The sequence below is a fragment of the Rutidosis leptorrhynchoides genome, chromosome 3 (assembly GCF_046630445.1).
Source record: "Rutidosis leptorrhynchoides isolate AG116_Rl617_1_P2 chromosome 3, CSIRO_AGI_Rlap_v1, whole genome shotgun sequence".
Taxonomy (NCBI): Eukaryota; Viridiplantae; Streptophyta; class Magnoliopsida; order Asterales; family Asteraceae; genus Rutidosis; species Rutidosis leptorrhynchoides.
The window spans coordinates 365,018,233-365,090,321 of record NC_092335.1 but is presented as its reverse complement, the minus strand read 5'-3'; the positions used below and the strand labels follow the sequence as shown (position 1 = coordinate 365,090,321).

At 37.0% G+C, this 72,089-nt stretch overlaps 1 protein-coding gene across 3 annotated transcripts; it reads right to left on the bottom strand.

Moving 5' to 3' along the window:
- Positions 1-38,327: 38,327 nt before the first annotated feature.
- LOC139897593 (uncharacterized) lies at positions 38,328-69,009 on the bottom strand. 3 transcript variants are annotated; one of them, XM_071880287.1, is made up of 4 exons: positions 68,080-69,009; positions 67,884-67,934; positions 67,718-67,790; positions 38,328-38,649 (listed from the first exon to the last, which is right to left on the bottom strand). In XM_071880287.1, the coding sequence occupies exons 1-4, from the start codon at positions 68,871-68,873 to the stop codon at positions 38,491-38,493; spliced, it is 1,077 nt and encodes a 358-aa protein (XP_071736388.1). In that variant the 5' UTR covers positions 68,874-69,009; the 3' UTR covers positions 38,328-38,490. The 3 variants fall into 3 exon arrangements, with proteins under 3 accessions (XP_071736388.1, XP_071736390.1, XP_071736391.1); XM_071880289.1 differs by lacking the exon at positions 38,328-38,649 and adding an exon at positions 55,235-55,441; XM_071880290.1 differs by lacking the exon at positions 38,328-38,649 and adding an exon at positions 55,235-55,419.
- Positions 69,010-72,089: the final 3,080 nt, after the last annotated feature.

The following is a 72,089-nucleotide window of genomic DNA, read 5'->3' as shown; positions in this document are numbered from 1 at the left end:
CCGTTGATGTAGATGAGCATGTTGAAAAAGAACAAGAGAAAGATGATCCACCAGAGATCATATCGAAGAAAAGTGAAGAACCACCAGTAAAGGTGTACAAGGCACCTATTCCATACCCAAAAGCATTGAAGAAAGACAGACTCGCGAGCCAATATCACAAATTTGCGGATATGATCAAGCAAATCAGCATTAACATGCCACTCGCAGAGGTTCTTAAGGGTATGCCCCATTACGGGAAGTTTTTGAAAGATCTCATATCCTCGAAGGGTAAATACCACGAAGTTTCTGCCACATACCTCCATGAGGAATGTTCGGTCATCTTGAAAAAGCAAAATGTACCTCCAAAATTGGGAGATCCGAGTAGTTTTATCATACCATGTATGATGGGTGATTCGGTAGTGTACGATGCACTAGCCGACCTAGGTGCAAGTGTTAACCTAATGCCTTACTCGTTATATTTAAAACTTGACTTAGGAGACTTGAAACCAACCCGGATGGGTATTCGATTAGCAAACCAATCATTTGATACTCCCATAGGTATAGCCGAGGATATTCTTATAAAAGTTGGCTCACTTATCTTTCCCGTCGACTTTGTTATTCTAGAAATGCAAGAGGACACAAAAGTTCCTATCATTTTAGGACGTCCTTTCCTTAACACCGTAGATGCTATCATTAATGTCCAAAAAGAACAATTAAGTCTAGGTGTGGGAAACGATAGAATAATTTGTCACATTGACAAAGCCATGAAACGACCCACTTCCACCGATGACTCTTGTTTTCAAATTGATGTTATAAATCTTTGTGTTAAGGATTAATTATAGGAGCTACTTGAAATAGATACCTCGGGGTTTGCCCCGGTAAGTGAAAGTGAATACTTCAATATTGATGAAGATTTTGATGAGTTGATGAAGGTGGTCACGGATGATAAGACCATAGAAGAAGGAATTCCCAAAGAAGAGGAATCATTTGAAGATATTGAAAATAAAGATAGATTTCGTATAAAGAATTCCTTGGAAGAACCACCCGTACTAGAGCTTAAGGAGCTACCCAAATACTTGGAGTATGCTTATCTTGACGGTACATCTCAATTACCGGTAATTATTGCTTCACATCTTTCAGGTAAGGAGAAGGATAGGTTAATCTCTATTTTGAAAACCCATAAAAAGGCTATAGCCTGGAAAATGACTGACATTCCAGGGATAAACCCGTCTTATTGTACACATAAAATTCTCCTTGAGAATGACTTCAAACCAGTAGTACAAAGACAACGCAGGCTAAATCCCAACATAAAAGAGGTGGTTAAAAAGGAGGTCGTCAAGCTTCTTGACACCGGGTTAATCTACCCCATCTCCGATAGTCCTTGGGTTAGTCCAGTACAAGTAGTACCCAAAAAGGGGGGTACAACCGTTATTGTAAATGAAAAGGACGAACTCGTTCCAACTATAACGGTTACCGGTTGGAGAGTCTGTATTGATTACAGACGTCTCAATGATGCCACTAGAAAGGATCATTTCCCATTACCTTTTATTGATCAAATGATTGAACGATTAGCGGGGAAAGAATATTATTGCTTTCTAGATGGTTTCTCTGGTTACTTCCAAATTCCAATTGATCCCAACGACCAAGAAAAGACCACATTCACTTGTCCTTTCGGTACCTTTTCCTATCGCCGCATGCCATTTGGTTTATGCTATGCACCCGGAACCTTTCAAATGTGCATGATGGAAATTTTTGATGATATGGTAGAGGACTGTATGGAAGTCTTCATGGATGACTTCTCCGTGTTTGGAGACTCTTTTGAATCGTGTCTTTTTAACCTTGAACGTATGCTTATCCGATGTGAGAAAGCAAACTTGGTCCTAAATTGGGAAAAATGCCACTTCATGGTGAAAGAGGGCATTGTACTTTGTCACAAGATATCTCGTGCGGGAATAGAGGTAGATAAAGCTAAAATTGAAGTTATTTCTAAGCTACCTATACCGTCGAATGTTAAGGCCATTAGAAGCTTTCTTGGTCATACGGGATTCTATAGATGATTTATCAAAGATTTTTCTAAAATCGCCCGCCCAATGACCAAACTTCTTGAAAAGGATGCTCTATTTGACTTTGATTCTAATTGCGAGAACGCATTCTCCATTCTAAAGTCAAAACTCACACAAGCTCCCATTATCGTATCTCCGGATTGGAGTATGCCATTTGAGCTAATGTGTGACGCGAGCGACTATGCCTTAGGTGCCGTTTTAGGACAACGCCCCGATAATCATTTTCGTTCAATTTATTATGCGAGCAAAACTCTAACAGGAGCTCAAATTAATTATACCACCACGGAAAAGGAGCTCCTGGTGGTTGTTTATGCGTTTGATAAATTTAGGTCATATTTGGTGTTGTCCAAAACCATTGTTTACACGGACCATTCGGCCCTTAGGTACTTATTCTCGAAACTAGATGCAAAGCATCGATTCATACGTTGGGTTCTTTTACTTCAAGAATTTGATATTGAGATACGTGACAAGAAAGGAGCCGAGAATCTAGCTACCGATCATCTATCCCAACTTGAAAACCCTGAATTAGATAAACTCGATGATAGAATCATCAAGGACACATTTCCCAATGAATCTCTAATGAGGGTTGATAAGGAATCTATAATTCCATGGTTTGCCCATTTTGCAAACTATCTTGCTTTAGGCATTCTTCAAAAAGGACTTTCTTATCAACAAAAGAAGAAATTCTTTGCGGATTTGAAGTCCTATTTCTGGGAACACCCCGACCTATTTCGTGTTGGTGCAGATCAAGTGATTCGCCGTTGTGTGTACGGAATAGAGGCTCAAAAAATTCTTGTGCATTGCCATCAAGGGCCCACCGGCGGTCATTTCGGACCAAACCACACCGCAAGAAAAATCCTTGACTCAGGCTTTTATTGGCCCACGATCTTTAAAGATGCCCATAACTTCGTTCGGACTTGTAATGCATGCCAACGAATGGGCAACATCACGAAAAAGGATGAGATGCCTCAAACCGGCATCTAAGTTTGTGAAATCTTTGATATTTGGGGAATCCATTTTATGGGACCATTTCCAAGTTCTCATAAGTGCAAGTACATTTTAGTAGCCGTTGACTATGTGTCCAAATGGGGTGAAGTGAATGCTTTGCCTACAAATGATGCTAGGGTAGTGGTAAAGTTCTTGAAAAATCTCTTCTCGCGATTTGGAATTCCAAAGGCGCATATATCCGATCGAGGAACACATTTTGCCAACAACCTTCTTGAAAAGGTGTTGAAGAAGTATGGCATAACTCACCGTTTCTCTACTCCGTACCACCCGCAAACGAGTGGTCAAGTGGAGAACACGAATCGTGCCTTAAAACGTATACTTGAGAAGACGGTTGATAACAACCCTAAGATTTGGCAACGCAAGTTAGATGAAGCGTTGTGGGCTTTTAGGACTACGTTTAAAACACCAATCGGTACCACACCATTCAGACTTGTATATGGTAAAGCGTGCCATCTTCCGGTTGAAGTGGAACATAGAGCATACTGGGCGTTGAAGCTTTGTAATTTGGATATGGAAAAGGCTGGTGAAAACCGATTCCTGCAAATGCATGAATTGGAAGAATTAAGATTGGAAGCATACGAGAATTCAAGCTCGTATAAGGAGAAAACAAAAAGATGGCATGATGCCCGACTAAAAGGAGTGAAAGAGTTTGAAACCGGTGACAAGGTTTTGGTTTTTAACTCACGATTTAAATTTTCTCCAGGAAAGTTGAAATCCCGATGGACGGGACCTTATTTGGTGAAACAAGCATTCCCATCGGGATATGTTGAATTATTTGGAAACGGGAACACTTTTAAAGTGAATGGTCATCGATTGAAACTCTATTTTGATAGAGTTGACACCACGGTTCAAGATGACATCACTTTCTTCCCCAAGGCTAATTAGCTTGGGAAGGAGTCGCGTGAACGACTTGCTAATAAACTTTACAAATTATAAATAGTCCCATTCGCGTGTCTCGTTTCTTAGGATTGATTGTTTTGAGTGATTTTTCGAGTTTTAGTACGAACCAATTTGTTTAGGGACCTTCCGCAGTGTTTATAACACAGAAAAACATCGAAAACTGGTGAAACAGGGCCATATGCGCCGCATCTGTAGACAAGAAAAAACTCGACAGTTTTAAATGCACCGAGAATGGGTCATGCACCTCTTTTGGCCACCAGATATGCCGCATCTGCTGCAGAGCGCAGCATCTGTGTTTGAATATTGTTGCCTTTCTATTTTTTTTTTCACAAATACGGGAGTTTATCAATTATTCTCATTTTTCACCTACAACTCCGACTCTCATCTCATTTTTTCTCAAGGATTCCATCTCTAAACACTAAATCAACCGATTAATCCGTCTATTAACATGAGAAAGGTAAAATTAATCTTCATTTCTTCATGATTCTTGTGTTCTTCATTCTCAAATTCGGATTTAGCTTATTCTAAGTGTGGGGATGTTTGAATCTTCATGTTTTTGGTCATTATATGCTTATATTGTTGTTACTAATCCTTATTCATGCTCGAATTTCATGAATAATTGCTCAAATCTTTACTTTAGAAATTAGGGTTCTTCATGAGTTTAGGGGTTTCGAATTTTTGACCATTAATTAATTAAATTGAGATGTTTTGAAGTTTAATTACTAGCATACACTAGCAATTTGCCTTAAACCCTTGTTGAAACACATGATTTTGAATAAATTGAGAATTAAGGTTCTTGAATTGGGGATTTTGACTTTTGTTAACTCGTAAGTGTTCTAAGTGGAATTAAAGCAATTCATTGATTATGCTAAACTCATATATGCCTTAACTTAGTGTTTGTTCCAATTGAAAGTATTATTTGTGAAAGTTAAGGATTGTATGCTTAGGCTTTTCGATGAAATTGTTGACTTGAGTTGGCTTTAATGTGCTAAATGAATGAAAACCATTGATTGCATATTGTTTGACATGCTTATTGATGAATGCTAATGGATCCATATATTTGTTTTGGTGAAACTAATTATCCTAGATATGATTGAACTTAAGTGATATAGAGTCATGCTAGAAATATTTGTTGAGAATGAAACTAGTTCATACCATGTTAGGATATTGTTTAACATAAACTTTGAGATTTAATTTGAACTTAACATATCTATATGGTTTTTGCTTATGCAATATGAAAGATGTTTTGAATTTCTTTAACGCTAATCAACTTGGTTTGTTGTTTTGTTTTTTTGGTTTTGTTGTGTTTTTATGTAGACTAGAGCATCATCATCAAACCCAAGATAAAAAAAGAAAAGGGCCCGGCAGTTATAGATCCGGACACAAGTGAGGAAGAAAATGTTGTTGAAGAAGAAGAAATGGACATAGACAACCAACAAGTAAATGTCCGTGGATTAACCACTCTGGATCCATGGATCAACGCGGTTTTGAGGCATCCAAAATATCATGAACGGATGAAGACACTTTTGCACAAAGACATATACCCGGGTAAATATATTGATTGGTCACCGTTGGAAAAAGCCGGCGAATTGTAAAATTTTCGTAACCTTTTTCGGGTAACATATCAAGGCCATCGAATAGATGCATGGAAAACTTGTTCAGAATGGAAGAAAAAGTGTACCCACTCTTAACCAAGGAATTCATTGGTTCACTGAGGGTTGATTATTCTTCGCCAACATCAAACATCTTTATGAGATTTCGGCTTGGAGGGAAAGACCGGACATTAACACTGCTACAATTTGTAAAGGCACTGGATATCTACGAAGGTTTGCCAAACCAATTGATGCAAACTTACTTTAATCAATGTATAGTCTATGTTTCCTCTTTTAATCGTCAAGAAGCGTGTGTGAACATGAGCCATAGCGTATATAATGCCAGCAAGCAGACTTGTAGTAAGCTACTTACTTACGAGCATCGATGCGTCCGAAGATTCATTTCAAGCACGATAAACTGTCGAAAAGACAGTAGCGAAAAAGTTACAAACTTGGATATCTGGTACATCTACACGATAATGAATCACACCCATGTTCATATTCCACAAATGATTCTAACTTTCCTTCTTGAAGAGAGGAAAAAGATTACACCAATTATGGGAGGGCATTATGTAACCAAAATTGCTGAACATTTGCGTGTAAATACAAGTGGGTTAGAAGAGAAACGCATGATTGCCTTTGATAAAGTAAGTTATACAAGGGCAAATATCTTGATGAGGGGGTCGAATGACCTTCTAACTGGGTATGTGGATCCCGAGTACAGGCAACCGCAACAACCACAACCGCAATCAGATCCACAGCCCCAAGTAAGTAGTAGTTCGGGTCCGGGAAACGATTGAGAAGCATACATGGAGCGCCAATTTTTAGCGTTGCGTCTCCATCAAAATCAAAATGCTCAGAAGGTAATGGACTATTATGATACAGGTAACAGGTATATACGACATCACATTGATGTGGGGAATGATAGAACTTGGTACACTCAAGCCGGGCAGCAAAATCAGCTTAACTGGATGCATGAACAGACCGTGTCATACGCTGCAGATCCCGATAACTACTCCCCTCTCCTTGGCCTGCATACGACCCATGGGTTCGAATGGGTTATCCATATCCTCCTCCGTATCCACCAGCATACCCCCTCCTAATCAAGAAACTGCTATCATCCCTGCCAATCCAACTTATCAGGAGCACCATACCTCAGTTTTTCCGCATGACGACTCGGCAGACCAAAACCAGGAAGAAGCTGGGCCGAGCAACTCTTTTTGGGGATTTTTCTCTAGTTGACGGGATGATTCACGAAGTTGTTAAAGGTTTGATTGATGTTGGTTTGTTTTAAAAACAATTTATTTCATGTTTGGTGTGTAATAACTTGATGATATTTTGGATGTTTGTAATTTGAATAAGTTCGTTAATTAAATGTGGGGTTTTTGGTACATGGAGTACCACCCCATGTGTTTGTGTGAGATATTTGTTTGGTTTGTGACAGGTGAGCATTGTGCTAATTGCTGCAAATTTTTAAAGACTGGCAGTAAGTTCAGCACATACTTGATTAATGAATGAATTGTGGTAGCAAGAAGAGGATAATGTTCTTATACTGGCATTCAGTTCAGCGCCATCATCCCGTACACTTCGGTTTTAAACTTAGAAAGTAATAACTCTCTTATACAGTATTTAACCCTCTTGAATTTAATTTTTCTGATTTCATGTAATGAGGGCGATACATGAACTCAAGTATGGGGAGGAAGTTATAAATTCTTTCGGGTTTTGATTTTGGTTAAATTGGCTTAAAATGGTGAAAATTTTTGAACTTTTATCCTCATAAATTCAAAAATTTGTTTAAAATTTGTAGATTTTAAAACTAGGTGTATAAACCGAAATTATTATCACAAAACAAATTAAGAAACAACCAAATGATTGAGTTTATTTTGTTAAAAATCATAAAACTAGTAGTCATATAAAAGAGATAATCATCATGCTATACCACATTTTAATGGAAAGAATCATCAAGTACTTTGTTGTTCTAACAATCTAATCCAATGCTCATCTATGTAATGATTGTGAAGGAAGTCAAGACTTCCAAAATGACACACTTGCTAACTTATGTTAGAAGATGTAGTCCAGAACGGCTGTAGGTTGACGAAAAATCTTGAAAAGTCATCCCTATAATCGGCTGAAAATCCACCTAACCTCAACATCAAACAGGGTTTTTGGTGGTCAGACTTATCCTAACCATGAGATGGATCTGTCTCGCACAATGGGGGGCACATTGCAAATTAGCTTTTAAGACTAATGAATCTAATCCCCAGATGGATGATCTCCGTAAAGATCAACTGCATCTATGTTAACCGCGGTCAACATACATATGCCATAACAAATTGAGGTGTGCAAACTCATGGCTCACCGATGATATTTGGACATGATATAGTTTCTTCTAAAACTTATACTATTTTATGAACTATATTGTGTAAAGCCATTTTTAGGACATCCGGTTTCAAGTTCCATGATACTTCAATCATGGGGGCGAGTAGCTTGCTATGCGCCAACTAAGGCTTCGGTTTTCAGTTACCCTCAACCGGACTTTGAGGTTAAAATCGAAAAACTTGATTAGTGTAAAAACTAACATGACTAATTTTGAAAACATAAAAGGTTTTCCGCAAAGATCCTAATTTACCTAAGGATCCAAATTTTCAAGAATTGTGGACTTTAAAACCCACCTTTCAACTTTGGTGTGATTTCAATTCGCGTGAGTACTCCAAAGGTGTGTGCATAATCAAAACGCGTGCGTGTGTTAATTTGTGAAATAAAACAAAATGTGTGAGTGTAATCCAAGTGTGTGTTTCATATAGCATGAGTTTTTGTGTGCCAAAATAACTTGTGTACTATATCGTGTGAGTGTGATTCCCATTTTTGTGTTCTCAATTAAATAAGTGTGTTTACTGTAGTAAATTTTGATTTCTTGTAAGTCTTGCTTGAGGACAAGCAAGGTTTAAGTGTGGGGATTTTGATAACGCCAAAATCATACATGTTTATTGTCGTTATTTCGATCTAATTCTGTATCTATTTGTATGTATTTGTTGTACTTAAGCATTGTAATTCATGTACATTTGCAAAATTCCATTGTGATTGAATAAATGAAGACCAACAGCGAAAACAAAGTTAAAATGAAGATTGAACGCGTAAAACAGCCCGAAACTACTGAAACAGGTCCAAATGCGGCGCATCTATCTTAGATGCGGTGCATCTATGCAAAAAATAAATCCCGACAGTTTCAGATGCGGAGCATTAGGAATTCTGGACCAAAACAGCAGCAGATGCGGCTCATCTGTACCAGATGCGGCGCATCTGTACCCCTGCCAAAAGTTTTGAATGTCAAAACGAGCTGGATTACACTAGCCTTAAAGGGATGCGGCGCATCCAAAGTAAATGCGGCGCATCTTGTCACTTTCTGGCCAAAATACCTAACTTTTGAGCCTATTTAAGGAAGGCTTTGGTTACATACTTGATACACCTTCACTATTACATTCTCTCTTAGTTCTAGTACAATTTTCAAGGCTCAAGGAAAGTTATAGAGTTAATCTCCATTCTTCCAACATCAAGATTAAGCTAGGATTATTCATCGCAATCGGTATTATCGTTTTATCTCTTTTATACATGAATTCAAATTGTATTTACTGTTTCATTAGTTCTACTATGATTATGTTTGGCTAAAAGCCTTGTGTGTTTACTTCAATGTAAGATTTATGGCTTGGGATTGTTCTATATTTCGATGTTATGATAGTTACATATATGTTTGATTGATTAAATTACCTAGTCCAACCAAAAGAACCATAGTTGTGATTGTTAGTTTCTCACTTCAATTACGTAAATAGTAAACCAATTAATGTGAGTTAACTTGGTGAACAATTTATTCTTCAATACACCTAGTAATCTAGACGGTTAGATACATAAGCTTAAGTGATTTCGTTATGTGTTTAATCTGGTAATTGAACAAGTTTCAAAGCAACATAGTCATGAAATTACCTCAAGTGATTGTTGTAGTTTAGGTTTTACATGACTTTAACCGAGTTGGGTCTAGTTAGTTAAATCAATCTAAATCACCATGTTCTTTCGAGAAATCCATTGTTGTAACCATCTTTATATCCTAGTTCAATTATACGAGTTGTGACTTGATTTATGTGAATTTATCATTGGCTATAACTTGTACTTCAACACCTAGTGATCTAGTCACCTATATGTGAGTATAGGATGATAATTGAATGATATTTAGGTTTTACAATCGTTTAGTTTACTTAGAGTGATATTAGTAAACTAGGTTTTATGTGAATTTAACCAAGAAAGAATCCTGTTGATTAAACATAGTTCTTAAGTTTATAGAAATTGTGAAATTAATATAAACTCCTCTATCGTAACTATCACATAACGGTTTTAATTATAAAAGAACAATCCTTGTCGTTTATCAAGCATAGAAGTAAACACCGCATTCTCATTCTTGATTATTCATTATATTTATTTACTGTTTCGTTAAACAAAAATACAACTTCAAATACAAACCCCCCTTTTAGAATAATTAATCGTGGTAAAGTCATTAAAACAAACTTCTCCCTGTGGATCGAACTGGTCAATTTACTTGCTAGTTACTACATGATCGGGTTTAGTTGCCTGTATTATGTGTTAATTATTGAGCATATTGTCTACATTTTTAAGGTTACGTCTTGACACATCAGTGTACCTACTGAAGGAATGGAGTTCTACAGCAGAAGACACAAGCTAGAACATCTTCCTGAATTTATTCAAGTTACTGATGCATTAACCTTGCTTTGCAAACCTAACACCAATCACTCTGAAATCCTATCCAAGGGACTAACCGGAAATGATCTCCGGTCGGACCTTGATATTCTGAACAAAATCATTGACCACAACATCTACTGTAGGCTACGAAACTACTCCCACATTCATGTCACTTAAATTTATGTTATGTGGGCAATTGAACTAAATATGGAAATTAATATGGTGTTTCTGATGGTGTCCCGAATGAGCAACCTGATGACTAAATCAACTAGATCTCTTCCTTATGGAATGCATCCGAATAGTTTGTTTAGCTACCTCAAGGTAACTCACGCTATTGTTCAACAACCTTCATTTTAGCCACTAGATAAGTCGACCATCATTCGAAGTGGTCATCTATCAGAAACCTTTTGTGGAAGAAGATCAAGTCTTCAAGAGGATCTAGATGAGAGAGGAGGAATCGGATGAAGAAGGAATAGAAGATGAGGAGGCAAACTTATAGGAACATCAAGAATTTGTGAACTCGAGTTTCGAAATCAAGATCGACAAGATTCTTAAGCGGGAGGAAGAGATTAGCGAGAATCACTCTAGGTTCAAGAAGGCATTGAAAGGATTTGTGAAAACAATCTCTTGCAGTAGGTTATAACTTGTGTGTTTAGGATAATGATCTTTATTGAATACTTGTGTGCTCTGTGAAGTGCTTAAATGTTGGCACTAAACAATTACGTGTAAGATAATTCGTAATGTTATGTTTATTATGTGTTTAAATTGATTTTTCTTGTATACCCATGCAAAAAGATAAATCTGTCATTGTACGGCTACTCCCACGGTCGACCGTGATTCGACTGCAGAACACCTGACAGAATTGATTTGTCCTAACACTCTTACACAAATTCAATGATCAATAGATTGCAAAAGGACAAATTGATATCTCTGTCAAAGTGCTCTCAATTTAGCTACCTACCCCATCAAGTTTACTAGACAACATTCATCATTTGTCTATTAAAGCAAATACATTCAACAAATTCACACCCACATCAATTATTCAAAATATCTCTTTGCAAAGCAAAAGTTCTTCACAATGAGGTCTATTGTTGAAGGGAGAGAAGTTCTTACACATCATCTTACTACCTACTCTCTTGAAAGCTTCTCAAACATCAAGTGGGATGTTTTTCTCAATCTAAGAGGTACACTTTATCCTCTTCACATCAATGAACTCTATGATAATTTTCATTTTTCACAAAATAATGAGAAAATCTCATTTTCTCTTTATGGAAGAAGTCATTCATTAACGCTTAAAGAATTTGGAAATATTATGGATGTTCCGAATGAAGGGCGAACATTTTTTCTAAAACCAAATTCGTTCAATGAATTTTCTGAATGGATAAAGAGAGACAATGCACTAGACTTTATGTGCAACGGAACTCTTAAACCCGATTACATCAAAAAGGATGGATTCCTTTGTTAACATCTTGCATCAACATATGATCTCTGGCAACAGATCATCACAGCAAATGTTTACGGAAAGGGGGAACTACTGGATCGACTTAATGCAAATGAAATCACCTTCATATGGTGTCTCCTAAACTCCACCAAAGTAAATGTTGCACACTTCGTGGAATCAAGAATGCAACATGCAGCTCAACATTCCCATATGTCACTACCGTATGGTCTCCATCTGACCAAACTATTCGCATATGTTGGAATGAAATCTCCGTTTCACCATTCCATTCAAGTCTTTTTATATCCAATATGCAAAGCTTCAACTAAGCAGATTCAAGAACCTCCTCTTGAAAATCCACCCAACTTTTGTTCTCTTTCGACACAGGGACAAAACAGTGTGATTCATGGAAACATTATAAAACTTGGTCAAAGATTGTCACGACTTGAAGACAACGACAAGGGTCACTCCTCTCGTCATGATAATTGAACTTTTCTGACTGTCATGAATTATCTATGTTTAGTAGGTGACTTGAATAAAATGTATGCTTGTTATGTTTTAATATATGTTTTCCAACGTTCACAATTTAAGGGGGAGCTTTGCTCTAAGGGCGAGCATAGTTCTAGGGGGAGCTAACCTTTTTGCTTCGACAAAAGGGGGAGAAAGATGGATACAAGTGATTGTTAACACTTGCGTATTTATAACAAAATGTCCCTCATCACTTGTATGTTTGTCATCATCAAAAAGGGGGAGAATGTTGGTTGAATGTTGGTTAATGAACTAAATGACAAAGTTAAGTATGATGATTAACCAAAGAATATGTTTTGATGATGACACATACATATGCATAAGTGATGACTGACATCTTAACATAAAACACGTAAGGTCACTAATCCATACTTTATCTTGCAAATGACCAAGTCAAACATAGCTTAAAAGAATAGAATTAAAAGTACAGCAACATACACGGTCAAAGAACCGGTTGACCGCATAGCCAGCCGCAGAACCCCAAACTGAATTACAACGCAGTTTTGTGAAAATAAGTTGCACGTTCGCTACAACGGTCAACCGCAGTGCGACCACAGTTTTCTCTGTTACCAATTTTGACCAAATAAAGTTTGACTAGTTCCCGACATCTATAATTCATGAAACCTTTTCCAACATGCTTAGAATAGATGCCTTCTCCATACTCAATTGAGTTTTGATCATAAAAACACTAATCATGGTTAATTACGCCTAATGACATCTTAATGACAAATTAACCAAGATTAGGCATAACACATGAGTGTTAATCAACAACTTATGATCTTAATTCTTATTTAGACATCCTTAGTATGATCATCAAGTACCAACACACTTAAGCCAATGTCACTAGAACAATAATTACTATTAAAGATGACTTAGTGATTAATTAAGGAAAATGCTTTCAAGTGTAACTAGTAAAGACTTGTAATCCTAAAATACACTTAGATACATTTAGGATGGTCACCAAGTCCCAAATAGAGATTGCTCTTCCCTTGTGCATGTGTTGGACATTAATGTGTGCTTACACATTAATCATGCAATATCTTATATTGCAAGTAAGCTTGCTAAAAGCTTGAATTATAAGTTGTGCAAATATCTATATGATTGATCCTAGAATAACTATCTCTTGCTATGTGTGAGTATTACTTGTTACTTGCCAATATGCTTAATACTCATAAATTTGTCAACTTGATTAATATATTTGCTATGTGCTTACTAGTTAGAATTCAAGTAACTAACCTACTCCAATAAATTAAGTGTAAAATGGTTCACAATAAAATTATAGTCAGTTGTCTATTTAGTCTAGTCTAAGTAACTAAGTGTGATTGCATTTTATGTCTGCGTTTTACGTTTAATTTTTGCATTTTATTTTTGAGTTTTTCGTTTGGGTTTTACATTTGCGTTTTACATGTGCGTTTTACGTTTGCATTGAACATTTATGTTTTAGCTTTTACGTTTGCATTTTCTCGTTTTCGTTTACGTTTTTTCGTTTTGCGTTTGCGTTTTTCGTTTGTGTTTTGCATTTGCGATTTGCATATTACATTTGCATATTACGTTTACTTTTAGATTTTACGTTTATATTTTGTGATTACCTTTTACTTCACATTTTATGTTTTATGTTCACGTTTTACGGTTTACATTTTTTCCAAATTATGTTTACGTTTTACAAACCGTGAGACTTCAAATTCCTGAACCAAACACATCATAAAATTTTAAATTCTGGGATTTTAACACTCCAAACCAAACACCACCTTACACCAGTTGTAGTAAGTCAACCTTTGCTATGAATTCTAGAAAAGGTCCCTTTCATAGTGGAACCTCTGATTAGACTAGGAGTACATTGTCGGTCTTAAACCATGCTGATGTAGTCACTAAGCATATAAACTTAGTACGTGTAGGCTGAAGCACAACAGTTTTTGTAAAATGTACCTATGCTACGTAAGGCCAGGGAAACAGTATAGTGTTCACCAGTACACTGTACCATAACGCGGTCTCAAGCATTGCACCCTGCTTGAGGGATTCTTAGTTAATTAATGAACTGTTTGTTTAAAATCCATAAAGGATTGGATCGTTAGGATCAGTAGCTTAGCCATGGTGTTCTTTATGATTAAACTCTTTTAAGGGCCTAACTACCTTTTATTAACCAATCGTTAACGAAAGTATCAAAACACATCGCGTCTCTCGAATTAGGAAAACCTTGTTTTTCGTTATGCATAAGAAAGTTTAGACCTTGTGGAATGTTAATATTCTGCCTTTTCCGAGCGCTCCTATTGATGAGCCTCCCATGCCTACACATACTCGTGTTTGATGGACGTCGGGGTTGAGGGCATTGCTGTCTATTCAGAATCTCCAAACCTAACTTTATTGCCCAGTAAAATATCATTAACTGATAGGGACGTCTAGGTACAACATAACGAATCAAAAGTCACTACCTATTCATGAACCAACATTTCACAATCTCAGACAAGTAACTGATGAAATCATAACACGCATGTACTTTAACCTTATATGAATTACTAAATTTATCGTATTTAGGCTCCTTATTATGTACCTTAAATCTTAGAAAACCTAAAATTAACCCAAAACTACTCCTCGATCTAATTAGTTATTAAGAGAATTCCGCGGATAAGGTTCGATTATTTTGTCTTCTTAAAGGATCGACCCTGGGTTATACTTCTCTTACTTACCTGTAGGAAGGAGTAGTAGATTTAGGCCCCGCTATTATAAATCTAAAACATTTTTCTCTTACTAATACCCTCGATTGACGGCTGCGGCATAACAACACCGCACTAAAATAAACCGTTCGTTTTGGTCATATCAGTTTACGTTTTACATTTTATGTTTACGTTTTACGTTTTATGCTTACGTTTATACAGTTTACCATGATTATCTTTTTATATTTTTAGCTTACGTGTTACGTTTGCGATTTAGGTTTACGTTTTTGCATTTTACGTTTGTGCTTTACATTGCGTTTTAAGTCAACGTTTTGCGTTTTACGTCTGCGTTTTATGTTTGCGTTTTACGTTTACTTTTTGCGTTTTACATTTGGGTTTTTTTTGGGTTTTACATTTTCATTTTACAATTGCATTTTACGTTTGCATTTAACATTTGCATTTTACGAATGCATTTTCACGTTTTATGTTTGCGTTTTTCGCTTGTGTTTTGCATTTGTGTTTTTTACATTTTCATTTTACAATTGCATTTTACGTTTGCATTTAACATTTTCATTTTACGAATGCATTTTCGCATTTTACGTTTGCGTTTTTCGTTTGTGTTTTGCATTTGCGATTTACTTTTGATTTGCGATTTCTAGGATAGGGAATGATTGCCTACATCTTACCTCCTCATTAATGTTGGATTGGGTTTTATTGTTGTTGTTGTTGTTGTTGTTATTGTTGTTATTGTTGTCTTTGTGTTTTACTTTCCCATTTTACGTTTACTTTTAGATCTAACGTTTATATTTTGTGATTACGTTTTACTTCACGTTTGAAGTCACGTTTTATGTTTTATGTTAATGTTTTATGTTTACGTTTTTACGGCTTAGGTTTTTCTCAATTTACGTTTACGTTTTAGAAATCGTGGGATTTCATCCCTAAACCAAATACATCAAAGAATTCCAAATTCTGGGATTTTATAATCCCGAAACAAAAGCCACCTTAGAGTTTTTTCTTGATGGATGATGGTGGGATTTCCAGTAGTTAAGTTTTTCCCACATATATACAAAAACCACTTCCTTCCTAGTTTCTAGAGAATTAAATTTTTCATGATCTTGTTCCAAAAACCTTAACGCAACTATGCTCATGCCCAACAAGTGTGGTAAAATGACAGCTCCTGACAATATTAACATTGTTTTAGGAGATTGTTTTAGGAGAGATTCGGCCTAGACCATTTACAATATAGGTCCGTGCTCTTGCTTATCATTTATCAACCAAGCTAAGCTACCCTTTAATTGACAAAGAAATACTACTAAGGCCCCGTTTGGCTCGTGGAATTCTAAAAGAATTTGATGGAATTGGAATTGAATTTCTTAGACAGCTCCGTTCGGTTGATATAATTTGAAAGGAATTATATTCTTTGAAATCTTGAGATTCCTTCATATATGGAATGTTCATTCCTTCAAGATGTTGATGGATTTGAATTCCTTTCAACATTGAATTTTTTGGGTCGCGACTCTAGAGCGCCTTTTTGGCGCTCATTTTCGAGGCACGTTTTCAGGGAACTATTCGGCGCGCGGTTTCGGGGCGCGTTTTCAGGGAGCGTTTTGGACGCGCATTTTTGGGTCGCGTTTTCGGTCCGCGTTTTCGGATCGCGTTTTCGGTCCGCATTTTCGGGTCGCGTTTTTATGTCGCGTTTCGTGGCGCGTTATCGTGGCGCGTTTCGAGTCGCGTTTTTGAGACGTTTTTTCGCGGATTGGGTCACTTTTTTTTGCGCGATTTCGTGTCGCGTTTTCAAACCGCGTTTTCGTGGGAGTCCGGAAACGCGCGTTTTCGTGGGCGCCCGAAACGCGCGTTTTCGCGGGCGCCCGCTGAAACGCGCGTTTTCGCGGGCGTCCGGAAACGCGCGTTATCGCGGAGCGCCCGGAAACGCGCGTTATCGCGGGCAGCCCGAAAATGCGCGTTTTCGCGGGCCGTCCAGAAACGCGTTTTCGCAGGGCGCCCGAAAACGCGTTTTCGCAGGGCGCCCGGAAACGCGTTTTCGCAGGGCACCCGGAAAAGCGCGTTTTCGCGGGCGTCCGAAAACAAGCGTTTTTGCGGGCGCCCAAAAACGCGTGTTTTCACGGGCGCCCGGAAACGCTCGTTATCGCAGGTGTGATGCCCCGTACAAAACCATCGTGTACGAATCATCAACAACAGGATCATTACAAGGTTAAGTACTATATGCGTTTACAAAAAGAGTTTGCATTCATTAATAAAGTGTTGTGTAAACCAACATCGAATGTTTTACAATCCAAAAGCATGCTTCACTAAGTAGAAGCAAATAATAAGTGTATGTGACCACAATGGTCGTTACAAGTCATGGTTCAAAAGTACTAAAGTTTGAATGCAAGGTAAAGTAGTTCATGCGATAACAACTCTAAGCAGCGGGTGTCTACAGCACGACTAGTACACAGCGGAAGCTAACCTCAAGCACCTGAGAAAAACATGCTTTAAAACGTCAACACAAAGGTTGGTGAGCTATAGTTTAAGTATAACAGTATGTAAGGTAGGCCACGAGATTTCAGTGCTACAAAGAGCGTTTCAAAACAGTATGATAAACTATATGCTTAACCGTGGGCACTTGGTAACTAGCTTAACGTTTATACCCCCTGAAAGTACACTTGGCAAGTGCGTATGTCTACGAAGTATTAAACACTCGTTAAATACTAGCGCGACTAGCCCGAGTGGGGATGTCAAACCCTATGGATCCATATCTAAGATTCGCGTTCACGGTTCAAAAACCAATGATTAAACGTTACCGAGCTAAAGGGAATGTTTATGCCGTTGTATAACCCACACATATATAAGTTTAAGTACTCGTTCCTAGTATGTAAAACATAAAATCCGCATGTATTCTCAGTTCCCAAAATAAGTTAAAGTAAAAAGGGAATGCTATAACTCACAATGATAAATTAGTCGTAAAGTCGGTTCGGAAAAGGTGTGCAAGTAATCGGTCCGAAAGTCCTCAACCACAGTCAAATAGCACTAAGTCAGTAAATCGTCTTAATAGGTTTAAAAGTATGTAAATAAGGTCTTAAGGGTCATCATCATTCATCATCAAACATAAGGCGTAAAGTAAGTTTCGTTTATGAAAGTAGTTTAAAACAAAGGCTGACTTCAGTCAGTCACCACGGCCTCTACCCTTACTGAATTAAGGTGAGACCAGTGGCCATGGCTCTGTATATGATTCCTTTAAGTGTGGTAAAATTTACAGAAGCAAACTCTTCTTTGTTTGACCGTGGCGACGGTCTAAGTGCGAGTAGGTCAGAAATTTCTGCACAACGTTAAAAGGACATAGTGACGATGCTTATCACGGTTCTCATCCTTGATGCGTATAGCTTCAAGTGTACAACTCGTTGATGTGTTTGCATCATCTTGACCAAGATTTGACCATCATAACCCAAGTGCAAGTCTAAGACATGAAGCACAACTCACTTAAGTGTTGCAAGTGTTTTGATGAACCAAAGTTACATCAAAGTCTTAGATCTAACACATACATGAACTTTAAGACTAATAATAAGTTACAAACTTAAAAGTAAACTAACTAATCAAGATCTTAAGATGTAGAACATAGTTCTTAGTTAGATCTTGAAGATCCAAGACCCAAAAGTCTAGATCAAGCATAAGTATACAAAGTTATATTTAAAGAAAACTTATTTACATGTTCTTGAACTTTTAAGTTAACTTTTAGTTCCAAGAGATATGAGATCAAGACTAACTTGTAGTACTTGACCAACAACAACCAAAATCATAAAATTAAAGTGCAAGTAAAACTAAATAAACAAGTAAAAGGTTCATGGTTGTTCATACTTTTAAAGATTCAACCAAGGTTTGATCTTTAAGTAAAGTAAACTTTAAGTTTACTTCAAGAACTACAAGTATGAGTTACAACAGAAGAACTTTCTTTCTTTAACAAGTATTGGAGATCATAAACTAAGAAGTTTATGTCTTGTGTGTTCTTGTTAGAACAAGATAGATGAAGAATCAAACTAATAAGTTTGCTTCTTAGAAGATCATAAGTAAATAACAAAAACAACTAGTAATTACAAGTAATCAAAGACAAGTAACAAGTAAACAAAAGAATGATGATGATGAATGATCTTGGTTCGGTTTTACAAAGAGAAAAAGAAGGAAGAAAAGATTCAAGTTTACTTACAAGAACTAGAGAAAAATGAGAGGAAAGTTGTAAGACCCAAATATTTATTGTACATAATGTATTTATGGTGTACGATGCGTGTATGAAGTTTACGTGTTGCTTGCTCGGACGCCGAAGGAAACTGGACGTTGTCTGAAGTGACAAGGTGTGTACGTATCCTTTCAACCCCAAATAAAATTTGTGTTGATGTTCCAAAGCCTTACCATTGGAAAGGAAATCTTATCACGTTTCCAACGATATTTGATTCATCGAAAACGGAGCTACGGTCAAAAAGTTATGGCCAAAACAAGAAACTGAAAACTGACCTGAAGGTTGGAGCGGCGCTCCACCTTTCGGCGCGGCGCGCCGAACCCGTCTGATGCAATTTTCAGCCTTTTTAAAAGTTCTAAATGAAGGGTACTTTGGTCTTTTCACTTGGGGTCGGTTTGGGGTCATCAAAACTGATCCTTTGATCAGTTTGGATCACATTTTCACTCATCAAACACTCTCATCTTCAAACCCTAGAGTGAGAGTAGAGCTTTAGAGAGAGAGAGCTCCAATTGGAGAAGAAGAAGGGTGTTTCGGGTCAAACCTCGGGTATTAAAGTTGTTCTACTCGTCAACGGCATCATTTTGGCGGTATTGGTAAGTTCTAACTCCGAATTTCATCTTAGTGATTTGATATTCAAGTTAGGGTATGAACTTAAATTGTTAATAAACCCATTCAAACTCTTGAATTGAGTTTGTGGATGCTAGTAATCGGGTTTATTGTTATTGTTGGTGGATTTTGTGTTGGTGAACTAATTGGCCATGGTTAGGACTTGTAATTGGGTTTAATCACTAGGTTTAGTGATTATGGAAGTATTGGAACCCATTTAGGGTTATTTGGTTGACTAATTTTGACTATGGGTCAAAATTAGGGTTTGGTGACGGTTATGACCCAATTGTCGATTTAATAAGGTTTATAAACTTAAAATGGATTAAGTTGAAGCATAGAACCGAGTTAAATATGTTTTGGTGTCAAAACTTGCTAATGGCGTGATATTGACTTCTTATGGGTCAAATTAGGGTTTAAGTGTCTTTTTGGGCAAGATAGGTGTTTAACACCTATGATCGGGTTTAATTAGCGTATTAAGACCATTTTCACTTATGTTAGTGATTATTGGTTAATTTTGGGCGCGGTTTGTACTTGGAAGTGCATTTGGGTCGAAATTGCACTAAGTGTCATATGGGTTGGTTTGTAAGTCAACCCTAATCGTGTTATTGTATTTGTGATAATGGAATAGGTACTTTCCATTAGCGCGTGGCGGTTTATTTGGAAGCATTCATCAAGGCGACAAGGTGAGTGTTAATATCCTATGTGCATATGTATGTGTAGGATGGGTGCGGGTCGGGTTGAAGTGTTTCTTGGTTATAGAGCTCACTTCACATATAGGTGGATTTGACGGACTTGTGTATAGGTCCAAATGGCACGGTTGTGCGTTTTGGTTGGCCACCTTTGGCGGGGTACACAATTTGTGTGTACATTATCACACGCGGTATGATGTGGATTATATAACCCCAATGGCGAAGGGTTAATATTGTGACGCGGACTTAGATATAACCCCAATGGCGAAGGGTAGTATTGTGAGTGGAATAATTATACGTATGTGTATATGGCGTATTTATTTGTGAATGTTATGGTATGAACCATCGAGCCGGTAGTGCCATAATGTGTGTGTGTGATAGGATGTGAACCACGAGCCGGTAGCATCGAGTGTGAACCACGAGCCGGTAGCACTATAAAATAATTGATGTGAACCATGAGCCGGTAGCATCGAGTGTGAACCACGAGCCGGTAGCACTATAAAATAATTGATGTGAACCACGAGCCGGTAGCATCGAGTGTGAACCACGAGCCGGTAGCACTATAAAAGAGTATGACTCAATTGCGTATGGTGTGAACCACGAGCCGGTAGCACCATAGCGTTATGGTTAACCTTGGGAGTTTTACGCGTTGTTATATATATATTGTATACGTATAATGTTGTATTGACGTGATGTAGCTAACCTTCTGGTTGTAGCTTATTGGCATTGTTCGTAACGTTGTTTGCGAACTTACTATAGTGTTGGTGTTGTTAGCTTGTGCTTAGTGAACGTACGGTATGCTAGGTTTAGCTTGCCTTATACTTGGATGCTTCGGTATGCGCTATTTGATTATTATTGTGGCATGTCCATTTTATACATATATATGTATGTAGTATATTTTCACTCACTAAGCGTTAGCTTACCCTATCGTTGTTGACTTTTTTATAGATTTCATGGATGCGGAGGCTCGGGTAAGCGGGGACTAGTGGACTCGCGTAGTTGCTTTAGAAAGCTTGCTTTTGGATTGATTAGGATTGGGTAGCGTATCCCCAATCGCCATGCTCGACCTTAATTTTGTATTACAAATCATGTGGTTGAAAACTTGTATTTTCGTACGAAAGTCGTAAAACGGCCAATGTGGGCCCGGTCTTCGTAAAACTAATTTTATTAATGGAACGTGTTAGTTCTACATATATTAATGTATGGTTAAAAGCGTTTTGTCTAAATACGTTGGGAAGTGGTCAAACATTTTCGCATTTCATGACTTTTTGGACAGGCCACTTTGGCGCGCCGCGCGGCCATATGGCGCGCCGCGCCATGTTCTGTACCAGCAAAATATTTATTTATTTTTTTTCTGCGTTATTGGTTGGTTAACGGGTTGGGTTGTTACAAGTGGTATCAGAGCATGGTCTAAGGGATTTAGGTGACTTGAGATAGGTGCCTAGACTTAGACTTGTGTGTATGCTTAATTGTTGCGGGACTTGTAGGATTACGGGTCGGAATGGATTTAGTTAGTGCCTTGTTTATAGATTGACTAACTTGTATATTAGTAATGCGGATATTATTAATATATTATTGTGATGTGATAATAATTCTCGAGTGTGTTTATATCGCGTAGGATTTTGTTTGTGCTTTGTTTATGTTGCGGTTGCATATATCATCGAGCGAGGCGGTCGTTGTACTAACGAGCCGATACGGCGTGTATGCGTAATAAGGACTTGCAAACCTTATTACGGGTGCAAATCGTGTCTAGTAAGTGATGTACGACGAGTGTTTAGCAAGATGGGATGGTGTTGTGCGTGTGGTTTATACGTTCGTGATCTAATCGTTTGCATTCCTTAGAATGAAAACGGAAGATGGATGCGGAACGAGTGAGCCTATTCACGAAGGGAAGGATGAGTTAACGTTAAAGATTGAGGCTGTGTTTGAACGATATGTCTCGATTTTCACCGGCAGAGTTAGAGAAGTAACCAAGGAGTTGGTCGAAGGACAAATGACGAAAGTGGTCCGAGACCAAGTGACTAAAGTTGTAAAGGAAGAGTTTGAAAAGAGGTTACCCAAACCTCGAGGTAGCGATGATGAAGATGTACTTGCAAGGTTAGGATTACATGGTGCTCATGGTAAGAGGGCACGAAGTACGCCTGAAGGCGTCGAGAATGTGAAGAAGAAGAGTAAGAAGGGTTACAAGCTTACGTGCTTTAAGTGTGGGGAACGGGGTCATTTGGCACAAGATTGTACGGTGATGCCTTTAGGTACAATCAGATGTTTCATTTGCCGAATGGAGGGACACCGGAAGTCAGAGTGTTCCGAATCGCATGACGATCGGGTCAGGAGGTTAGAGCGCGAATATATGATGGGAAGTGGAGCATGGAAGCCCAACAGCGCTACATCAGGTACTTTTAGTACGAAATCATATGTCATTCGTTTGTAATAACATGCGGTATGTGCGTAAGTCTTAGCTAAACTTTATTCTCCATTGGAGATAATTTGTAGCAAGCGGGCGGTCTACGTTTATGGTTCCGGTTTGCTCTCAGCAGAGCGTATAAGTGGTGTGTTGTGCCTTGACTCTATGGTGTGAATCCTTGGGTGCTTAGGCATTTTGGTTGGTGTCGGGTTGTTTAGCTCGTTTGAGTGAGACCTTTAAGGTCTCAATTGTGTTGTGCATGTTATTGATATGGGTGACGTTCCTAATGGAAGTACCCTATGGTGACTTTGGATTGTCGAGCGAAGGGCGTAAGACTTGGCGTAACCAAGCATTCCTTAGTATTTGGGAAATGTCTCTACCAAGCCATGGAAATGAGTTTTGGTGTTCGGATGTTAGAGCGTGTTCGCTCTCGTGTTGAAGTTGATGAACCATGAGGTTCGACGGGTGGGATGAAACCCGAGAAATCGAGTGTTTTGGATCTCGATGTATGTTGGTAAAGGATTCTACGTGACGCGACATTAGGTGCCTTTTTTTTATACCTACTAGCGTGGTGTTCGACTCCGATTGTGTTGCGATTACATTGTACTCAGGGTACCGAAGTGAAACCCTTAGGTTCATGAGTGATCGGGTGAAATTCGACAAACTAAAGCAATTGGATGATTGCGAGTGTATAGTTCGTGTAATTTGTGGTACACTTTTCGTTCGAAATGTTCAAGGATAGGTTAGGATCCTTGGTATGCTCAAAGTTGGAGCAAGACATGGTGATGGGCCGTGCGAACCCAATTATTGGTAAAGTCTACCTTTGGTAGCATTGTACGGGTGTACGAGATGCGGTTATGGAACGTAATTCCAAGTAGAGGAGTTACACTCCCGCACGAGGAGGTTTTAGTGTGAGATTTCGGACAATGTTTTAGTAAACCGAAACTTGTGTCGGGACCTAGATTTGGTCGATTGTGGTAGAGTACAATTTCGGTTAAATTGTACTTATGATTTTGGATTTGAATTATCACCAAGGTGGTAATGTGGTAAATCTCGTTGAGAGATAATGGACGTGTTTGGTAAGCGAGGTGAAATCCCTCGGTTAAGGGATGTATGTGTCGGATTCTCTTTTAGAGAATTATTGTTTTGTACCTATGTTTGATATAGGTGGTTCTTGCTCGATTGTGTAAATGGTTAGTGGTATCCGTTAGGGTTCACTATAGTGTAACAGAGTGCGATGTTGCACTACTAGTTGTTCGAGGCCAAAAGTACGTATGTGATTGGTGAAGCATGACCTTCGGGGTCTGCTGACTTCATCATAGTATTTTTTTGATTGGTGGAGCATGACCTTCGGGGTCCGCTGACTTCATCCGGTGTTGAGTGATCTATTGGTTGTTTTATACACCGATGGTGGGATCGTGAGGACCATGTTGTGTGATTAGTGATTGCGATAGCCGTGTTTCGCTCACGTGTTGTTACGGGTGTGACAATAGTCGATTTTGGACACCTTAGGATTAGCGTTGCCATAGTCGTTTTGGGCGCTTTTGGTTTTAGTCGTTGCTTATGATGTTAGGATAGTGGCGTATTGGTTGTATTGCGCACTACAAAGGATGTTTAGTGGTAAGAGTAATCCGTGAGGATTCATGTGGTTCGATCTTCAACGTTCGGATTGTTGACTTTAGGTTGAGACTTGGTCACTTTTAGCATTGTCCGTGGTAAAGGTACGCTAAGGAATTTATATCTCGGTACGAGGTTGGTTGAGTTTTTCCCGATATGGGAAATTGAGCAGGTTTTAGTGCTCGGATTGTGGTTTTGATAAATCACGGTTGACAATTTTAGTTGTTAAAAGTGATCCGTTGGGAAGAATTGTCTAGGAAAGTTCGTATAGGGACTTGAGTGAGGATCGTTGAGTAGGTCCGGATTGGTTAAGTGGAGAAGATCACGAGGACGTGATCAAGTTTAAGTGGGGGAGAGTTGTAAGACCCAAATATTTATTGTACATAATGTATTTATGGTGTACGATGCGTGTATGAAGTTTACGTGTTGCTTGCTCGGACGCCGAAGGAAACTGGACGTTGTCTGAAGTGACAAGGTGTGTACGTATCCTTTCAACCCTAAATAAAGTTTGTGTTGATGTCCAAAGCCTTACCATTGGAAAGGAAATCTTATCACGTTTCCAACGATATTTGATTCATCGAAAACGGAGCTACGGTCAAAAAGTTATGGCCAAAACAAGAAACTGAAAACTGACCTGAAGGTTGGAGCGGCGCTCCACCATTAGGCGCGGCGCGCCGAACCCGTCTGATGCAATTTTCAGCCTTTTTAAAAGGTCTAAATGAAGGGTACTTTGGTCTTTTCACTTGGGGTCGGTTTGGGGTCATCAAAACTGATCCTTTGATCAGTTTGGATCACATTTTCACTCATTAAACACTCTCATCTTCAAACCCTAGAGTGAGAGTAGAGCTTTAGAGAGAGAGAGCTCCAATTGGAGAAGAAGAAGGGTGTTTTGGGTCAAACCTCGGGTATTAAAGTTGTTCTACTCGTCAACGGCATCATTTTGGCGGTATTGGTAAGTTCTAACTCCGAATTTCATCTTAGTGATTTGATATTCAAGTTAGGGTTTGAACTTAAATTGTTAATAAACCCATTCAAACTCTTGAATTGAGTTTGTGGATGCTAGTAATCGGGTTTATTGTTATTGTTGGTGGATTTTGTGTTGGTGAACTAATTGGCCATGGTTAGGACTTGTAATTGGGTTTAATCACTAGGTTTAGTGATTATGGAAGTATTGGAACCCATTTAGGGTTATTTGGTTGACTAATTTTGACTATGGGTCAAAATTAGGGTTTGGTGACGGTTATGACCCAATTGTCGATTTAATAAGGTTTATAAACTTAAAATGGATTAAGTTGAAGCATAGAACCGAGTTAAATATGTTTTGGTGTCAAAACTTGCTAATGGCGTGATATTGACTTCTTATGGGTCAAATTAGGGTTTAAGTGTCTTTTTGGGCAAGATAGGTGTTTAACACCTATGATCGGGTTTAATTAGCGTATTAAGACCATTTTCACTTGTGTTAGTGATTATTGGTTAATTTTGGGCGCGGTTTGTACTTGGAAGTGCATTTGGGTCGAAATTGCACTAAGTGTCATATGGGTTGGTTTGTAAGTCAACCCTAATCGTGTTATTGTATTTGTGATAATGGAATAGGTACTTTCCATTGGCGCGTGGCGGTTTATTTGGAAGCATTCATCAAGGCGACAAGGTGAGTGTTAATATCCTATGTGCATATGTATGTGTAGGATGGGTGCGGGTCGGGTTGAAGTGTTTCTTGGTTATAGAGCTCACTTCACATATAGGTGGATTTGATGGACTTGTGTATAGGTCCAATTGGCATGGTTGTGCGTTTTGGTTGGCCACCTTTGGTGGGGTACACAATTTGTGTGTACATTATCACACGCGGTATGATGTGGATTATATAACCCCAATGGCGAAGGGTTAATATTGTGATGCGGACTTAGATATAACCCCAATGGCGAAGGGTAGTATTGTGAGTGGAATAATTATACTTATGTGTATATGGCGTATTTATTTGTGAATGTTATGGTATGAACCATCGAGCCGGTAGTGCCATAATGTGTGTGTGTGATAGGATGTGAACCACGATCCGGTAGCATCGAGTGTGAACCACGAGCCGGTAGCACTATAAAATAATTGATGTGAACCACGAGCCGGTAGCATCGAGTGTGAACCACGAGCCGGTAGCACTATAAAATAATTGATGTGAACCACGAGCCGGTAGCATCGAGTGTGAACCACGAGCCGGTAGCACTATAAAAGAGTATGACTCAATTGCGTATGGTGTGAACCACGAGCCAGTAGCACCATAGCGTTATGGTTAACCTTGGGAGTTTTACGCATTGTTATATATATATTGTATACGTATAATGTTGTATTGACGTGATGTAGCTAACCTTCTGGTTGTAGCTTATTGGCATTGTTCGTAACATTGTTTGCGAACTTACTATATTGTTGGTGTTGTTAGCTTGTGCTTAGTGAACGTACGGTATGCTAGGTTTAGCTTGCCTTATACTTGGATGCTTCGGTATGCGCTATTTGATTATTATTGTGGCGTGTCCATTTTATACATATATATGTATGTAGTATATTTTCACTCACTAAGCGTTAGCTTACCCTCTCGTTGTTGACTTTTTTATAGATTGCATGGATGCGGAGGCTCGGGTAAGCGGGGACTAGTGGACTCGCGTAGTTGCTTTAGAAGGCTTGCTTTTGGATTGATTAGGATTGGGTAGCGTATCCCCAATCGCCATGCTCGACCTTAATTTTGTATTACAAATCATGTGGTTGAAAACTTGTATTTTCGTACGAAAGTCGTAAAACGGCCAATGTGGGCCCGGTCTTCGTAAAACTAATTTTATTAATGGAACGTGTTAGTTCTACATATATTAATGTATGGTTAAAAGCGTTTTGTCTAAATACGTCGGGAAGTGGTCAAACATTTTCGCATTTCATGACTTTTTGGACAGGCCACTTTGGCGCGCCGCGCCATGTGCTGTACCAGCAAAATATTTATTTTTTTTTTTCTGCGTTATTGGTTGGTTAACGGGTTGGGTTGTTACAAAAGTTGAGAGGATTTTTGCAAGTAAGTGTGTGTGTGTGTGTGTGTGTGTGTGTGTGTGTGTGTGTGTGTGTGTGTGTGTTTGAATGAGGTTTACAAGTAATGAAGTAATACAAGGAAATGAACCAAAAACTCCCTCCAAGTCCCTCTAGGCCTACGGCCTGTAGCAGAAACAAAAGGGGGAAGGGAAGAATTCAAGGGTCACTAGAATGTAAAGCTTGAAAAAAAGGTGGTTACTTGGTGTATGTGCATGGGGATAACAAGTTAACTAGATTTCTCATGTACAAACTAACTAGTTCATGATCTAAGTAATATTTACAAGTAGTAGTAATGGACTAGTTAGTCCAATAAGGTGTAGGGTGGGCTTATAAGTCCAAAACCATGAGTCCATTAACACTAATAAAGCCCAAGTTCACTTAATTGACAAATAAATCCAATTAAAGCCCAAGTAACTAACTAATAACCTTAGTTAATTAAAATGATTAATAAAACTTAATCATGAATGCAAATAATATCTAAAAATATTATTCGTGAAGTTTCGTGTGTCACAAAGACGTTTCGGGCAATTAAAGTCAAGTTCGGGCAATCATGGCAACATGTAAATGTAATAACACACATTCGTTTAATCACACGTATTAATAATAATAATTATTAATAAATAAGCGTTGAAAAATCCAGGGTTGTTACAGCAGGGCGTCCGGAAACGCGCTATTTCGCGGGCGTCCGAAAACACGCGTTTTCGCAGGGCGTCCGGAAACGCTCGTTTTCGCAGGGCGTCCGGAAATGCGCTATTTCGCGGGCGTCCGGAAATGCGCGTTTTCGCGGGCGTACGGAAACGCGCGTTTTCTCGGGGCGTCCGGAAACGCGCGTTTTCGCGGGGCGTCCGGAAACGCGCGTTTTAACGGGCCGTCAGCAAACGTGCGTTTTCGCGGGCGCCCGAAAACGCGCATTATCACGGGGCACCCGGAAACGCGTTTTCGCAGGGCGTCCGGAATCGCGCGTTTTCGCGGGCCGTCAGAAAACGCGCGGTTTCGCTGGAGCCCGGAAACGCGCGTTTTCGCGGGCCGCCAGGAAACGCGCGTTTTCGCGGGCCTCCCGGAAACGCGCGTTTTCGCAGCGTCCGGAAACGCGCGTTTCTGGATCCCCTACTGAAACGCGCGTTTTCGCATGGCGTCCAGAAATGCGGATTTTCGGATCCCCTGAAAAAACGCGCGTTTTCGCATCGCGTCCGAAAAAACGCATTTTCGCAGTGCATACGAAACACGCGATCTCGCAGCGCGTCCGAAAACGCTGGATCTTGCAACGCGCCCGAAAACGCTCTTTTTCACAGCGGAAAACGCGCGTTTTCGACACGCGTCCTCAAATCGCGAATCTAAATTTTTTTATTTTTTTTTATTTTTTTTTGAGAAAGTGAGTCTGGAAATGAACACAAAATTTAGAAACGTAATTCTTTTTATAACTTTTTAATTATTTTATAAAATGAAATTCAATTCAATTCCATGTAAAATAGAACACATTTTTCACATTCCATGGAATTTATCAATTTCAATTCCTTCGGATTCCAATTCCTTTAACACATTCCATTCCATCCAAAAATATTCCACGAGACAAACGGGCCTAAGAGTAATAATGATAGTTTGTTTGATAAATTAATGATTTTTAATAGTTGTTTTCCCAGGCCTTTCCAAAATCAATGACACATGCACGCAACATGACTTCCAAGGTCTGAATCGTTCGTTCACTTTGCCCGTCAGTCTGAGGGTGATAAGCAGTACTCATGTCAAGACGAGTTCCCATGGCTTCTTGCAAAGAACGCCAAAATCTAGAAGTAAAACGGGGATCGCGATCTGAGATGATCGATAAAGGTACACCGTGTCGTGATACAACCTCCTTAATGCATAATTGAGCAAGTCTTTCCATTGTATCAGTTTCCTTCATCGCGAGGAAGTGTGCAGATTTGGTGAGACGGTCAACAATAACCCAAATGGTATCGCATCCGCCCACCGTCTTTGGCAGCTTGGTGATAAAATCCATTGTGATCCTTTGCCACTTCCATTGTGGGATTTCTGGTTGTTGAAGTAACCCAGAAGGTCTCTGATGCTCGGCTTTAACTTTCGAACAAGTCAAACACTTCCCAACATAAGTTGCAACGTCCTTCTTAAGATTCGGCCACCAATACTGTTCTTTAAGGTCGTGGTACATCTTGCCCGCACCGGGGTGAATCGAATATCTCGATTTGTGTGCTTCATCAAGTATAAGATTCCGTAGTTCTCCATAAAGAGGTACCCAAATTCTTCCAGCATAACATCGGAGTCCAGACTCCCTAACCTCGAATCGAGAGACAAGTATGTTCAAATGTTCATGAGATATGTTCTCCTCCTTGAGAGCCTCAACTTGGGCTACTCTGATCTGGCTGTTGAGGTTCAAATGGATGGTGATGTTCAGAGCCCTAACACGAAGAGGTGCCGTCCTCTCCTTTCGGCTTAAAGTGTCAGCTACAACATTGGCCTTGCCAGGGTGATAACGGAGTTCACAATCGTAGTCGTTGAGCGTCTCGATCCATCGACGCTGTCTCATATTCAGTTGCTTCTGATCGAATATATGTTGGAGACTCTTGTGATCGGTGAAGATAGTGCTCTTAGTTCCATACAAATAGTGTCTCTACAATTTGAGTGCAAAGACAACGGCTCCAAGTTTAAGATCATGAGTAGTGTAGTTCCGCTCGTGAATCTTCAGTTGTCGGGAGGCGTAAGCGATTACCTTCGATCGTTGCATCAGTACACAACCAAAACCACTCTTCGATGCATCACAATAAACAACGAAATCGTCACTGCCTTCGAGAAGCGATAGAATAGGTGCGGGGGTTAACTTCTTCTTCAAAGTTTGGAATGCTGATTCGTGTGCGGGTTCCCAAATGAACTTCTTGCCCTTGTGAGTCAGCGCGGTCAAAGGACGCGCAATCAGAGAAAATCCTTCGATGAATCTTCGGTAAAAACCGGCGAGACCTAGGAATTGGCAAATATGCGTTGGAGTAGTGGGGGTCTCCCACTTGCTGATGGCTTCAATCTTGGCGGGATCAACTTTGATACCCTGGTCGCTCACAACATGACCCAGAAATTGTACTTCCTTCAACCAAAATTCACACTTGGAGAATTTGGCGTAAAGTTGCTCTTGTCTCAAGAGTTCAAGTACTAGTCGGAGGTGTTGTTCATGCTCTTCTTCGCTCTTAGAGTAGATGAGAATATCATCTATGAAGACAATAACAAACTTGTCCAAGTACGGCTTGTAGACACGATTCATGAGATCCATGAATATGGCAGGTGCATTGGTTAATCCGAATGACATCACGAGAAACTCATAATGACCATAACGAGTTCTAAATGCAGTTTTCATCACATCACTTTCCTTCACCCTCAACTGGTGATAACCGGATCGCAAATCGATCTTTGAGTAAACGCTCGATCCTTGTAGTTGATCAAAAAGATCGTCAATTCGTGGAAGAGGATACCGATTCTTGATCGTCAATTTGTTGAGTTCACGGTAGTCGATACACATACGGAAGGATCCATCCTTCTTCTTCACAAACAACACAGGTGCGCCCCAAGGAGAGAAACTTGGTTGGATAAATCCACGGTCAAGTAGTTCTTGTAGTTGGCTCTGTAATTCTTGTATCTCGGAAGGTGCGAGTCTATAAGGTGCGCGAGCTACAGGTGCAGCTCCTGGCACTAAGTCAATTTGAAACTCTACTGCTCTCTGCGGAGGCAATCCCGGCAATTCCTCAGGGAAGACATCAAAAAATTCGTTCACAATTCGAAGGTCGTTCACACTCTTCACCTCAGTTTCTACCGCTTTCACATGTGCTAGGATAGCAAAACGTCCCTTCTTCATAATCTTTTGCGCCTTCACGCAACTAATGAGGTTCAACTTTGAGGTACATCTCTCTCCATAGATAACCAGTGGTTCGCCATCTCCTTGTGGTATGCGAAGTGCTTTATCTCCATAGATAATATCGGCCCTTATCTTGCTCAACCAATCCATACCGACGATCACGTCAAAACTTCCCAGTTTGATAGGTATCAAATCAATTTCGAAATCTGCACCAGCTATGTTGATAATAGCTCCACGACTAATATGGTCAACTTTCTCAAGTTTACCGTTGGTGACCTCGACAAGCATACTCTCTTTTAACGGGACTAATGACCAATTAATCTTATCGCAAAAATGTCTACATATATAACTTCTATCCGCACCAGTATCAAAAAAGACAGAAGCTAAAAGATTGTTGATTTTGAATATACCTGTCACCAAGTCGGGGTTTTCGCGTGCGTCCCTTGCATTAACATTGAAAGCTCTAGCGCGGGGTGGTCCACCGTCTTTTCGTTTGTTTGGGCACGCATTTCTGAAATGGCCCGTCTGCCCGCATTTGTAACACTTCTTCGGCCCTGTGGGGTTCGGCTTCCCATTCAAAGTGGTGACCTTGCAGTCTTTTCCAACATGCCCAGACCGTTGACACTTTTCGCAGACAACATTGCAATACCCAGTGTGGTGTTTGTAACACCTCTTGCATTGAGGTAGGGTTCCCTTGTAGTTCGGGTTGGAGTTGGTGTTGTTGTTGGGGTTGGGGTTTCCACCGTTGTTGTTTCCTCTGAAACCCTCATGTCGTTTCGCTGGGTTCTGTTCATAGTTTCTTTCCCTGTTGTTGTTGTTGTTGTTGTGGTTATCCCATTTGCGCTTCTCACTAGTACCTGCTTCAGACTTAGTTTTCTCCGGTTCATCGATGGTTATCTGATTCATTAAAGTATGCGCCATGCGCATCGCTTCGGGAACATTTGGGGGTTTAGATGAGGTGACGTTTTCCTTAATGCTCTTAGGGAGTCCCCAGAAGTACCTTTCCATTCGTTTGAATTTCGGGGTGACCATTGTCGGACACATCAGGACTAATTCCAAAAATCTCCTGTTGTAACTATCAAGGTCGTTCCCAACGGCCTTTAACTGCATGAATTCCATCTCCATCTTTTGTATTTCGGTTCTCGGACAATACTCCTCAATCATGGCACACTTAAATGCTTCCCATGGTGTAGCATACGCCTCATCAATGCCTTGTGCCTGTGCCATTGTGTTTCACCACGTGAGCGTGCCGTCAGATAGCGTGCAAGAAGCAAATTTGATTTTGCTATCATCCGAACAGTTGCTAACTCGGAATACTGATTCAAGTTTCTCGAACCATCTGGTGAGACCAATCGGTCCATCGGTTCCACTGAAGTTATGTGGTTTGCAGCTCTGGAATTCCTTGTAAGTACACCCATTTCGAACGGGTGGGATAACCGGTGGTGGTGGCGGTGGAGCTTGGAGGTTTCTTTCTGCTAGGGCTGCGGCTACACGTTCTTGGATCATCTCTTCAATTTGAGCAGCAGTAGGTGTGGATCGACCGTTAGCCATGGTGTTCTATACAAACATTTTGACTCAAGTCAAAATCCAGCATTCAATATATAATAATATAGTATATAACAACCAACATGTAAACAGCACAACACATGTTAATTAAGTAACGCAAGTTGATACAAGTACCGCAAAACACCATACAGTAACGTAAATAGAACACTTGTGCAAAAAGTAACATCACAAAGTTTCCATTTATTAATAATAAGTTTCATACATCATGATAGATTCGTACAATACATAAGTGAAATATAAAACTACAACTAGATTACATCATGAAATCTAATACAAAAGGTCCTACGGTGAAGGTGGGTGTAGGATGTCTAAAACCTGAGCCAACTGCTCCTCGAGCTCAGTAACCCGAGCTCAGAGGATTCCCACCTCCCTTGTCAATTCCTCGACAGTGGGAGCTGGTGGGGCGGGCGGTGCTGGTGGTGCAGGTGGGGCCGGTGGTACGGGTGGAGCGGGTGATGCTGGTGGAGCGGGTGGTGCAGACCGCACGAAGCGGGGTGCAGATGTCCCGGCTCCAGAAATAGTCAGCACGTAACGAGGTGCCTTACGTATGAGTGGGTCGGTAGGGTACGGCACAAGCCGCTTACAGGCGGTAACCCTCTGACGCCGACCAAAAGCGTCAGTGAAAGCACGACCTCCATTCACCCCTGGAATGACGGTGCCATCAGGACGGTACCGCTTCTTCGGCGGGGTGGAGGGTGCCTGTATAGGTACGTCATCAAGGTTCTCTTCGTCGGAGTCACTGGAGTCATCTGTAGAGGAGTCATCGGATGAAGGATCATCAGAATCATGTGGTGGTGACACGGGTGGCTGAACTGGCAGTCCGAAGGCAGAATCGGCACTAAACGTCCATCTGAAGCGCGTCGGCACGGCATGCGCATATGGTTACGGAATGGCCCTTCCCCAAACTCCGCGGGGATCACAACACCACCGATGCGGGGCTGTGACTCCGAGGATCCGGGAGCAGACGGAGCTGGAATCTCCGCAGGGTCCACGTGTCTGTCAATAGTAGCCACTGGTGCAGGCGGCTGGCTGCTAGTCCCGGAAGATGAAGCGCCGGGGTCACTCGTGCGTATCGGGATCGGTGGATCGGCAACGGTGGTAGGTGGGGTAGCTGAAGAGTCTAAACTGCCCAAAACGATAGCAGGTGGTACATCCGACATCTGAACAAGGAAAAATAAATTTTCCATGTCAGTAAGTCATAAAGCAAGCACGTATTATGCCAACAGCTTAAATCATGTATAACAATAATTAGCATGGCAATAATAACGAATCGTACGGAAGTAGCATGCAATCGAAAGAAAGTAATATCATACGGTAGTGAAATCATGTAGTAGCATATGGCATATAGCAGTAAAAGTAAGCAGCAGCATGCAGTAAGTTCAGTGAAAACAAGTAAACTAGCAAGTTGTAGATTAGTCCTATTAGTGAATCCTACTCGGGTCGGTCTTAGACTCACTAATGCAACCTAATTCCCTACAACCAACGCTCTGATACCAAATGTGATGCCCCGTACAAAACCATCGTGTACGAATCATCAACAACAGGATCATTACAAGGTTAAGTACTATATGCGTTTACAAAAAGAGTTTGCATTCATTAATAAAGTGATGTCTAAACCAACATCGAATGTTTTACAATCTAAAAGCATGCTTCACTAAGTAGAAGCAACTAATAAGTGTATGTGACCACAATGGTCGTTACAAGTCATGGTTCAAAAGTACTAAAGTTTGAATGCAAGGTAAAGTAGTTCATGCGATAACAACTCTAAGCAGCGGGTGTCTACAGCACGACTAGTACACAGCGGAAGCTAACCTCAAGCACCTGAGAAAAACATGCTTTAAAACGTCAACACAAAGGTTGGTGAGCTATAGTTTAAGTATAACAGTATGTAAGGTAGGCCACGAGATTTCAGTGCTACAAAAAGCGTTTCAAAACAGTATGATAAAGTATATGCTTAATCGTGGGCACTTGGTAACTAACTTAACGTTTATACCCCCTGAAAGTACACTTGGCAAGTGCGTATGTCTACGAAGTATTAAACACTCGTTAAATGCTAGCGCGACTAGCCCGAGTGGGGATGTCAAAACCTATGGATCCATATCTAAGATTCGCGTTCACGGTTCAAAAACCAATGATTAAACGTTACCGAGCTAAAGGGAATGTTTATGCCGTTGTATAACCCACACATATATAAGTTTAAGTACTCGTGCCTAGTATGTAAAACATAAAATCCGCATGTAGTCGTAAAGTCGGTTCGGAAAAGGTGTGCAAGTAATCGGTCCGAAAGTCCTCAACCTAAGTCAAATAGTACTAAGTTAGTAAATCGTCTTAATAGGTTTAAAAGTATGTAAATAAGGTCTTAAGGGTCATCATCATTCATCATCAAACATAAGGTGTAAAGTAAGTTTCGTTTATGAAAGTAGTTTAAAACAAAGGCTGACTTCAGTCAGTCACCACGGCCTCTACGCTTACTGAATTAAGGTGAGACCAGTGACCATGGCTCCGTATATGAGTCCTTTAAGTGTGGTAAAATTTACAGAAGCAAACTCGTCTTTTTTTGACCGTGGCGACGGTCTAAGTGCGAGTAGGTCAGAAATTTCTGCACAACGTTAAAAGGACATAGTGACGATCGGAGGGCCATAAATCCTAAACCGTAACTCGGATTAAGACTAGTCCTGTATGAAAAGTTATCTACTCGAAAAGATCTATTTGAAAATCATAATCACAACAGCCCAGGTCTACTGGTCTGTTACAGAAACCATAAAATATTAGGTAGCAGACAGAAAGCAGAAAAATAATGGGTTCCGGTGAGTTTGATGCTTGATGCTTATCACGGTTCTCATCCTTGATGCGTATAGCTTCAAGTGTACAACTCGTTGATGTGTTTACATCATCTTGACCAAGATTTGACCATCATAACCCAAGTGCAAGTCTAAGACATGAAGCACAACTCACTTAAGTGTTGCAAGTGTTTTGATGAACCAAAGTTACATCAAAGTCTTAGATCTAACACATACATGAACTTTAAGACTAATAATAAGTTACAAACTTGAAAGTAAACTAACTAATCAAGATCTTAAGATGTAGAACATAGTTCTTAGTTAGATCTTGAAGATCCAAGACCCAAAAGTCTAGATCAAGCATAAGTATACAAAGTTATATTTAAAGAAAACTTATTTACATGTTCTTGAACTTTTAAGTTAACTTTTAGTTCCAAGAGATATGAGATCAAGACTAACTTGTAGTACTTGACCAACAACAACCAAAATCATAAAATTAAAGTGCAAGTAAAACTAAATAAACAAGTAAAAGGTTCATGGTTGTTCATACTTTTAAAGATTCAACCAAGGTTTGATCTTTAAGTAAAGTAAACTTTAAGTTTACTTCAAGAACTACAAGTATGAGTTACAAGACAAGAACTTTCTTTCTTTAACAAGTATTGGAGATCATAAACTAAGAAGTTTATGTCTTGTGTGTTCTTGTTAGAACAAGATAGATGAAGAATCAAACTAATAAGTTTGCTTCTTAGAAGATCATAAGTAAATAACAAAAACAACTAGTAATTACAAGTAATCAAAGACAAGTAACAAGTAAACAAAAGAATGATGATGATGAATGATCTTGGTTCGGTTTTACAAAGAGAAAAAGAAGGAAGAAAAGATTCAAGTTTACTTACAAGAACTAGAGAAAAATGAGAGGAAAGTTGAGAGGATTTTTGCAAGTAAGTGTGTGTGTGTGTGTGTGTGTGTTTGAATGAGGTTTACAAGTAATGAAGTAATACAAAGAAATGAACCAAAAACTCCCTCCAAGTCCCTCTAGGCCTACGGCCTGCAGCAGAAACAAAAGGGGGAAGGGAAGAATTCAAGGGTCACTAGAATGTAAAGCTTGAAAAAAAGGTGGTTACTTGGTGTATGTGCATGGGGATAACAAGTTAACTAGATTCCTCATGTACAAACTAACTAGTTCATGATCTAAGTAATATTTACAAGTAGTAGTAATGGACTAGTTAGTCCAATAAGGTGTAGGGTGGGCTTATAAGTCCAAAACCATGAGTCCATTAACACTAATAAAGCCCAAGTTCACTTAATTGACAAATAAATCCAATTAAAGCCCAAGTAACTAACTAATAACCTTAGTTAATTAAAATGATTAATAAAACTTAATCATGAATGCACATAATATCTAAAAATATTATTCGTGAAGTTTCGTGTGTCACAAAGACGTTTCGGGCAATTAAAGTCAAGTTCGGGCAATCATGGCAACATGTAAATGTAATAACATACATTCGTTTAATCACACGTACTAATAATAACAATTATTAATAAATAAACGTTGGAAAATCCAGGGTTGTTACAGCAGGGCGTCCGGAAACGCGCTATTTCGCGGGCGTCCGAAAACACGCGTTTTCGCAGGGCGTCCGGAAACGCTCGTTTTCGCAGGGCGTCCGGAAATGCGCTATTTCGCGGGCGTCCGGAAACGCGCGTTTTCGCGGGGCGTCCGGAAACGCGCGTTTTAACGGGCCGTCAGCAAATGTGCGTTTTCGCGGGCGCCCGAAAACGCGCATTATCACGGGGCACCCGGAAACGCGTTTTCGCAGGGCGTCCGGAATCGCACGTTTTCGCGGGCCGTCAGAAAATGCGCGGTTTCGCTGGAGCCCGGAAACGCGCTTTTTGGCGGGCCGCCAGGAAACGCGCGTTTTCGCGGGCCTCCCGGAAACGCGCGTTTTCGCAGCGTCCGGAAACGCGCGTTTTTGGATCCCCTACTGAAACGCGCGTTTTCGCATGGCGTCCAGAAATGCGGATTTTCGGATCCCCTGCAAAAACGCGCGTTTTCGCATCGCGTCCGAAAAAACGCATTTTCGCAGTGCATACGAAACACGCGATCTCGCAGCGCGTCCGAAAACGCTGGATCTTGCAACGCGCCCGAAAACGCTCTTTTTCACAGCGGAAAACGAGCGTTTTCGACACGCGTTCTCAAATCGCGAATCTAAATTTTTTTTTTATTATTTTTTTTTTGTTGAGAAAGTGAGTCTGGAAATGAACACAAAATTTAGAAACGTAATTCTTTTTATAACTTTTTAATTATTTTATAAAATGAAATTCAATTCAATTCCATGTAAAATAGAACATATTTTTCACATTCAGTGGAATTTATCAATTTCAATTCCTTCGGATTCCAATTCCTTTAACACATTCCATTCCATCCAAAAACATTCCACGAGACAAACGAGCCTAAGAGTAATAATGATAGTTTGTTTGATAAATTAATGATTTTTAATAGTTGTTTTTTACAAATTAATTTTTTTTATTAGACAATTTAAAATGAGAGGACAAAGTCATTTTAGCAAGTAAATTATCGAGGGAAAATCATTTTTTACACACTAGATCAATATAATCTTTTGCCAACTGAACGCCAATAAATTAAATATGGAAATCAAACAGTATCTTTTCATCATATCACTACAAAACACTATTAAAAAAAAAAGATAAATCAAATTCGTCAAAGGATAAACAATTCCCATAATTTATCATATGCTAAAAATCAAAATCAATAGGTTGGAGTCGGTCACACAATCCTACCATAGTTTAGCACCATAAGATGGTCTACTGTACCCGATAAATGAGGAAATACGACATCATTTCTTGGCCGATTCCATATATGATCTCGTACGTGTTGTAAGGTTAAAAGTGGCAAAAGTTGTTGTCCTTTACATGTTACTTCTATCTGTTTTCATACAAAATTTGCAAAAGGTGCAATGTTAGTAACATATTTTGATGGTATAAATGTAAGTAGTGAATAGTGAATACAACGTAAGAATGCATGGGTAAATAGTAGGAGGAATATTACAAATTAAAGTGTATGATATGATTATGCGTTATGAACGTATGCATGAGGTAAGGGTTTGTGATACGATAATGGGTGGTGGGTCCAATAGTTTGCATGTTAGGCCCATCTCTCCACCCAAAAAGGACTCCAAATTACATTATCACTAGTATTACTACTCGCCCGTTCCAAATCTTTTGTCCCCACACAATAAACAAACAATAAACAAACAGTTTAAACACACACTTTAAGTATCTGACACATATACTTTTTTTCCATTTTTCAGTTTTACTAATTATTTTTTACCTATTTTTTTATCTTATATTAATAAAGTAGGGCACACAAAATTTATTACATTATTTTTTTTCATTTATGTAAGTAGATAATTAATTTGGAATATAAAAAAAAATATTTGACAATAAATATGGAAAGGAGGGAATATTTGTTATGGAATGTGTAATAACTTTAGTTATATATGGTGTTGATTATGATACCAAGATTATATAAAAATATACACCACAAAACGAATTTTAGAGTATTGCATGGTATAATCTTTTCAAACATCACTATGATTACAACAATCTATGAATCATATGTATCCTCCTCCACGATTGAAATAAGCAAAAGCCAAAAGTCACTTTAATCCTTCGTGATTTGTATGGACAAATATTTGATTGGGACCTACCATAGACTTTGCTCTAATTTACAATCATTATAACCTTAGACTTTCTACAATTTTTTATTCTATATAATTTTATAACATATTTATTTATTTAAATTTTTTTTTTTGGTGACTCACGAATCCCTACGAACGAATCCTTTGAACTCCCCCGCAGAGGGTAAACCTGGGGGAACGAGCCCGCTGAGCGCCAGACCCGCTACTGTAACATCCCGCGTTTTTCCGTTAAATTTATTTTAACACCGTCTTTTTTTTTTAAATAATATCTTTCGCGATTTAAATTTGTATCTTCATTAACTAACGTTCATAATATCCTCGTTATTTAAATATAACGTCACCCGTTTACTCGAGCGTTTTTAAAATATTCGTTTGGTTAATTCCCGCACCCGACTACAAACTCGAGGGACCATTTTTGCCATATGGCCAAACTAATCACTAGTAGTTGACTAAGTCAACTACTTCTCCACCATTCCCCACATTTTTAATTTCTTTTCTTTCTTCTTTTCTCTCAACCAAAAACTCAAACCTTAAATTCTTCATCATCTTCAATCATCATCCAAATTCAAGCAAGGAATCAAACATCAAAACAAATTGTACTTTTGGAATCCTCGTTTCATCCTCTTCGATTTGATACCAACCTCATTGATTTTGGGTAACATTTCTAAAACACTAAATTTCTCTAAATTCGTTTTAATTACTTGAAATGTTGTTAGTTAGTGACTATGGCTCGTGTATAACATGAATATATGATTTGTTTGCTTGATTTGTTGATTTTGGTGTAACTAGCTTGAAAATGAAAATTGTATGCTTAATCTTTGATTTGGATGATTAAAGGTTGTTAGATTGTTAAAGTTCATGTTTTAAAAGTGTTACTAGCATCATTAGCTTCATGTTGATATATAGATTGATCAAAGAAACTTCAAAAACGTGATTATTGATTTTGGTGTTGCTTGACTAGGGTTTGCTAGTTCTTGAAATGAATTTTTGGATGCTTGAATGCCATGGAATGTTAATTGTTAGTGATTAGTTGTAATGTATGCTTCATTACCTTCAAAACGGCATATCATATGTGTAAATTGGATTCCCGGAACTTAAAATGCATATTGATGAACTTGAGGCTTTGAAATGAGCGTTTATTGATCACATGACGAGAATTCGATTGTTGTAAATGATGTTTTTGTTTGAGGATTTGTGTTTAGTTGTGTTCCTTGTCAAAAGAGCTTTCCAACGGTATAAGATACGTCTTCTAATTGTTTGCGGTTTGCGTTTTGCGTTGTTTGAAGTTTTGACCAAGACTTGAACCTTGAAAACGACCTGACACCAGACCATGTGTTATGTCGCGGCGCGACACCCCTTGCCGCGGCGCGACATTTGCCTTGTCCAGATTCTGTCCAACTTTTCCATTTTATCAAAAATGTTTGCCATGTTCTAGACCTCCAATTCACATGCAACTTGTTTTAACATGCTTATATATGAATAACTAGCATAGAAAATTTGTCCGAGACCCGACCCGAACGTGTTGACTTTTTCGTTGACTTTGACCAAGTTTGACTTTTAGTCAAACTTAACCAAACTTTTATGCAATCTTCCTAACATGCTTTTATACTTGTATCTTGCATGAAACTTGACAATTTGCTTCACATGCTACATAATCGAGTCGTGTCGAGCCATATGACTAATTGAACAACTTTGACCCTTCGTGACTATCGTTATTGATACAACCTTTGTTTAGGTCGAGACTAGCGTTGTCCTTTGCGCACATTACTTGTTGAAGTACCTATTTACACTTGCAATCAAAGGTGAGATCATAGTCCCACTTTTACTCTTTTATATAAACTTTTGGGATGAGAAAACATAAACATTTCTTTTGAACTAAGCGAACCCAAGAACGGGAAAACAAACATTCTACATACGAGTTTAGAACAGAAATCCTCAATCCGATTATCATTAGTTACATCAGATGGTGTAAGCGAGAACTTATGTTATATGGCCATATGGGTTTGACAGCCCTCATCCTTGACGGTTCGCTACCGTCTACGGGTGAAATATATTTTCGAGAAACAGTGTAGTTCTAGCACTAATTTATGGGGTATTCAACGGACGGAATGTTAAGCTTTGATAATTGGGTGCTCGTGAATATTAACTTTTAGAATGTACTATTATCATTTCAATTTTGCAAATCTTGTGGTTCGGCTTACTTTACTTTTACTCAACTACTTACTTAAACCTATGATTTCACCAACGTTTTCGTTGACAGATTTCTATGTTTTTCTCAGGTCACTACACGATATGTGAAACATGCTTCCGCTTACTATATGATACTTGCATTGGATGTCGAGTATACGTGCATTTCATGGAGCGTCTTTTGACTTACCTTAAACTGTGTCGCCTAGATTTCAATCGTACTTATAACGTTGTAACTTAACTTTTGGTTGAACAATTCTTGTAAACTTTGAAACAATCCTTATTTTGAAATGAAGGCGACATATTTTGGTCAAACGTTATCTTAAAGACTTATAATCAGGTAATGGGACCCACGTAGTCGACGCCGTCACTTGACGATTTGTCGGGGTCGCTACAAGTGGTATCAGAGCCTTGGTTGTAGGGATTTAGAGTTCATTTGTGTCAACCCCGAGTCATAGGGTACATAGGTGAATCTAGACTACAACCGGCATATAGACTGAAGTAGGAATTACTTGACTATTTGTGCATTTATACTCGAACTCTTCTATCATATCTGACTTGTATTCGATCTTGATCTTACGTTGATAAATTTTGTTGATGCGCCACCTTGACTTTATGAAGTAATGTTAAATGCACATGAGAATCAGGGTAATATAATTTCCGGGATTATATTACGGTGATTCACATGGACGTTCCGACATTATGACATAAAGAATTTAAGGCGAGTCAAGGAAAATTTTTCTCTCTATCCTTATTCCATACTCCGGTTAGTATTGTTGAAAATACTAACCAACGATATTCTTGTGTCATGAAGGAACAATGGCTTACCAAGGTCAACACAATACTCCTCTCGAAACTCTGGAACAAACTCTTCAACGAATGATAACCACCGCCGTGGGTACGGCCGTGGCCGATCACTTTTCTAACAACAACAATCATGGATCCGGTAATTCAAGCGAAGGTTGCTCCTACAAGAACTTCATGAAATACAACCCTCCCACTTTCGATGGAACCGGAGGACCGATTACTCTCACCCGATGGTTTGAACAAATGGAGACCGTTTTTAACACAAGCGGTTGTCGAGACCAAGATAAGGTCAAGTTTTCCACTCTCACTTTCACCGGCATTGCTCTCTCGTGGTGGAACAAGTACGTACAATCGGTGGGTATCGATGAAGCCCACACACTCTCATGGACCGAATTAAGAGAAAGAATGATCACCGAATATTTTCTGCGCGACGAGACTCGAAGGCTCGAACAGGGTCTAAGGAATTTAAAAACGGTCGGGAATGACCTCGGAGCTTATAATCAACGGTTTACCGAACTAGTCTCAATGTGTCCGAATCTCATGACTCCCGAATCCCTAAGAGTCGAACTTTACATGGATGGCCTCCCTAAGAGCATTCAACACGGGGTAATGGCATCCCAACCCACTAACCTACAAGAGGCTTTAACAAAGGCCCACCAAACTTTAGAAACGGTGAATGAAATGGAAGCACCGGCACCAATGGTCGAGAACCACTCGAGTAACAACAAAAGAAAATGGGAAGCCTCGCAACCAAGCAACCACAACAATAACAACCTCTCCAAGAAGCCTCTCACCCCCGGCGGCAAGAAAGGGTATGCCGGAAATCTACCTTATTGTAACAAGTGTCGCAAACATCATTTTGGTGAGTGTGGCAAACCATTTTGCATCAAGTGTCACATAAGTGGACATGTGGCCCATGCCTGTAAGAGTACCGCTACCGTCGCTCGAAAGGTGCCCAACGCACACAGGACGGGTGCTTGCTTCGAATGTGGCCAACTGGGTCATTTTAGGAATGTGTGCCCAAAGAAGAAATCAACCCCAACGCACGCCGTTGAACTATCAACATCGACCCCTAGGATGCCCGAGACAACGATGGACTAGTCACGGGTACGTTTCTTCACAACAAACCGTATATTTCATACTTATTCGATTCGGTTACCGCTAGACGTTTTATAACCAAGGCTTTGACTCGTGCTCTTTGCACTCCACCTTTTCCCCTAGACACTACTTAGGCAATTTAAGTGACCAACGGAAAATATTGTGTGCCTATATATTTTATCGGAGGATATACGTTAAGAATTTTGACTTGACACCTATAGAACTAAGGAGCTCAAAACCTATTCGTTAGAAAGAAATTGTTTCCCCGACGTCTTGTATAGATCATTGTGAACTAAGTAATTTTCGGTTGAAAACCGATACCCTCTTCCTTGTATCCATGACCTCATGATTATTGCATGAATCCCGTGTGCGTCCTAAATCGACCTCCGTTCCGGTTAGGGGAGACGATGTCTCCTAAGCCATCTTCCGAACTCACAACGTTAGTTGTAAATCTCTCTTAGTACCATTCGATTTATTTAGGACTCTGTCCGTATTCATGAACCTCCTAAACCACGTATGCAAACTTATCTAGACAAATCGGTTATCGTATTTATAGATGACATCTTGAGTTATTCAAGTAAAGAAGGAAAACGAACAACATCACCATCTTACGCTCGAACTTTTGAGAAAAGAGCAACTCTATACCAAATTCTCCGAGTGAGAATTTCTGTTGAACGAAGTACAATTTTCTAAACCATGATGTGAATGGTCTAGGCATTTCAATCAATCTCGAAATCAAGCCACATGTAATCAGGAAACTCCCCCGACTCAGACTTGTATTCGTAAAATCTTAGATCTCGCCGGTTATTACCGAAGATTCATTTCTGCCTTTTCTCGTGTTACACGACTTTTAACCTCGTTAACTCACTGAGGGAAAAATTTAAACCCCCCCCCATGTCCGAACCTTGAGCGTGATACTTCACACCAACATTTCTAGTTAAAATCGTATAGCACCAGATGGAACTCAATTATGAAAATATTTCTACATGAACGCCGGAAGGCATGCTCTCTCGACTCAAAATCAGTGTAACTGAAATTCGTTATTTTGCGCGAAGAATTCTAATACTAAATTGTGGATCCGATCAATTTTTTCGTCATCACATACCACGCTACATATCTCTGTTATTTCACCGTTACCGTCTGATATTACTGGAACTTAAGATAACACACGATCCAATGATACTTCACTCTTCTTTGACTTAATGTCATTGTGTTTCTAATAATCGGCCAACTATTATTCAACCCCGAACTAAACAACTACGTGTACGATCTCGTTTCTCTTTCAGACTTCAACTTTTGACAACTAGAGGCACGATATGGCGACCTCGAGATGTAAGCTCATCCTATTCTAAGTCCTCATTTCACTCCTATCTTTATCGCTCACATTTCCGTTTAAGGAAACTCCTTGTAACATTTCTCCATGGATAGAGAAACTCCTCATATTACATTAGTATTCGCCACGAGGGTGAATAGTCCTAACGAACATTTTTCGAACCCTAACTGACTTGTTCAAACATATCTTAAGAGATTCTATTCCAACACGGTGTATCCTTGTCAATTATCCCGTATCGAAATACTCGTTTCACTTCTAGTTTTACAAGAAACCTTGGAGACCCGCTTAGACATGAGTACCGCGTACCACCCACAAACCGATGAACCAAGCAAACGAACGATTTACGTCTTGAAAAGACATGTCACGAACTCGTATTGTCACCTTTAGTAGATCACTCTTACAACAGTAGTTACCACTCGTGTGTTCGCACGCACTTTCCGAAACCCCATATGACTGCTAATGTCATACCCCTGTTCATTCAATCAAAGCAAATCACCGAATCTGAACTCCATCAAGAAACAACAATTGAGATCATTCAAGTCCCAGAAGGGCTCGAGACAACCCATGGTCGCCAGAAGAGTTATACCAAACTTAGATGAAAACCTCACAAATCCCAGTGTGTAGCCGCATAATGTTGAGAAACCGCACCTTGGAAAGGTGTAATCCATTTTGGGGAAATCGAGAAAGGCTAGCCGCAATATCGAACCTTTTGAAACCTTGGGGCGTATTGGGACCGCTTCCTACCGCTTAGAACTTTCGACTCAATTAAGTTTCCGTTTACCCTACATTTCGTGTAACAAATTTGGAAACGTGTCCTGCGGAACAGGAACGTGCAATCCTGCCAGATACACCAACTATTGATGACAAACTTCTCTTCATGGGAAAACCAGTTAAAACCAGGGATCGTGAAACCAAACCTTAAAACAACATATGATCCCGACCGTCAAGTTCGCTGAAATGTCCAAGGACGTACCTTCACTTATTCGTAGAATTGGCAACACGAGATCTGGAGGAAGATTCAACAAATACTACTTCCAACTAAATTTCGGGACGAAATTTCTTTTGAGGTGTGGATAATGTAACATCCCGCGTTTTTCCGTTAAATTTATTTTAACACCGTCTTTTTTTTTTAAATAATATCTTTCGCGATTTAAATTTGTATCTTCATTAACTAACGTTCATAATATCCTCGTTATTTAAATATAACGTCACCCGTTTACTCGAGCGTTTTTAAAATATTCGTTTGGTTAATTCCCGCACCCGACTACAAACTCGAGGGACCATTTTTGCCATATGGCCAAACTAATCACTAGTAGTTGACTAAGTCAACTACTTCTCCACCATTCCCCACATTTTTAATTTCTTTTCTTTCTTCTTTTCTCTCAACCAAAAACTCAAACCTTAAATTCTTCATCATCTTCAATCATCATCCAAATTCAAGCAAGGAATCAAACATCAAAACAAATTGTACTTTTGGAATCCTCGTTTCATCCTCTTCGATTTGATACCAACCTCATTGATTTTGGGTAACATTTCTAAAACACTAAATTTCTCTAAATTCGTTTTAATTACTTGAAATGTTGTTAGTTAGTGACTATGGCTCGTGTATAACATGAATATATGATTTGTTTGCTTGATTTGTTGATTTTGGTGTAACTAGCTTGAAAATGAAAATTGTATGCTTAATCTTTGATTTGGATGATTAAAGGTTGTTAGATTGTTAAAGTTCATGTTTTAAAAGTGTTACTAGCATCATTAGCTTCATGTTGATATATAGATTGATCAAAGAAACTTCAAAAACGTGATTATTGATTTTGGTGTTGCTTGACTAGGGTTTGCTAGTTCTTGAAATGAATTTTTGGATGCTTGAATGCCATGGAATGTTAATTGTTAGTGATTAGTTGTAATGTATGCTTCATTACCTTCAAAACGGCATATCATATGTGTAAATTGGATTCCCGGAACTTAAAATGCATATTGATGAACTTGAGGCTTTGAAATGAGCGTTTATTGATCACATGACGAGAATTCGATTGTTGTAAATGATGTTTTTGTTTGAGGATTTGTGTTTAGTTGTGTTCCTTGTCAAAAGAGCTTTCCAACGGTATAAGATACGTCTTCTAATTGTTTGCGGTTTGCGTTTTGCGTTGTTTGAAGTTTTGACCAAGACTTGAACCTTGAAAACGACCTGACACCAGACCATGTGTTATGTCGCGGCGCGACACCCCTTGCCGCGGCGCGACATTTGCCTTGTCCAGATTCTGTCCAACTTTTCCATTTTATCAAAAATGTTTGCCATGTTCTAGACCTCCAATTCACATGCAACTTGTTTTAACATGCTTATATATGAATAACTAGCATAGAAAATTTGTCCGAGACCCGACCCGAACGTGTTGACTTTTTCGTTGACTTTGACCAAGTTTGACTTTTAGTCAAACTTAACCAAACTTTTATGCAATCTTCCTAACATGCTTTTATACTTGTATCTTGCATGAAACTTGACAATTTGCTTCACATGCTACATAATCGAGTCGTGTCGAGCCATATGACTAATTGAACAACTTTGACCCTTCGTGACTATCGTTATTGATACAACCTTTGTTTAGGTCGAGACTAGCGTTGTCCTTTGCGCACATTACTTGTTGAAGTACCTATTTACACTTGCAATCAAAGGTGAGATCATAGTCCCACTTTTACTCTTTTATATAAACTTTTGGGATGAGAAAACATAAACATTTCTTTTGAACTAAGCGAACCCAAGAACGGGAAAACAAACATTCTACATACGAGTTTAGAACAGAAATCCTCAATCCGATTATCATTAGTTACATCAGATGGTGTAAGCGAGAACTTATGTTATATGGCCATATGGGTTTGACAGCCCTCATCCTTGACGGTTCGCTACCGTCTACGGGTGAAATATATTTTCGAGAAACAGTGTAGTTCTAGCACTAATTTATGGGGTATTCAACGGACGGAATGTTAAGCTTTGATAATTGGGTGCTCGTGAATATTAACTTTTAGAATGTACTATTATCATTTCAATTTTGCAAATCTTGTGGTTCGGCTTACTTTACTTTTACTCAACTACTTACTTAAACCTATGATTTCACCAACGTTTTCGTTGACAGATTTCTATGTTTTTCTCAGGTCACTACACGATATGTGAAACATGCTTCCGCTTACTATATGATACTTGCATTGGATGTCGAGTATACGTGCATTTCATGGAGCGTCTTTTGACTTACCTTAAACTGTGTCGCCTAGATTTCAATCGTACTTATAACGTTGTAACTTAACTTTTGATTGAACAATTCTTGTAAACTTTGAAACAATCCTTATTTTGAAATGAAGGCGACATATTTTGGTCAAACGTTATCTTAAAGACTTATAATCAGGTAATGGGACCCACGTAGTCGACGCCGTCACTTGACGATTTGTCGGGGTCGCTACAGCTACCGGGTAAATTGCCTGTGAAGGCACCCCTCACAACAACCTCCCATTTTGAACGAGCGACCGAAGCCAGACTCGAACCCGGGTGGGTTGCTAGGTGGAGCAACTCAGTGGCCATCCAAGCTATGGCCGGATGATTATTTAATATTAGTTTAATATAAGTATAATGGTGACCGATCCAACAACTACGCCGAGGAATCGGGCCCATCTATCTTACACATCATTCTCCATTGTTTTTGAGTACAAAATTAGAAAAATCTCATGCATGTCTCTCTACAATATGCAGAATCTCAAATATTCTTATTTCAATTTTATAATATAACTATAATCAACTATGAAGGTTTATTACTTCGAATAATACAAAGGAACTACGTGAATCGAATTATAATTAAATAAAATTAATTTATTTTAAATATAATAGTTAGAGTTAATTACTCCGTATTAGTTAATAGTTTTTTCAGTTGTCCTATACGTCGAAGGTATATTAAGTATTACGAGTATTTGTTTTCTATTAAATTATGCATGCATTTCATTCAAACACGTTAACACTTCAATAATATAACAGATACGTACGTTAAACTGTCACAAATGATTAAAGTCTAATATTATTCATGCATTCAGTGGTCAACTAGTTATAACGAACATATAAAACAAAGTGCAATGATTCTTGTTGCAGCATTTCGCGCCATTCACTGATTATCCCCCGTGTAAAACTTCATATTCATTTACTATTATATTTCTATACTTTATTTTATTTATTCAACCCTTGTTAGTTTATTATATTCGGAGTACATGTTTCTAGGAAGTGCATGCAGCACTTAATAAGATGTTATGATTGAACTACTTTGAACCACAATTCCTTAATTCGCTTAGGTGGGACCTCATTGACATCCATTGAGCTAGCACAGGGTTGATCTACGTATCTTACAAAAGGATAAATTTTCCTTTTCATACTATTAGATCGTTCAAACAAATATGTACCCTGTATTACTAAGTTACACTACAAGAAATTAATCTACTTCTCTGAAAGCCTATTTTCTAGACGACGTATTGTCGTCCAGAATACCCTTTCTAAACAATAAAATTTTACTTTTTTTTACTAGTTTTTACAATTTTTTTGACTTCATGTTTCCGGACGACGTGTCATTCGAAAATATTATATTATTTATTTATTTTTGAAAAATAAATTTGGCTCCGAAGAGGACATTTTCCAGGTAATTATTCCGGACAACATGTTGTTCATGTAATTTAATTTGAAATTATTAATTTTTTGCAAAAGCTTTTTGATTCAAAAAGATAAAAATATTTCTTAAGTCATAGAAAAAGCTAATTACTCTCTCCGTTACATATTAATAGTCCAGTATTTCATTTTCGGATGTCCCAAATTAATAGTCCACTTCCATAAATAAAAAAAGAATAAGAAACTTAAATTCTATTATGTCCTTAATATATGTGGATAGAATTAAAGGAGAAAGAAAAAGATAAGAGTAAAATTGAAAAGTAAACAGAAAGTACAACACTTTTATTACATTTCTTTAAACTGTGTGTTTTTTGTCGGTGGACTATTAATATGAAATTGAGGGAGTATTAAATTTCATTTACTTTTTTTGTTATATTTATTTTGTAGGTATTTTCTGGCAAAAGTTATAAGTATTAGTTATTATTCTAATTTTGCACCTTTAGACATTTTTAATCATTAATTTATATTTTTTGACAAAGGTTATAAGACAATAGTTTTTTTTTTCACCTTTAAAATTATATAAAAAAAAATTACATCGAACAGTTGTGTTCAAGAAAATCCGACATGTCATCCAAAAAAACATTCAGGGATGAATTGACTCGGACGAACCAAGAAGATATGTCATCCGTGCAGAGTTTATAGGAGGATATGTCGTACGAAAAAGTTGCCTGAAAAAACTTTGTTTTTTGTAGTGTTATTATGTATGTGATCGTTTGTGATCCTTTGAACACCTCAAAACAGTTTTAACTTGATACATTCTACGAAAATATTAAGACGTACGCTAAACACAAAAATCAGCCTATCTAACTTGTGATGGTTTTGATTTAGGTAGATTTTATTTCTTCTTATTTTCAATCTATTGTTGATTGTTGATGATCAGCATGTTGCGAAAGCATGACGAATTAAATCACCATGTGCCAATTAAACCTGATTATTTTGCTAGCCCTACGATTACCTATACGATGAATTGAAGGAATTAATGAGAATTTAGGAAGGGGCCCACTATGCGATTTCTAAGGCCCTGCAAAGAATGTACAATACAAAAGTTTCGATATTCGGCATTGGCTTTATGTTTCTTTTTCGACCTGTCACTCTCAACTCTTTGTTTCCACGTCAAATTTAAAGTAAGTTGCTACTAGTATTATGCTTTTTTAAATGATAAATTCATCGTTTCTCTCTCATATTACGTACAGTTAAACATAAATATATACACGAGGTGAGTAAATTATTCAAATGTGTAACATTTTGATTGACAGATTTCTATATATATATATATATATATATATATATATATATATATATATATATATATATATACACGTTATTCCTAAGTATTAAGTATTAGGAAACATATTACATAAAGAATTACTAATTGTAACCTACTTGTAAATAATTAAATAAACTAAACAGAGTATACTAAATTCAAACTAGTCTCAATAAAAGGCATATGAAGGCAATAATGAAATGCAAGAATAGATTTAACTTTTTTTAAACATGATCAAAATACATGTATATTCTTTTCTTCTATAACGAGACTTGAACTCATAATTTCAAAGTTGATGAGTTCCTTTAATAAGATGACAAAAGCGCTTTAGTGAAGAGTAGATATAGTGTACTGATATGTACACAACTAATCAAGCTTTAGAGTTTTGTACAGTCCAATACTGTAAAATATAATTGATTATCATAACAAATTTTTTTTTTTTTCAAATTTTTTTTTTTTTTTTTTTTTTTGTACACAATTAGTATAGCTTATGTACTAGGAAATTAGTTATTTAGTTTTGAACGCATATGCAATGAAAATCGGAAGTGGTACCTCTTCCTATAATCAAACCTAATAATTGTATCGAATAATTTAGAGGTAAACATATAGTTCTTTCTATAACGCATACGGTGTGAAAATCAAAGAGAGCCACGGGCCTCCTATATTTTTGAGCTAGTGTTATAATTTTTGTAAAATTTTAAACACTACAAAATTTATTACCTATTGGGCCCCCTTAAAATTGGGAATCAGATCAACCAAACATCATTCTCTCGTGTCTTGTATAATGAGAGCAAGAGTATTTATTTATTTTATGAAATATTAAAACTCTACTGCTTAATTCTAATCGACTAAAATAGATGGAAACTGAATGTGATATACAACTGCAGTTATTAAATCTAGTACTATATGCATTAAAGTTTTAAAACTTATTATAATTTCATTTAGGGTATTTAGGGTGTTGGATGATTAGTTTATACTTTTTGAAACTTGAGTTTACTTTTTGTTATCATGTAACAGTATGAGTGTATGACTATATAATTTTGTTCAAGAGTTTAATTCAAAATCTTATTGATGATTTTAGAATGTTTAGGATCACCAAGTCGACTTCTAATTAATATGTATTATTTACGATCGATTTATATATAATTAAGATTATGATACTTATTTTATAATGTACTACACTTATTTTTTCTTGAGTGTTTATTTCATCCTCCTAAACAAAATGTTCAAGTTCCGTCTCTGTTTTGAAAGGAAAACGTCCCCAATCAAAGATACAAAAATTTTGAACCCGATAAGCTTCGTATTTAGAAAAAGATACAACAAACTATCTATAACCTATAACCGAGCATCAACTATCCAAATCGAAATCGAGCAAATAAAAACACTTTAACTATGCTCACAGTTTTGCTATTAATTAATTAAATAATATCTCGTCCAACTTAAGTTTCTTGTTATTGATTGCGCAATGCAATAGCAAATGAGCATTTATAATGAGACCGAGTTATATATATATATACTAGGTTTTTGAGGCCGTGCGTTGCACGGGTGTGTAAAAAATTGTGGCAAAAATTTTTAATTTTCAGTTCATATTGGTATGTAAATAACGATATTAAAAAAATAGAAAATTTGTAATAATTATTTAATAGCCTCTGGTGTTTTTTAAAAATTCTTTTGAGTTTAAGAGCCCGTGGTGTTGACAAATTTTAAAAGTTATGTTAGTAACTTAAAGTCTACAAATTTTTTTCTCACCATAATATCGTTTTAATTATACTTATGAGTTTAAGAGCCCGTAGTGTTGGTTTCAGAGCCCGTGCATTGGACATGGGTAAAATATTTACATTTTATTATATACAAGTATTTTTGAATAAAAATATAACTCGCGAGTTTAATTTTAAAAAAGGTTGTTAGTCATTTCAGCAATAAAAGGGTATTCAGGGGAGTCGTCATGTATAATTAATTTTATAATAATTATTTTGTATGTTCGTAAATATTTTAAGGACTTTAACTGTAAATTTAAATTATTTACATATTTAGTCTAAAAAGAAATGCTTCGTTGATAGTGCATCAAAGCTCCGTATCGAATACAATTTATTGCGTTTTGTTCGTAAAATTATTTCGAGTTGAACGGTGATGGCGGTGGAACCTAACCCGCGGCGAACAGAAAGATAAATTCGTTTAAAATTTATGGTGGATTTTGAAACATAATATATATATATATATATATATATATATATATATATATATATATATATATATATATATATATATATATATATATATATATATATATATATATATAATCGGAATCAGGTTTCAATCAAGTTCATACGTTTGAAATATGCCATTAATTAATTTGAAATTAATTTAATAATATATATAATATAATAGTATAGATATAACATATAGATACAGACATCCTAAAATAACTTTCAACTACAATTTACAAAAAAAATTGGTTTATATATATATATATATATATATATATATATATATATACATATATATATATATATATATATATATATAGTGAAAGGATCCCTAGAGAACTAGGGTATGTAGAGAACCCATAGAACTCATAGATTGAACTTCAACCTATGTGGAGATTGAACTTCAATCGATGGAAAAAAATACAATCTGCAAAAAAAAAAAAAAAAAAAATCTGCAAAAAAAACAGTGAATCTGCACAGAAAAAAAAGTGAATCTGCAAAAAAAAAAAACTGCAAAAATAACGTCAATCTGCACGCAGATTGACTCAATCTGCACAAAAAAAAAGTCAAATCTTCACAGAAAAAAGTCGATCTGCAAAAAAAAAAAAAAAACTGCAAAAAAAAAAACGCAGATTGACTCAATCTGCATAAAAAAAAAGAAAAAAAGTCGATCTGTAAAAAAAAAAAAAAATTGGAAAAAATCGTCAATCTGCACGCAGATTGACTGAAATCTGCAAAAAAAAAAACAAAATCTGAACAGAAAAAAAATTCTGCAAAAAAAAAAATGTGAATCTGCACGCAGATTTAGTGAATCTGCACGAGTTCCATGAGTTCTCTACTACCTTTGGTTCTCCATGGATCCTCACCCTATATATATATATATATATATATATATATATATATATATATATATATATATATATATATTATCATGCATAGAGGATTATACCTCATATATGGCTAATATACGTCATATATATGGTTGACTTCAAATTTTAAATATTAATTTGACGTTTGACACAATCATATACCTAGTATACCACATATATAAGATATTCTATTAGTTATTAATTAATAAATTATTAAAATTAAATACTAAGTTAAATATGCCAGAATGAATGTTTACTGTCACATATTCTAACTACGCATATTTTATACATTTCCTTCACCGAACTGAATAAATATTAGATCGTGAACCCGAGAAATTATAGGGATTTTGTTTGTCCATTTTATAATTATGCTACATCCGTCTCATCTCACCACAAGTGTTGACATTACTATTTTAAAAGTCTTATTTCAAGTAGGGGCTGGCCGGCTGGGTGTTAATCGGTTCAGTTTTTGATTTTTCGGTTTATTCGGTTCGATTTTAAAACTTATAAAATTAAAACCGAAAATCAAACCGAAACCATATTTAAGTATTAAAACAAAAACCAAAACCAAAACTAATACCGAACCGAACCGAAAATCGAATTTGATTTCGGTTTGGTTTCGGTTAAAACAGAAAATCACTAAAAATAAAGATCCTAACTAGCAAAATTACTTACATATAAATTAGGAATAACGATTGTAGAATTAATTTACGTATACAGGGTATATAACATGTTTATTGTTTAATAAAAATAATATAATACATCAAATATAATATAAATATAAATATTATAAATATAAATATGTTTTAATATGTTATTAATTTGAATTCGATTTTTAATTCGGTTTCCGGTTAACCGAATTTAAAATTTTCAAAACCGAAAACCAAACCGTAAATCAAATTACGAATTCGATTTCGGTTCCGATCGATCCGAAAACCGTTTAAAAACTTCGGTTTGATTTTTTTTTTTTTTGGATTCGATTCGATATTTGGTTTATTCGGTTTGAAACCAAATGGTGCACACCCCTAATTTCAAGTATCCATTTTGTATTTTAGCTAATCAAAAAAGGTTATTCTAGAGAAAAAAGATTTCTGATTAGTGAAGAATAAAGTTAGTAAGATATCTAAAACCGTATGCAAAAGTAAGCAAAAAGTTGTAATGGTGAAATATGTAATATTTGTTTTAGGGTTTCTACTTTGTCTGATTCGTACGTGTGCAAAAATAACAAGGTAAAACTGACTTTTTGGTGACTCCTCGTCGTCTGGTTTTAAAGTTAGCATGCAAGAATAAAAGTGTAACCCAACATATACTTATGTAATATTGAATTTGACGGGAATTCCAATGATTTGCCTCTATTACATATTTTAACGGCGATATCGATATCGATATCGAATAATATCATTTGTCACCCACACACGTATTAGGAGGAAATCTAATTCGAGACGATGTTGAGAGTACATCCAAGGTTAGGAAAATCTTCCAGAGACTTTCTCAAATTGCATTGATGTTGGCAGTACCATCAACGGTTGATAACTCTCTGTTTAGAGTGAGAATTGAACCTGAGTTGTCAGTACTCCAAGATAAATCTCACATTCATATTACTAAAGTCAAGCTTCGATTATTGTTGCTTTGTTACTTGTAGGCACGTAGCATAATTACTTGTACCCATGTAGCCATATACACATTTCAATTTCATTTCAATTTCATTTCAATTTCTTTATAGCTACGTACACAATTCACATTCAATTATTAGTTTCATGACTAGTGGTCCTATATATAAAATATGTCTAGTACCATTACATTGAACGTGCCTGATTCTAGATGACAACATTGTAATATCTTAGTGATACTTATCAAATTAAATAATTCAGCAAATTAGTTCGTATGTACTCCTACCTTTTGTCCCAACTTTATTGTTCAATAAATTTTTTATCAGTCACTTTCATAAATAAATAGAAGAAACAACAACAACAAAACTTAATAGTACAACATAAGTGGGGTACGGTAGGGGTGTGCATGGTACGGGATAAAACCGAAAAATCGAGGATCGGACCGAAGCGGGTCGGAACCGAACCGGACCGAGGAGTTTAGGTACGGTCCATGGTCAAAAAATTTCGTATTTTTCGGTCCTCGGTACGGGACGGACCGAATCCGAAAATACAGGAAACGGACCTAACCGAAATATTTACATTTTACCTATCTATGATTTTACAAATAGTCTCTAGTATTATTGTCTTAAAATATTTTTTCATGTTGTGTTTCCTAAACCATCATATAGAAAGAGTAACATTTTAACATGATGTTTTTATTCGTCTTTTGTATCTTTGTTTTGAAATCATTGCATATAATTCTTTATTTCTTCATGTAGTTGTGCTTTATCGTGTACTCTATTAATATTATTAATAATAATGTTTTTTATAAAAAAAAAATACTTGTAGGATAATATATATTTTGCATGTGTTATTTTAGGGCAAATCGATAAGAACAAATCGAATAGTTGCACATTAGTTGCACGCCAGTTGCAAAATATCATATATCATATATATTTATAATACAAAAGAAGATAAAAGTACATTATCAATCAATTTTCTTTAGAAATGTATGAAGCTTAGGGTGATAATACTATGATGGTTCCAAGATGCATCCGATGAGCATTAACATATATATACATGTACTGTTTAATGTATTTGTAAAAAAATACCAGTCTTTGCAAAGGGCAAAAGTTGGAACCTATGAGTTAGTTAAACATGTATTCACATTAATATGTAGATATATATATATATATATATATATATATATATATATATATATATATATATATATATATATATATATATATATATATATATATATATATATATATATAACAAATATAGAATATCTCTTATAGTCTTATATAACCAAGAATAATACGTATGCCTTGTGAGCAAATTGAAGATCAAAATAAAAATAGACGTTTTTGCTACCTATCATGAGAAGTAGACCGGTTGTAATCGCAATTCTAGCAGTCAATGTTGTGTGTACTCAACTGGGACAGTTCTTTCCCGAGAACCGAACCGAAAATCATGGAACCGAATCGGACTGAACCGGATTATTTGGTACGGTCCTCGGTTCGACTTCATTCATTAATTTGAGACTTGGGACGGAACCGAACCGAATTAGTTTGGGACAGAACCGTACCATGCACATGCCTAGGTACGGGGAGGTAAGATATAAACAATCTTTCCCTATCATAGAATAAAGAGAAGTCTTTTCTCCATTCAGAGTGAAACACCCTAACAATAGAGAAAGTCCCTCTCTCAATGTTCTATGGATAGAGAGATTGCTTCCGAATGGACATCCGGCCAATAAGTACGTTAAAAAAGAAAAAAGAAAGTGTGAGATCTCATGAAAATGGTAGAATTAAATTTTCATGGGTTTTAAACCTGTCCGAAGTTCAATTTAGACTCTAAGCGCCAGTCAAGTCGCCAATAAATCGACGTTTGTTGTTCACCCGGTTAATAGAGCGAACATAAATAAATAAATAGCATAGTAATAGTAATAGTAGTAATTAATATTATTTAATACCGTTAATGTATGAATATAAGACAAATAAATACGTAATATTATTTAAATACGTGAAAATTACATGATAAATCTAGAAGTTGAAAACAAGTAGTAATGTTATTTGATTTCTTAATTTTTTTTTAGTGGACAGTAAAATTAGTATGAAGTAATATATACTCAGATCAAAGCATTATTAAGTAACCGAAAATTTGATGGAAGCAATGAGCTCACAGCTCTCATACCATGAAAGTAACAGAAAATTGAGAGATTGCAAAAGAATTGTGTTACATCATAAATGAATTCGTTACATGAATAAGCTCAATATCAGAGTATATATACCATAATAGCTAGTAACTAACTTTAACTAATGCAATCAACTTATTAGTTTAGTATAAGCTTATACAGTGTTGCTTGGAGCCATATGCTTTATGTGTCGACTTGATATATATATATATATATATATATATATATATATATATATATATATATATATATATATATATATATATATATATATATATATATATATATATATATATATGATGTGCTTGATTTTGTGTTAACTCCATGAGTACTAATAAATAAATGGCCTCTAAGACTAATTTTTGTGTGTGTTCCTTTAACACATTACTAAGGCCACTCGGTACTCGTGATGATGGGATTGATGTCATTGTTGAGAACGGCCTAAGTAACTTACGAAATTTATTCTATTTATATTCTAAGTAATCTCCAAAATAGTCTAATAAGAGCCCGTACATATGGAAACTTAGTCAGGTGAACATCTTAAGATGTGCAGCTGAAAAAAGTCCAGAGATGATCCCATATGCTAAGCATATATTGTTAATGTATGTAGGCTTCTTTAAACGGCGGGAGAATTACTTAATGGTTAAGTAAGGGTTTGGCCAACCCTAATTTAAATGGGCCGGTTTAAGGTTTACATAGATTAAGGTTTAAGGTTTACATAGATTAAGGTTATGCTTAATCCTTGTCTATAAATACTCTCTCATATGTACTTGTAATGAATCACCTCCAAATTAATAATACTCACTAGTTCCAAAGTGGATGTAGGGTTCACATTGAAACTGAACCACTATAATTCTTGTGTCGTGTTTTATTTATTCTGTGTTTATTATTTGGTTGCTTGTTTGTGAATGCTAGTCGATTAGAATTATACTCTGATCAAGGCATGTTATAGCCTTAACACAACTGGTATCTAGATCTCCAGGTTTTAACCCTAGCCACCGATTCCAAAAAAAAAAAACAAAAAACAAAAAAAATCAGATCAGATTGCAGCTGCTGTTCCAGATTGCCTAAACCCTAGCCGTCAATCATAGTTGCTGCTGTTACGGATCAGGCCGCTGCTGCTGTTACAGATCAGGCCGTGGTACTGTTACGGATCAGGCTGCTGCTGCTGTTACGGATCAGGCTGCTACTGTTACAATCCAGATCAAGCCTAGCCGCCACCAAATACCTGCTGTTGCTGCTGTTACGATTAAGATTACAGCCACTGCAGCTGATCAAAGCTGCTGCCGATTGCAGGTTCATCATAGCTACTGGTATTCCTTAGTTCGAAGCTAGTTCAATGGCAGAAGAAGGAAGGATTAAAATTGATAAGTTTGATGGGCAAGATTTTGGGTGGTGGAAGATGCAGGTTGAATATTTGCTATGTCAGAAGGATCTGATAGATGCTTTGAGTGAGAATAAACCAGAAAAATTGAAAGACGACGAATGGAAGACGCTTGACAGGAAAGCCCTAGCTGTTGTCAGGCTCACACTGACAAAAAGTTTTGCCTTTAACATTGTGAACGAAACCACTACATATGGTTTGATGAAGACCTTAGCAAATATGTATGAGAAGCCGTCTGCTTCTAACAAGGTGTTTTTGATCAGACAGTTGGTAAACACGAGGTTGAAAGAAGGCGCTTCTATAACAAATCATGTTAATAACTCCAACAATATTATCTCTCGGTTACTGTCAGTTGATATCAAGTTCGATGACGAAGTCAAAGCTCTTCTATTATTATCTTCGTTACCTGAAAGCTGGTCAGGTTCAGTCATAGCTATCAGTGGATCCACAGAGTCCTCAAAGCTCAAGTTTAAGGGCATTCGTGATTTTATTCTTGGCGAGGATATAAGAAGAAAGAGCTCAGGAGAACCATTAGGAAACTTGCTCAATACAGAAGAGAGGGGTAGGAGAAAAGGCAGAAGTAACACCACCAGGGGCAGGTCAAAGTCAAGAAGAAGGAGTGTGTCGAGAACCAGGAATGATATTAAATGTTGGAATTGTCAGGAGACTGGACATTTCTGAAACCAGTGCACTAAGCCAGCAACATCATCAAAGGGAAGGGAAGTTAATGTAGCAGCTGCAACAGATGACTATGATAATGTCCTTGTTTGTTGCATTGGGAATACAATTGATGCTTGGGTTATGGACTCAGGAGCATCGTTTCATGCTACGCCAAGTTCTCACTTGATGAAGAATTTGCGAACAGGTAATCTTGATAAAGTTCGTTTGGCTAATGATCATTTGCTTGACATCACAGGGATTGGAGATTTAGAGCTAAAGACCTCTTTGGGCACTAATTGGACATTGGAACATGTCCGAGTATTTCCTGGCTTAAAGAAGAAACTAATCTCTGTTGGAAAGCTTGATGATCAAGGATATAGTGTGCTATTTGGTGAAGGTCAGTGGAAAGTAATAAAGGGGAACTTAGTAATAGCCAAGGGTAAGAAGAGAGGCACTCTTTATATGGTAGTAGTTCCAGCTAATGAAGTAAATGCAGTTTCCAATGATCGAAGCTTAACCAGTCAGTGGCACCAACGTTTAGGTCACATAAGTGACAAAGGAATGAAAATGCTACTGTCAAATGGTAAAATTCCTGGTCTGAAGAGAGTTGAATCGGACTTTTGTGATTCATGTGTTCTAGGAAAGAAGAAGAAGGTCACCTTTGCAAAAGCAGGCAGACCTTTAAAAGCTCAGAAGTTGGAGCTAGTACACACAGATGTGTTCAGTCCTACTCATGTTTCTTCATTAGGAGGAGCACGCTATTATGTTACTTTTATCGATGATTTAACACGCAAGGTATGGGTTTACTTTTTTAATAATAAATCTGATGTATTTGAAGCTTTTAAGAAATGGAAATCTGCTGTTGAATTATCTTTTGATTTGAAGGTAAAATGCTTGAAGTCAGATAATGGAGGAGAATACATCAGCACCGAATTCGTTAACTATTGTGCTGATTATGGCATTCGGATGATCAAGACGGTTCCAGGTACTCCACAACAAAACGGAGTTGCATAAAGGATGAATCGTACTTTAAATGAGAGAGCACGTAGCATGAGACTTAATTGTGGGCTACCAAAGACTCTATGGGCTGATGCAGTAAGCATTGCCGCTTATTTGATCAAGCGTTCTCCATCAAATCCGCTTGATTTCAAAATACCCGAAGAAGAATGGAGAGGTAAAGCAATCAGTTATTAGCATCTAAAAATATTTGGGTGCAGTGCATATGATATTAATAAAGACGGTGACAAACTCGATGTAAAAGCAAAGAAGTACGTGTTCATTGGTTATGGAGGAGATGACATGGGTTACAGGTTATGGGATAACAAGGGAAAACATGTTATCAGAAGTAAACATGTCACCTTCAATGAAGCAGAATTGTACAAGGACTTCAACTCAATACCAAAAGAAAAAGAATCAGTTGAATTTGAGGTTGACACAAAGACAACAAGAGAGGATGAAAGGGAAACTCCAGAGTATGAAACTGAAGTTCCAGTGGGAGTTCCTAATAGTGAAAGCTCGAATTCTGATCACGAGCAGATTTCTGATAGTGGGAGCTCAGATTCTGATGATGAGCAGCCCCCACATCCCCCACCACAACCTGACCAGTCCAATTGGGTAAGGAGATCTACACGAGTCACAAGACAGCCAAACAGGTTTAGTACAATAGTTAACTATCTTTTTTTGACAGAAAATGGGGAACCAGAAAGTTATTCTGAGGCAATGAAGGTGAAAGATTCGTTCCAGTGGGAGCAGGCTATGAAAAGCAAGATGGAATCTTTATTGAAAAATCAAATTTGGAAGTTGACCAAGTTACCACCAGGAAAAAGGGTCTTACAAAATAAATTGGTTTTCAGAGTCAAATATGAAGGGGATGGTTCTAAACGATACAAAGCAAGATTAGTTGTCAAAGTATTTTAACAAAAGAAAGGAGTCAACTATGCTGAAATCTTTTCTCCAGTAGTGAAGATGACGACTAACAGATTAGTTCTAAGTATGGTGGCAACTGAGAAGTTAAACTTCGAACAGTTGGATGTTAAAACAGCCTTTCTGCATGGCGATATTGAAGAAGACATTTACATGTCTCAACCAGAGGGGTTTTGTGTCAAAGGAAATGAGAATGTTGTGTGTAATCTAAAGAGATGCTTGTATGGTTTGAAACAAGCTCCCAGATAATGGTACTTGAAATTTGATAATTTCATGGAGAAGACGGGATTCGTGAGAAGTTCTACTGATCATTGTTGTTATTTGAAGAAGTTCAAGAGCTCCTATATTATATTGCCTTTTTATGTCGATGATATGTTAATTGCAGGTTCTGATATGGTTGAAATACGCAATTTGAAGAAGCAATTATCTAGAGAATTTGAAATGAAGGATCTTGGGCCAGCTAAGCAGATTCTTGGTATGAGTATATGCAGGAATAAAGATGGGTCAGTTTCTTTATCTCAAGAAAAGTATATTCGCAAGGTTCTTGAAAAGTTCAGAATGAATGGTGAGTCTACAAAGTAAAGAAACACACCGTTGGGAAGTCATCTAAAGCTTTCTAAACATCAGTCTACTAAAACTGAAGTAGAAAAAGCAGAAATGGCTAAGGTTCCTTATGCATCTGTTGTGGGTAATCTAATGTACGCTATGGTGTGTACAAGACCTGATATAGCACATGCAGTTGGGATGGTTAGTAGCTTTATGTCAGCTCCGGGGAAAGAACATTGGGAAGCAGTGAAGTGGATACTGCGGTATTTAAAGGGTACTTCCAAAGTTGGGTTATGTTTCAAGGGCAGGGATACTACTCTCAGGGGTTATTCTGATGCAGATCTGGGTAGATGCAATAATACCTTCAAGAGCACCACCGGGTATGTATTCACTATAGGAGGAACAATAGTGACTTGGATGTCTAGGCTTCAAAAGAGCGTGGCTCTATCTACTATTGAAGCAGAATACATGGCCTTGACTGAAGCCAGTAAAGAACTAGTATGGTTGAAGACATTCGTGAAAAAACTGAGTAGTAAACACACAGAATATGTCTTATATTGTGACAATGAGAGCGCAGTCAAATTAGCGAAGAATCCAGTCTATCATGCTAAGACGAAGCACATTGGCATGAAGTATCACTTTATCAGAGAATGGATAAGTAATGGAACATTTAATCTGGAGAGCATTCCAGGTTCAAAGAATCCAGCAGATATGTTCACCAAACCAGTAACGCTGGATAAGTTGAAGTTGTGCATAGCTTCAACTGGCCTTCAGGAACACTGAAGAGAAGGCAGGAACTAGAGAGAGAAGAGACGAGTTAAGTCTTGCATTGCAGAAGTACAAGAGTGCAGATCGATGGTATTCGAAGCCTCTAAGTGGGAGATTGTTAATGTATGTAGGCTTCTTTAAACGACATGAGAATTACTTGGTGGTTAAGTTAGGGTTTGGCCAACCCTAATTTAAATGGGCCGGTTTAGGGTTTACATAGATTAGGGTTATGCTTAATCCGTGTCTATAAATACTCTCTCATATGTACTTGTAATGCATCACCTTCAAATTAATAATACTCTCTAGTTCCAAAGTGGATGTAGGTTTCACATTGAAACTGAACCACTATAATTCTTGTGTCGTGTTTTATTTATTCTGTGTTTATTATTTGGTTGTTTGTTTGTGATTGCTAGTCGATTAGAATTATACTCTGATCAAGGCAGGTTATAGCCTTAACATATATGTATATATGTCGTGCATATACGAGCCCGACAAATGTTAAACTTTTTCCCAATAGTCTAAACAAGAACTATCTATTCACTCCTTACCTATTTTTTTATATATTTTTTTCCATATCAAGGTACTATTATCAAAGGATAACATACATACACTTTTCTTTTATATTCAATTCATATTTTATTCTTATATAAAAAAATTGTCAAAATACACTCTTCGTTAGAACAAATTTTTGGTCTAACTCAGCAAAAAATTGTTGTAACTTAGCACTGAACCGTTCAAACAAAATCAGCCGAGTTCGAACAGGAACTTGTCCGAACGTATGGTGTCACAACCCTGTTCACCAAGTTAAAATAATTGCGTTCGAACCGATATGTGTTCTAACTTAAGTTTGAATAAGTTTATGTTCCAACTTAGCAAAAAAAATTTCCAGCTCATCAAATCTTGTACGAACTTTGAAATGTCATATATTTTGATTCGTAAGTTCGATTTAGTCATCATTTAAAAAAAAACAATGATTTTTCTAGATCTTGTTTGTATTAATATCGAACTCTCAATTTTTATTTAGAAATCAACCTCATGTAGCGGTTTGCATTTTATGTACAATTTTACAAATTTGTACATAATGATAGTTTAACAACCAAGCCCATAGTAACTAAACGGAGTGCCAGTTTAAAAAGTTAACTCTTCGACCCTTTTATGGACAACTTATTTATCAAAAAAGAAAATTATGATTTGAAAGTTATGACTTTCTGAAAACTGTCCCATAGAATAGTACCTTTGTCCGTTGTTGTACAACAGCAACTCAACATCTGCAGATCTAGTTTTTAACGACCTAAACACCACATTTAGACTCGAAAAATATCATATATCATTATGAAGCTTGTCAGGAAAACTTTCTATACCGATTTCTAGTTTTCATCTATGCTTAACCAATATTAACCTACAAGCCCTCAAAGTAGGTCCGAGAATCCTTTGTGACATTTTACCAAAACTAATAATATTTTCTGTTGATACCTTAAAAATCAATGAGGGTGACCTGAATGTTTTTTTTTTTTTTTTTCATACCATAAGTCTAACATGACATTATGGACGTGTTTTCGGATTCGCGAAATTATGCATATGAGTGAATATAGGCCCTTATTACCCAATTGATTCATTATTTCCACCTTAACCCAAATAAGTTCAAAACTCATTTTCAAACAATTGCAAATACACTTAACTTGACATAGTGAACGTGTTAAAATTAACGAATATCATCATTGACACCATATAGACCAAGTAGATCAGATCAGGGTTTCAAAATGACATTAAGTAAACTTTTAACCTTATAAGATTAAAACAACCATTATTTTATTTTGAAAAATGACCAGTTTAACATCTCAACAAACAACCGTAGTTATATAAAACTAGAATAACCAACTTCCATGTCATTTGAAGCGAAACCTTAACAAAATGGGCGATTTATCACAAGTCATACTATCACATGTTAAGAAACCATATATACATACTTACTACTAGTGTGTAATCCACAACTACTCCTTCATAACTTCCTTCCATTTACGATGATAAACTTTCACATTAAAACAGGAAATTTGTACATAAACGCAAATGCAACATGAGGTTGATTTTTAAATAAAAAAATGGGACTTCGACATTAATACTTACAGATAGATCTCGAAAAATCACCCATTTAAAAAAACAGTGACTGAATTGGACTTACGAATTAAAAGATATGAATTTTCAAAGTTCGAACAAGATTTGATGAGTTTGTACAATTTTAGCCGAGTTAGAAAAGAAGCTTGTACGAACTTAAGTTAGAACAAAAATCTGTTCGAACTAAATGAAATTGTTCTTATTTGGTGAACGGGGTCGTGACACCATACGTTCGAACAACTCTCTATTCGAACCCAGATAACCTTGTTCGAACGATGGTGTGTTAAGTTAGAACAATTCATACCGAGTTAGAACAAAAGCTCGCTGTAACAAATAATATATGTATTTTGTCATTTTCTTTGAAACAAAAAGAAACCTGAAATAAAAATACTAAAAAAATATATATTTGGGCTGATTTTCCCTGTTAGACCAATTCCAATGGCAAGTTATGGAGTGTGTCATCAAACATGTCATCCGAGGGCGCCGTTGGCATTCCCTTGCCCTCGGCTAGCCCTCAACCGCCCTCACATCATTCGTCCTCATTAATTTCTTCACAAAGCATATTGGAGGACGGGAGTTTATCTTTCCTTGCATTATTTATTAGTACTCATAGCTAGTGTACCATAATTTATTTAATTAATTTTTTGGGTATGTGAGAGGGAAGAAGTATGTCATGTTGGCAATGGTGTGTTATGAGAGTGTTATGGGAAGAAGTGGTGAGGAAGAAGGAGAGCGAAAGCTGATGTGGCGCTGAGGAAGTGTTGATGAAGGCGTCATGGTTGGGATTGGTCTTATAAATCATCCTTTAAGTTTCTTTAAGTTTAGATTTGTGGATAAATGACCAAAACCATGCATCTTTTCTTGCCCGTACGAAGCTAATCAACTCCAACTACCTCACTCTTTTTTTCTACCAAGGACATTGCAAGTATTGGTTAAAAACTCAAAGTCAATAGTAATAAACTTAGCTCCTCAGTCTAATCTATCAAATTAAAATTAGTTTCTACTGGGTATTAATTAACTTTGTAACCATTTTAAAATAGTGTATTGATTGAGATCTTATATTCTTACAAGAGATCTTATAACATAATCTAATTGATACGGAGTAACATATTATAGTGTAGATAAGTTCAAAAATATAGTCTTTTTTTTTTTAAAAAAAAAAAAAAAAAAAAAAAAAAAAAAAAAAGTTCAAAAATATAGTCACGGGATATAACTCGATTAAACCGCCTATAACTAAGTAAAAATATTAATCGTTATCGAGCAGAGGAAACTTATAGAATTAATTATGTTTGTGTCATCAGTAGTTTATATAATTATATCATTACTTTGGTTAGAATTATTAATGTATAATTAAGCTCAATCTATATTTAGTTATATAAATTTATTTATATACACGTAAGACACCAAGCGACTGTTTACTTAAGCAGGCAAATTGATGATGGTGGCACGTAGTTTTCAACATCCATTAACTTGTGCCCTACACGATCATACAATTCCTTCCGGTTTTCCCAAAGGATTACATTAATTATTAATTATTATTTAATATTTTAATTATAATATATTATATTATGATTACACATATTTGGTAGCTAATACGTACACAAATTAACATGTACGTCATTTCATTTCAATATATGCTAATAACCACCGTGAATTTGGTCGTTTTGGACCAAGAAACAAACACAAACGACAAAAAAAAAAAAAAAAATGGAAAAAATAACTTTTACCCCCCAAGTTTTAACAGGGTGCAACTTCACCCCCCAAAACAGGGGTACAAAATGTCAAATTCTTATTTTAATTAATAAACTCCACCTGGTTTTTCAGAGAGACATATCTTCCCGCTCGGTGCGAGTTAAATTTTTCCGAGAACACCGTTCAGCTCTAAAAAATCTCAAGAACCCAACGGGACTAACTACACGCGAAACGGACATCGTTAAAAAACGCTAAATAACGGGCCCTATATTCTCGCTCGGTGCGAGTTAAATTTTTCCGAGACCACCGTTCAACTCAAAATAATTTTACGAACACAACGCGACTAACTATACGCGAAACGGACATCGTTAAAAAAGCTTTACATACATATACATACACGTCCAACAAACAACCCAACCTACTAGATATATTAGGTACCAAACAACGTATATCCAAATTCGACCGCGCGTCGAATACAACCGCAGCAACGCGCGGTCGAATTTTTTCTAGTTTTACTTAACTTGGCTATATATCAACCGATCATTCCATCTAGTCTCTAATTTAATCATTATTATATGTGTAGAACAAATTAATTAATTTCAATGTGGGCATACAATGAAGGTTACCTAGAAATGTACTTGATACCTAATTCTGATATTACCTGAAATTTAGAAATATTCTAGCTAGTAACACTTTCAATCCATTCCAATTTGTTCTCATGTTCCTTTCACCAACCATAATATTCTTACATGATTGAATGATTTCCTCTTTTAGACGGCTTCAATCCAATCTTTTTATTAACGATGACACGTGTTTTATATATATGCTAACGCGTTCTTGCTTTCATATATGTCGTATGACAAATTATAACCATGGTTTAGGATGTATGTCAAGTTTCTTATATGAATAGGTAAATTGTTACTCCGTAATTAAGATATGTAGATAGTCGAAATATAATTACCTCGTATTCGCTATGAAGTTTGAGCTTTTTAACCAAATACTTGATTAACAACCGAATTGTAGTCCTTCCATCCCTATGTGTAAAAACAAATTACTTAGTCAATATAAATGCGATTAGTAATAAGTAGCTGGACTAGCTCGATAAGATAATCATGTTAATTACTTACTTGATTCTAAGGTAACTCTTTGGTACTTGAGGCAAATACGGTTCTTTTATTCTTCCATAATTTGTCACGAAAAAAAATATTGTATACAAAAATACACATGTTAATTGATATGGAGTACATATTAATAGTAACAACTAACAAATAAATAAAAATAAATTAATAAATTGATGTTTCATGTAGGGTTTTAGTGACTTACTGGTTTTGAGATGCTTGAAGAATAAACCAAACACCGGAATTAGGTCTTCGAGGTGGATCCACCACTCTCAAGTCCATCCGGATTTGCGGTATGTGATGAAAATAAAGGGGTTGACTAGAAGCTAAAGGAAGTTGGTCTAGGGAAGGCGAAGACGTTGAAGGTGATGAAAGCGTGGTTAGTGGGTAAGGCCTAATTGGCATGAGAATATTTTCGTATCGTTGATTATGAGTAAAAGCTATTGTGGGCGCTGAATCAAAGGCCGGTTGCAAAAAGAAACCAAGCGTGGAAAGATCCGGAACTTGAAAATTAGGTTGTTGCCGACTAGACGCTGATAAAGTTAAAGACCTAGTCTCATCACCACCACGACCACCACTGCTACTTGAACTAACGCTACCGCCTGTAGTTGTTAATAGATCAAGCTCGATTAACCTAGGAACCGATGATCTTTGGTCATTTTCGCTAAAGCGTCTATTGGAGGGCGCATCATGACCAATTCCTAAACTTAATTGAAGCCACCCACTATCATTATCTTCGTCCTCATTTTTATTGATTGATTCTTGATGAATATTAATATCTTTGGAGATAGACGTTGTTGCTACGTCTTCTTGATCTATATTGTTATTACTAATCTCGGTTCTAGATTCGTCATCTGCCATAATATCCTGTCCTCCGACTTCTTTTTCGCTTAATTTGTTAATCAAACGGTCATAATAACCACAAGATGACACACCATAACCACCTAAACTACTATTCTTGATGAGATTTTGTTGATGGTTAGAAGGAAACATGATCATATTGAAAAACTTAAGAATAGTAACACATACCAAAAGTTTAATACATGCATACTGTTATTAGCAAGAAGAACATTGACTTGAAGCTTTAGGAAACCAAAGATAACAATAGAAATCGAAATCGTTAAGCGTTTGCTTGTCTAATATGATCAAAAGGATCGAGTAAATTGTGGAGAATATGATGAATTTGAGAGATGAAGAAGCTTAAAATTACAAACATATTCGGCCATTGACCAAGAAATAAATTAAAATTAAATATAATTTAATTTAGATGATCTTGGTTGGCAAATATATGTATATAATAATATAAATTATCAATCACAAGAAGAGAATAAAACTAAGATCTTAATCGTAGCAAGATCTCAGTTGCTTCATTCCTTTTGTTGTCCTGGTTTGGTATGCACACCTGTATTTATTTTCATATGTTTTTTTCCTTTTTTTTTTCTATGTGGAAGAGAGACTTTTTGTTAGTACAGAACTTTGCGTAGAAATAGAAAATGGATGGGTGTTACTTTCAATCCCATTAACATATTGATTTAAACATCTGTTTTTTCATTTATTAAAATTTAATTATTAAATAAAGTATATAAGGGTACATTAATATTAATATTATTATTATTACTATTACTATATTATCTAACAAACAAAAAATATGAATAGTAACTAAGGATATCTTTGTCATTTCACAATTTTTTTAAATTCTAATTAAATTTAACTATACCAACAAAGACCCTCACACTTTTTTCAAATATTCAAATCGACCCCTCAAACAGGGGAGTAAGTGTCAAATAACCATTTTCATAAAAAATCTTAAATAAACTCCACCCAAATATTCACCGGTTCATATCTTATCGCTCGCAACGAGTTAAATTTTTCCGACACCATCGTTAAACTCGAAATAATTTTAGGAACACAATGTCACTAACTATACGCAAAACGGACGCTTTTTAAAAAACGCTAAAAAAATTAGGGTACTTTTCATACACGTTGATTTTGCGTTATATTTTTAAAAGTCGATAATTACATAGCTAAACGCGGAGATGGACATATATTGTTAATTTAAAATAACATTTAAATCTTTCACGGGTTATAACTTTTAGTTCGACTCGAGTTGCGTTTCAACGACATCATTCTTTAGCCAGGAAATAATTTTACAAACTAAACGCAATAAAATACATTGAAAACCGAACCCCCGGCGCGAAGCGAGGGTTCAACAACTAGTATTATCTAATAGACAAAAATGGTGAATAGTAACCAGGGTATTTTCGTCATTTCATCTTTTTTTTTTTAATTTTAACTAACTTTCATTACACCAATAAAGCCTCCTATACTTTTTTCAAAAATTCAAAACAACCCCCCGAATAGAGGGGTAAACTGTCAAAAAAAATTTCTTAAAAAATCTTAAATAAATTCTACCCAAATATTTAACGGGTCATATCTTCTCGCTCGCAACGAGTTAAATTTTTCCGACACCATCGTTAAACTCGAAATAATTTTAGGAGCACGATGTCACTAACTATACACAAACCGGACGCTTTTTAAAAAACGCTAAATATTTGAGGTACTTTTCATACTGTAGGACCTAGAGGGCGGGGGGGGGGGGGGGGGGGTTGAATAGTTCCAAAGATCAATTTGTTAAAACTTTTCCGGTTTAGGATATCCTACGGTCGATCGTAGATGTGACCGTGGATGTTGTGTTCAACAATGATAGTGTTTTCAAGTCCAAGGAACTAGTTTTAACAAAATAGTATGCTTGTATTTGTTAGACTATATATGAAATAAAGTAAAATGCACAAACACAAGGGTTTATAGTGGTTCGGGTGGATGTTAACTAATCCACCTTAATCCACTCCCCAATTCTACGAATTGTGAGTTTTCTTCACTATGATACCTCAAACCCGGTGAAGTGTCCGGATACAACACTAGCTCCTCGATAAGCCGCTACTTATGAACCCTTACGTCCCTTTGAAGAATTCACAATCACCAAAATCTCTTACCACAAGATCCTAATGCTCTAACCTAGTGAAATCACAACTACCTTCTAGATCCCTTTAAGAAGATAGCTCACAAGTAAACTTATAGCTAAGCTTACAATCACCTATAGTTCTTCAATAGGTCACACCAACCTTACTTAGATCAAACTTGTCTTTACATTAGACAAGCATTAATTTCCAATGAAATTAATCAACTTCCTAGATCCTTTTTAAGGAAGTTGAATCATTAAGTAAGATAGATGTTTCCTATCACAAGAACCATTTAACTTCCTTAACCCCTCCAAGGAAGTATCTCACAATGTAAACTTAAAGATACAAATGTTAAGCATGAAGTTTACATTACAATTCTACTTAGTGTAAGTAGAATCTCTCTTTCTCTCTTATAATCTCTCCATAGATTTGTGCTTGAGAGATTAGTTGATATGACTTTAAAAGTATGTTGGAAAGAGGTAGTCTTCAAGTGTCTTCAAGCCTTGTTTAAATAGGCAATAGAAATGCAAAGTAGTGAGCACACATATCCGTTGAAACAACTAGCCAATACTTCCATGGTACTTGGAAGCATTCTTCAAATAAGGATGGCATCTTTTCCTTGGTTTTCCATTGTCATAATCTTGCTCATCCAAAAGAGGTAATTGCATACTTTAATCATTAAGTCATGCATGCTTCAAGGTCACATGTATTTTTCTTTGGATGATCAAATGAAGAAACTATTTTATAGTAGTTTAATTACCAATACCAAATATGGAAAATGCTGAAATTTTCTATCCACCATTAACCTTATACTTTGAATGTATTCATTGATGGAGACATGGACTTGCAAATGAGGAAAGCATCTTATCTTGAGACTTTTGTCATTGATTCCAAAAGAGGTAAATGCTGAATTTTGCTCCATGACTAGTAGAAACCATCCAAACTTCTTATTGTAAGTCTTCCATGCATTTGTCAACATTTGGTTGCAAGTATATACTTTCATTGGTTACTTGCAACATTCCAAACTTCATAACCCATGACTTCAACCATTTGTCTTTTCTTTGATGGAAGTGTATAGCTCTTTAGAACCTTGTTGCACCTTAATTGAACTAGTTTAAATCTAGTTGAAACTTAATTGATTCTTGTTACAACCTTGACTAGCTTGGATTAATTACACTTACATACATACAAATGGTACTTAAAAGTAATAGGAGAACACCTCTTTAATTAGGACTTTAATGACCATTATTAGTAT

Excerpts from the sequence above, each read along its gene's own strand:
- LOC139897593 (XM_071880287.1), bottom strand. The coding sequence starts at position 68,873 with ATGATCATGTTTCCTTCTAACCATCAACAAAATCTCATCAAGAATAGT. Across the intron at positions 67,935-68,079 it reads CTTCAAGCATCTCAAAACCA|AATAAAAGAACCGTATTTGC; the intron begins GTAAGTCACTAA and ends AAATTATGGAAG. Across the intron at positions 67,791-67,883 it reads AAGAGTTACCTTAGAATCAA|GGATGGAAGGACTACAATTC; the intron begins GTAAGTAATTAA and ends TTTTACACATAG.